General features: G+C 39.9%; 2 protein-coding genes across 3 annotated transcripts; both read left to right on the plus strand.

The window, feature by feature from the left end:
- The first annotated feature begins 3,197 nt into the window (after positions 1-3,197).
- On the plus strand, positions 3,198-18,064 carry LOC114662975 (tripartite motif-containing protein 16-like). Its single transcript, XM_028816724.2, has 6 exons — positions 3,198-3,810; positions 6,352-6,447; positions 9,030-9,263; positions 9,810-9,969; positions 11,069-11,134; positions 16,130-18,064. Exons 1-6 carry the CDS (start codon positions 3,238-3,240, stop codon positions 16,678-16,680), a joined length of 1,680 nt encoding a protein of 559 aa, XP_028672557.1. The 5' UTR covers positions 3,198-3,237; the 3' UTR covers positions 16,681-18,064.
- A 13,471-nt stretch (positions 18,065-31,535) lies between these two features.
- LOC114662979 (E3 ubiquitin/ISG15 ligase TRIM25-like) lies at positions 31,536-55,341 on the plus strand. Of its 2 annotated transcripts, XM_028816729.2 has the most exons (9): positions 31,536-32,176; positions 38,453-38,548; positions 39,828-40,040; positions 42,802-42,949; positions 44,820-44,870; positions 46,330-46,452; positions 47,139-47,168; positions 50,842-51,045; positions 53,724-55,341. In XM_028816729.2, exons 1-9 carry the CDS (start codon positions 31,598-31,600, stop codon positions 53,936-53,938), a joined length of 1,659 nt encoding a protein of 552 aa, XP_028672562.2. In that variant the 5' UTR covers positions 31,536-31,597; the 3' UTR covers positions 53,939-55,341. The 2 variants fall into 2 exon arrangements, with proteins under 2 accessions (XP_028672562.2, XP_028672563.2); XM_028816730.2 differs by lacking the exon at positions 47,139-47,168 and having other exon boundaries at positions 31,537-32,176.
- The last annotated feature ends 1,257 nt before the right edge of the window (positions 55,342-56,598 follow it).

The following is a 56,598-nucleotide window of genomic DNA, read 5'->3' on the forward strand; positions in this document are numbered from 1 at the left end:
CCCCGACTTGGAGCCTGTACATTGGGGTTTACCCCGGTGAACGAGAGGGTAGCCTCCCTTCGCCTTCGGGTGGGGGGACGGGTCCTAACTGTTGTTTGTGCGTATGCACCGAACAGCAGTTCGGAGTACCCACCCTTTTTGGAGTCCCTGGAGGGGGTGCTAGAGGGCATACCTTCTGGGGACTCCCTCGTTCTGCTGGGAGACTTCAATGCTCACGTAGGCAATGACAGTGAGACCTGGAAGGGCGTGATTGGGAGGAATGGCCCCCCCGATCTGAACCCGAGCGGTGTTTTGTTATTGGACTTCTGTGCTCGTCACGGATTGTCCATAACGAACACCATGTTCAAACATAGGGGTGTTCATATGTGCACTTGGCACCAGGACACCCTAGGCCTCAGTTCGATGATCGACTTTGTGGTCGTGTCGTCGGACTTGCGGCCACATGTCTTGGACACTCGGGTGAAGAGAGGGGCGGAGCTGTCAACTGATCACCACCTGGTGGTGAGTTGGCTTCGATGGTGGGGGAGGATGCCGGTCAGGCCTGGTAGGCCCAAACGTGTTGTAAGGGTCTGCTGGGAACATCTGGCAGAGCCCCCTGTCAGAAGTAGCTTCAACTCCCACCTCCGGCAGAACTTCGACCACATCCCAAGGGAGGTGGGGGACATTGAGTCCGAATGGGCCATGTTCCATGCCTCTATTATTGAGGCAGCTGACCGGAGCTATGGCCGTAAGATGGTCGGTGCCTGTCGTGGCGGCAATCCCCGAACCCGTTGGTGGACACCGGCGGTGAAGGATGCCGTCAAGCTGAAGAAGGAGTCCTACCGGTCCCTTTTGTCCTGTGGGACCCTGGAGGCAGCTGATAGGTACCAAGCGGAATGCGGCTTTGGTGGTTGCTGAGGCAAAAACTCGGGTGTGAAAATTATATCATACAAATCTTTTTAGATATCTTAAAATAGATGTATTTTTAGATATCTATAATTCAATTTGAGATATCTAAAATGCATTTCCAGATATCAGAAAATTCATTTTGAGATATCTCTAAATGTTAATTTGGCTTGCCATAGTGGGGGGACCCTTCCATTTAATTTTATTTTGTCATCATGGGGCTGCAGAACATTGTGTGAAAGAAGCTGATACAAAGACTCTGTTAGTCTCCAAATAAAAGCTCTCTCTGCTTGAGGAGATCATCCATTACACACAAGTTATTTGAAAGTTGCTAATTGATCTGAAAGTTTGGTGGGTATCAATAGAATGGTCAGATTATTAAACCCAAGTTTAAAAAAATGGAGATTCTCCACAGCACTGAATTGGTGTACAAAATTTGTGAGGCACTTATGTTGTAGTAACTGTACCACCATAGCGCTGGCATCTAGACAGAGCATGATAAATATAGCAGTATGTTGATTTACTTGAGTATTTTGTTGTTTATCCATCCACTTTTTTTCAATATTCCAGAATTACAAGATTTTAGAAACTTTTTTTTTAAATAAAAAACTGAAATGTCGCATTGACGCAAGTGACCTTTTACTTAGTATGTCATTGAAGCCCCTTTAAGGCAGAAGTTCACCATGGAGTATAACATAACGAGCATTGCACAACTTAATTTGGGGATTTTCTGCCATACTTCTCTACAGATCATCTCAGGCTCTGTCAAGTTGGATCAGGGGTATCAAACTCCAGGCCTGGTGGGCCGCAATGGCTGCAGGTTTTCATTCTGACCCTTTTCCTAATCAGTGACCAGTTTTCACTGCTAATTAACTCATTTTCCCTTCATTTTCATAGCCCTGTTTTTAAGGAGTCAGTTCTCTGGATTGATTCTTTTCTTTATTAAATGACAGCCAAACAGAAATGAGATGTAAAATGAGCAAACAGATGACCAGCTAAACTGGGGCTTCAAACTCCAAGCAGTTTCTTAATGAGAAACCGATTCTTGGCTGTTAATTAAACCCATTATTCAATTCCATTTCTTGATGCTGCTCTCATTCTGCCCCAGCAGACATTTCCAAAACTCTTTTGATTTTCTGTTTTTTTTTTCTAAGAACACCATCAAAATGTTTTGGTGACCTTACTGAGACCTGCACCTTTCTTTATTTTTGGATATTGTGTGCTGAGCACAAGTGAGATTGTCATGTGGCGGCTCGTTTTGTGTCTCATTATTGTTTGCCTGCTAATTAAGGAAAAAGAAACAACTAAGGGGCCAGAGTCAAGTTAATTAAAACGAAGACAAAAGAAGTTAATTAGCAGCAAAAACTGGTCACTAATGAAGAAGACGGTTAGAAAGAAAACCTGCAGCCACTGCGGTCCCACAGGACTGGAGTTCGAGACCCCTGGTATAAAATAATTTCTGAAGTGTAAAGTGTTCTAAAGCATAGAGAACTGAAGAGCATCAGATGAAAAAAAAACTTGTGAGGATCCATGATTACGCCATAATTATGTTTGTACGTCACAACATCTCCATTCCCCATAAGCTGAATATGTACACAATTGTTCAGGGAACATCTAGACTGTTTACAGGATTTGGGAGCAGTAAACATTGCAGACTATGGATCAAATTATTATGTGGGCATCAAGGCTTGGTTGTGTAAATGTGGTCTCATTAATTCCTGAATATGTGAGTGTCTGGTTTTTATATCTCAAGGAGCAGAAGGGGTGGAGTCAGTTGCCCTCATTGGCTGTCTTCTCCTATATGGAAAAACAGACAGAGGAGTCAAGGATTGCGCCCCCTGGTGTCACAGGATGGTTGTGCTTACCTCTGACGTGCATGGATGACACTATTTAAAAATAAAACTACAACATTAGGAAGTGTGCCAAAAGTGAAGGGGTCTAAACACTCTCTGAATTCACTGTCCGTCTCCGACTTTTTGAGCCTCTTCTGGTCTGTTCAGTCTCTCATAATAATTCCCAGGCACTCTTAACAATATCTTTCCAAATCTTGAAAACTCTTCAGAAGAAATGATGTGCATATGGGAGGCTAATTTATTTTCCTTTCTCCCCCTTTCCTCAGACGTTATTTGGTACCGTTGCTTTTATCTTCAATAGATACCATATTTTGGCTTCTATTTAGTCTTATTTTGATATGAACAGTACCCAAATGCTGCACAGATGGAAGCTCTGCCTTCTTCAATGGCTGCTTCATTGCAAACCCCACCTCTTTCTTAAAAAGAACAGACCCAAGTTTCACTTTCATTTCTCTGTAACTCAATGCAGTTTCTGACTGAGCCTCCTCTCTGAAAGACAATGGCAGACGCCAACGTTCTCAGACTGCAGGATGACCTCATTTGCTCAATCTGTCTGGAGACCCTGACGGACCCCGTCTCCATTCCATGTGGACACAATTTTTGCATGAAGTGCATCTCAGAGTCCTGGAATCACTCCAGTGTGTGCAGATGCCCTCAGTGTCGAGAGACGTTCACCCCAAGGCCCAGTCTGTCCAGAAACACCTTGCTGAATGAAGTCATTGAGAAAATAAAGCAGATGGGACCCCTTCTGTCTCAGAGTTATGCCAGGCCTGAAGATGTGGAGTGTGACGCCTGCACTGGGAAGAAGTTCCGAGCGGTGCAGTCCTGCCTGACCTGCCTGGCCTCCTACTGCAAGATTCACCTCCAGCCACACTGCGAAGGGGCCGCGTTTAAGGATCACAAACTGATTGCCCCAGACAGAAATCTCCAGCAGAAGCGCTGCAGTAAGCATCATAAGTGTTTGGAAATTTTTTGTAAAAAGGATCAGATGTGTATCTGTCTGCTTTGTGTTGTGACGGATCACAACACTCATGAAATGGTGGAAGTGGAGAAAGAAAGAGAAGAGAAACAGGTGAGGGATTTCTTGCTTTTCTCAAATTAACTGAAACGGATTAAGCATTGTTAGCTTTTCTTAGAGAAAATGTGAAAGCTACAAAACAATGAAGGTAGGTCATTCTTTTAGGGGGGCATCTAATCCAGTGTGTAATAGAGGCTATAGGCCATCACACAATGCTTAGCAGATGTTTTTAGCATTGCTGTTATTGGGCTTTTTGCTCCAATCCTGAATGGAATTCTCCTAATAGGAGTATATACTTTTTTTTTTGTATTGACATTTAAAAAAAATAAAAATACATCTATAAAGGCATCATAAAGCAATCAAAATTAACTTTTTTAATAAGATAAAAATGTAAAAATAAAGCGGTCTTGCAATGGGGCAGCCCCAGACACCTGGGTTCAAATCACAGCTTTGCCACTCTCTTGTTGCATGTCTTTCTGATTCTCTATTAACTGACAATTCTGAGGCCACCATTACACTACTACTCTGAAATGACCTGATTGTGATTTTATACAGATTGAATTTTAGTCTAATCAACACGCAGAATCTGCATGGTTTACATTTCACACTGGATTTGATACGGAACTCTATCTTTGTTCCAATCATCCATATCAGATCTAAGTTTAAATAGATCACATTTTCACTTGAGGAAGTGGTTAGGTTTATCTGTGCCTGATGCGACATGTTAAAGTTATCATGACACTTGCAAAGAACGGTCAGTGGTGCAGTGAGGAAGTCGTTAAAGCAGCTAACAATACAATCTCACCATTCTTGACTCCTGTTCAAGGTTATGTAATGTAATTGTTTTGCCAAACATTTTTCCAGTTTGCAGCTATAAACTCCAGCTTCAGGAGGTAGTAATTTAAATTGTTCTCTCAAAAATCATGGAAACTGTTAAGGCTTATAATGCTATAGCCCTACAGTGCTGAGTCACCATATTTAGAAAAAGATCTCTGCTTCTAAACCGTAAAGAACTGAATACCATCAGGTGAAAGAAACTTGTGAGGATCCACGATTGTGCCTTACCTACGCTGTACATCAAAACATCTCTATTCCACAAAAGCTGAAAGTATACATAATTGTTCAGGGCACATTTAGATTGTTTACAGGCTTTGAGGACAGCAAACATTGAAGATAATGGATGAGAAGTCGATGCGGGCATCATGGCTTGGTTGTGTAAACGTGGTCTCGTTAATTCCTGAATATGTGAATGTACCCTGCAATGGACTGGATCCTGCTGTGAAACCAAATGCTTCCAGAGCAGATGTTCTAATGGGTATTACTGTTAAGCTCCTTATGAATTTGTGCGGTGTCAGTGTGATTTAATCTAGAATATATCTCAATATTAAAAACACTTTTAAGATATCAAACATCGTCAATAAAAGTCTTTGAAACTTATGGAATGCTTGTAATTCTACTTCAGTACACCATAGAAACATCTGACAAAAAGATCTAAAAACACTGAAGCAGCAGACTTTGTGAAAACCAAGACTTGGGTCATTCTCAAAACTTTTGGTCATGACTGTATATATACACCTTCAGACGAGAGAAATATGGTACAAAATGAGATGCACATACAGTACATGCTTTAAATTACAGCTTTCATTCCTAACATACAATATAGTACAATTATTTATACACACATATTCAGGCAGATGAGAAACCACTGGAGCAGTACAATCATCATCCAGTTCTTCAGTAGAGAATGCTGAAGATTGTTGCGTGGTTTGATGGAGTGCAGGCCACATTCGTCTTGCAGAAGGCTTCTAGAAAATCAGTCACTATTAAATACTCACACATTTTGCCTATTCAGTGATCATTTTATGAATCTTGCCAGGTATAGGTAACTACTATCTGAGCTATGTATATCTATATATATTCTAAGACCCAAATAGCACCTGCTCTAATCACTCATGGATTCTCCCTGAAAGTGATGGGTCAGGCCTGCTTTAATCAACCAAAATCCCTGCTGGAAAGAACTGTCCTTACATCAGCTGCATTAGGCGTACAAATCACAAATATCAATTCTGGTTACACCATCCATCCATTTGCAAAGTCACTTAACACAGTTTAGAATTTTGAAGGGCATTAGATAAACTGAATGCAGTGTAGAAAGCAGAGTTTGACAGGGCAGCAGATAACATGGGCACACACAAAGGTGCAAATGAATCAAGCCATTTAATCTAATGTATGAAATGCAAATGGCATAAAAAGCATTTTAAAAATGGCTGTTTTAGAGAGGGGTTATGTATTTTTTCCACTTGCCAGATCTTTCCCGTTCCACAGTCATACACGTCAGCTGCAGTGTATTATTACAAAGCTTACATTATTTTCAAATGTACATAATTTGTTATTAGTGAGTTTTTGTTTTCTCTCAGAACATAACCCATGTCTTAGAATACCCAAAAGGAAAAATCACTATGTCATTGTTATGATTTTAGTGCATAAAGCAAGAGATGTCCCTGGACTGGGTAACAAGAATACATGGAAAAACTAAAATCTAAAGAATAATAATGATATTAATAACAAACCTCTGTTCTGTTGGATTCCAAACAGAAGCAATTGCGTTCAACAATACTAGAAATTCAGACAAAGCTCCAAGAACGAAATAAGAAACTGGAGGAGATCAAGCAGGCTGTGGAGAAGACTGAGGTAAACTTCATTAAGATTACACTTCATACCTATATCTATACAGGAAAAGATAAAGGAATTGTCTATATATTTGTCTTTTTTATTTTCTGACTTTATAATTTCACTAGCCATCCCCCGTGGCTTCGCCCACGTATCAGTGAAACAGGACACTGAGGAGGGCCCTGCCCAGCTCTCTACTCCTGACGTCACTCTTCCATCTTCCCTTGGCCCACAGCCTCTGTCTCAGATTAGCACGAATATATCACTCCTGCAAGCGAACTATGATTCTTAGCACAATGAGAGAAGTCGCAAAATCAACCGGAATGTTCAAGCAAATTCTAGAAAAAAAGATCTAAATCTATTAAGTAGTTCTCTCATTCGCTAACTAAGCGGAGTTAAAGTTATGCCCCGAGGTAGACGTGTGAGTGAGGAGGACCCCACCCCCCTCCCTGCAGTCCAATGAGTCTGTCTCGGATTTGCGCTAATAAATCGGTACCGCAAGCCAACTATGATACTTAGCGCGATGAGTAAGTCGCAAAATCAACGGAATGTTCAAGCAAATTGAAAAAAACCCAACTTAAATCCGTTAAGTAGTTCTCTGGTGAAAAACGAACAGACATACAAACGGGCCTAAAAAAGTATAAGAAATTTCGAGCTTGGACCATGAAATTTTTAAAACCGTTTCTTAGCAAGCATCTATGGCCCAAGGGTAACCTACATTCCAAATTTCAAGTCCCAATTTCTCATGGTTCAGGAGATTTCGTGATGAGTGAGTTTTTATATATATAGATTGCAGTGCTACAATGTCACTGTTTTGTGACGCAAAAAGTGTCGTAATTTTAAGATTCTGACTAGAAGCTATTTTAATGCCTTATGAACTACCCACCAAGCGAGAAACAATTCAAAATTTTAAAACAAATTAGTCATTTAAAAGATTACAACACAGGATTAAAGAAGAAATCATTGGCATTCCTCTTGACATGTTATGTCGAGCAATGCAGAATTTCCACAAGAGGCTCTCAGAATGTGTACGGAGAAATGGACAACACCTTCATGATGTTTTCTTCAACACAAAAAATGAATATTGAATGAATATTGATTACAATCATTAATTGCATATTCTGTACAAAACAATTGATCATTAAATTAATTTTGTAATGTGTTTATTTGTACGTTGAACGTCAATTGAAAATTTCCCATTTCCCTGCACCACCCTGTATATTGGCAATATCTTCTATATTGCACAGTATATTGCATTTTCATATCATACTGTTTTGTATTTTGCAGTTTATTTTGTGTTTTGTCTGCATTGTACCTTACGTTTTAATTGCTAGAACAAGATGATCCATAACCTATCATAGCAGCATTACACACCCACACTCACACAGGGTCAAATGTAAGAATCACCAATTAAGTTAACACTCATGTTTTGGATGTCAGAGGAAAACTGGAGAAAAGCCCAACACAGATATATTAAGAATGTACAAACTGGATTGAAACCCAGGACTTTGGATCCACAAGGCATAAGTGCTAACCCCTCCATCACTATACTGCCCATAATTCATTGTGGTGTCTTTAAATACCTGAAGACTTTTTGTAAAGCATGCCACTCTCTGGAGGTGGAGTTGGGCAGTCACCAATCAAACAGAAAGGGATTATCACCTCAAGAACCTCCCGCCAAATCCTTGAGTGACACATGGGTTTAGAGGCATGTAAGATAATTATCATCACATGTACAGAGTATAGTAATTTGCATGGGCTAATCCACATGCAACACATTTCCATTCTCCAGTGCTATGATTAAGTATAACTATTGTATAAAAACAAAGGACAAAGAAACGAGGGTTAGGGTACAACGTGGGAAATATACAATGCCTCATATAATGGAGGGAAAAAAATAGAAATACACAAAAAATAATAGTTGGTGAACATATAAGTCATTTTGATCACCTCCTGCATCCTGCACAATACAATACTGCAGAATTTCACTGTAACATGTCAAAATTTGTGAATTTCCCCTTGGGGATTAATAAAGTAATTCAGTTGCCTCTCTGACCACATTTTTCATGTTGCTGGGTGAAATTCGACCACAAATGTTGTGATAATGAAGACACTGTTGCAACAAGAAATTCACAATGAGTTCACACTAGTATTTATTATCCCTGTCTCGTGAGACACCTTCAGGTTACAGCAGCACAGCTAAAAACAAGAAAAGTGCAGAATCTGCTCATTGGGTGGCCTTCTATCCCGGTCTATTGATCCAAACACTTTCTAAATCTGCTGGTTGTCATTTGGAGTTATGGGGAACTGGAGTCTATTCTAGCAAGAGGACTGGAACCAAGCCTGATTGGGGCACCCATCCATTTCAAGGCACAATCATCCACACTGGGTTAGTTTTAGAGTGGTATATCATTCAGTCTTTGGATTGGTAATGAAGAACTAAACTACTGAAAGATCAACCATGTGGAAAATGTAAAAATTCCATAAAGACAGTGACACAAATTGAACCCATTTCCTTAGAGTGGCGAAACATTAATATCCACTGTGCCACTGTGTCCTCCTTTCTAACCAGGGGACTAATTAACTTTTTTTCATTCATTCAGATATATGCAGACAAAGAGTTAGAAGAAAGTGAGAAGACCTTTACAGAGCTGATCCTTCGTGCTGAGGAAATTCTCAAAAATGTGAAAGAGCTAATTACTGTTCAAAAGAATAGAGAAGTGGAGAAGGCAGCAAGAGTCAGGGAGCATTTGGAGAAGGAGATCGAGGAACTTAAGAGGAAAAATGCTGAGCTGGCAGAACTTTCAGAGACTGATGACAACATCCACTTCCTTCAGGTGAGAGGGCAACTTAAGAAGAAGTTTGGTCAAATAAGATTGAGAGGGGCCTGGTGGCCTTTTGGAATACCTGTGGGACAAGGCTTTTTTTAATTCATTTTATTATAATCATTCTGTACAAATAGATCAGTTTTTACAAACAATAGGATTAAAAACAAATCAAACCTCACCCATGAGAAGGAGAGCATAGCCAAAGGAGTAAAACTCCTTAAAACTTGTAAGCATATCTAAATTTTTGAGTTTGATAGGGCAATAAAGATAAATGGAGAAGGAAAAGAGATGTGGAAATAATTATTTCTTCTTATTCTAAAATATTATTGAGTAGATCCTGCCAGGTTCTGAAAAAGTTCTGTGCAGATCCTCTAACTGAGAATTTGATTTTTTCCAATTTCAAATAATATAAAACATCGGTTTGCCACTGACTTATAAGAGGAGAGTTAGGATTCTTCCAATTTAACAAAATAAGTCTGCGTGCCAAAAGTGTATTGGGACAAGGCTTTAATCAAGGAAAACATTTATTTTTGTTTGACTTCCCTTTTCATGCAGACTTTCCCATCTACCAGCGTCCTTCCTGGAGATGAAGAATCACTCCGGTTCACTGTTATTACAGATGTCTCCTTTGGTAACCTGAGAAAGGGGCTGTCCTGCCTTAAAGAGCATTTGGAGGGGATCAGCAAGATGGAAATTGAAAAAATCTCTCGATCAGGTACAAGATTTTTTTGTATGTTAAACATTATGAAAACAAGAGTGAGACTAGCAAGAAATCTACAGAAGATTTTAGGCAGAACATTGAAGACGGTTGTGTACTTTACATTACGAGGGACGTTCAAAATGTTTCCACACTTTTTTTAACTCTTTATTTATTTTTTTATATATTATGTATTAATATATTTTATATATTATATTTTATATATTATTTTTTAACTATTTATTAAGAATTTCAAAAGCAAATGACATCACTTTTCTACATAGTCACCTTTGTTTGTGATGAAATGTTCCCAACGTCGTACTAACTTTTTAATGCCTAATTGCTACTACTCCCACCTTCATCATTTCCAATTAAAATATTAAATTGCTGAAACTTTTTGAACGTCCCTAGTATTTTTCATTCTGTGCTCACATATACGTTATGTACTCTATATTATCTGTCATTCTATATTCACATGCTCTATTGGTGTATAATCTTTTACAATAAATAGTGATAAGTGAAAGTTTAATTTTGCATAATGTTTTGGAAAATTGCCCTTAAAATCTACTTTGCAATTGTTTTCAAAATTGCAAAACCGGAAGCACACCAAACTGAAGCCTTGAAGGTTTTTAAAACTTATGTCTCCTTCCTTGATCACCCTATAATGTTGACCTGATTTTTCATGGCTCCATCCATGCATTTTTACATGCTCACATCTGCCTGAACATTTACACCACCAGTTCCACCTCACACTGCTCATTATCCTCATTTACTTTCTCTAACTGTGCAAGCCGATCCAAACCAGGATCGCTTCGAGGGCTGGCTCGTAGCCATTCTCCCAGGCCAAAGGATTTTAGCAACAGAGAGGTGTCTCCAATGTGCTTGAAGGGTAAGTGCTGTCAAAGTGCATCTAATGGAGAAAAAGGGTTACAAATAAGATGAAAATTTATGCACTAATAGCACAAATTTTGCTTGTGCCAAAATGCAGTTTGTTTTGGGACTTTTTTGTGCAGCAAAACTCTACATTTCATGACAAATTTAGTTTTGCTCATCACTAATAGGCCGTGGCTCAATGTGATTTAGTTTGAACTTACATTGTATTTTCTCTATTATCCAGGAAGTGAAGTGCTAGCTCCCATCCTACAGCCTTCTACACCTCAAAGCCGAGATGAGTTTTTACAATGTGAGTTTGTGTTTTTATTGTATTCTTAATCAGAATGGCATGCTTTCCTTTTGAGATATCGCAGTCAGTTCCACAAAGGAACTTGTTAAGGCTAAATTTTGCACATATTTTGCATAAATGACCACATAGTGTGTGCAGAGTAGAACTTTAGGGACCTTCAAATCTCAGCTTAACATTATATTGAAGAAATTGTGGGACTAGGATGGATGAGCTTGTTGGGCGGAACACCCTTTCTCATCACAATTGCTCCATTGTTCTAATGTTCTATGGGTATGGCATAAAATTGTAAGTATGAGCAGCTGGGACCTTGGGGTCTTGCATCTCACTATATTCAAAATAGTGCTGCAAGAATCCTGATGAGGGTGCGGAAATATGAACACATTTCACCAATCCTTCGGTTACTTCATTGGCTCCCTATTCATCTCCGTATTGAATACAAACTCTGTTTACTCACCAGTGTATTCATGGGAGTGCTCCACAATATCTTAAAGAACTCCTTATACTAAAATCCACTACAAGATATTTTACAAATACCTATCGCCTTCACCAAGTTTATGTTTATGGCAGGTGGAAAAACCGTAGCCTGAGCCTTTCAAAACACACTAAATGCATTTCCAGGGACCATAAAGGAAATACATTTGAAAAGGCAGCCAGATTTTCAACTTTTGCATTTAGAATTCAAATTTGAGGACATCAGTTGACTACATTTTTATGCAGATGATACTCAACTCTACTTCAATGTTAAAAGTGAAACTTCATCAGAGCTTTCTCGGCTCAGTGAAATTAAAACCTGGATGGAGCAGAACTCTTTAAAATTAAATTGCAACAAAACTGAACTCCTGCAAATTGGGACTAAAATGCAGCTTAATAAAATGAGCTCCTTCCCAGTCCATCTTGGCGGTGATCTCATCAGACCTGCCTCTACTGTAAAACATCTTGGTGTCATTTTTGATTCCTCCCTCTCTTATTCCGCCCACATAAATCACATTAAGAAACTTTCTTACTTTCACCTCCGTAACATATCCCGTGTTCGCTCCTTCCTCTCCTTTTCTAACACTGAGAAACTCGTCCATGCTTTTATCACATCCCGCATCAATTATTGTAAATCACTGCTGGAAGGTGCCCCTTCTAATCTTATATCACAGCTCCAGCTTATTCAAAACTCAGCTGCAAGAGTCCTTACTCGAACCAGCAGCAGCGAGCACATCACATCCATCCTGCTTCGCCTTCACTGGCTCTTTGTATCTTACACAATCGAATATAAAATCCTACTAATAACTTACAAAGCTTTAAATAACCTCACGACAAACTACACCAGTGACCTTCTCCATCACTATGTGCCTGTCTGCCTACTAAGGTCCTCTGATTCTAGCATATCTTGTTGTGCCCCTCACTAATCTACACTCCATGGGTGACAGGGCCTTCAGCTGTATAGCGCCCAGACTCTGGAATGACCTACCGAAATTAATCAGGTCAGCTGACTCCATGAATTCTTTTAAAAAACAACTCAAAACTCATCTGTTCAGGAAGGCTTTTAGCTCTACCTGACTTTATTACCCTTCTCTCAGTTTACTTCTCTGTCAAGATGCTCATATAACCTGTATGTGTGTGTGAGACCATCAATTATGTGGTCTGTTTTTTTCCCCTGAATTCACTGTTGTAATCTTCTTTATTTATTTATCTGGTTTGTACAATGCTATATACTGTATACCCTGCAGTTCTTTCTTATATTCTGTAAGTGCCTTGAGCATGGGAAAGGCGCTATATAAATAAAATATATTATTACAGATATAGATTTAATAATGATTGGAATGCATCCTTTTCTTAGGGATTGTTCCTTATTTCTTGTTCAATTTTGGTGTCCCAACTTATTCTTAAAAAATAATTTGTCCCATATTTAAACGTGACTCATTTCTCAGATCAGTAATTCATGTTGACAGGGCAGTGTGTATAACATTTCAGAAAAAGCATATTTCTAGGTACATCGTTCAATACATTAAAATGACCAATCATATAAGTTCTATTCAAAGCAGACAATATCCCACCTATCAAATGCAGTTTTCTTATTTCTGAGGCGACATTCACAACCTGGGACCTCCAAAAGTGCAACATTACAGATGGCTTGCTTCGGCCATGTGCTTAATCTGGCAGTGTGACTACAGGTTTGTGCTCATTTAACGAAAAACATCACAGAGAATTTAAATTTCAGAAAAAAAGATCTTTCTGATTCCATGAATAACAAATTGATAAGCCAAATGTTGGGCGGACCATTTTCTATTTCCCATGAAGGACTCAGAAATATTACACTGTTGCGGTTTCACTTAAAATGCCTACAACTCCCAGTGGCCTTGACTGTACTGAGTCACTGGATAGATTCGGAAGGCACAGGGGTGGATGGGAAGAAGGATGATTAAGCAGGATCTTTAAAAGGGAGCCAAAAGGATGCAGAGGGAATCGCGATCATCTGTCTGTATTTGTTTCTATGCATTACATGCATTATTGGATTACTGTACAACTTTAACCACCATGGATTACAGTTTCTTTTGAATGTACAGTATGTGCTGTCCAGTGCACGGTTGTCCATGTGAATTTCATCTTGGTTGGATACATCCTCATCTGGGGAGTCCTCCCACTCACACCAATTCTCTACTATACATCTGGAAACTTCTAAAAAAACTTTACAATATCATTTGGAACGCTGTTCATAGGGTTTTTACAGTCTGCACATTGTCATCTGATCCTGCTGTACTTGACTGTGTTGAACTTTATTGTGAGTGTTAAATGTTTACCGAGTAGTGTCTGTTGTTTTGTGTATATAAATAATTATTACTGGTGGGGAATCGATAGGGCTTTGGCGTATACGTTTTTGTTTCATATAGATTTTTCTCTTCATTATTTGATTAATATATATTTTATTATTTTTTTATTCATTTTATTGAATTTATTAAAATCGAACAACATTTCATACAAGTAAGTAAAATTTTACAAAACTAGGCTCAAATCAAGTCATATATTTTATTATTAATTGATTCATTGAGCTGCTTATCAGTGTCTCCGTGTGTGAGTGTGTGTGTGTGTCGGGTCAATGCTGGGTTCATTCCTAGGGACCCCATAACAAAATAAACAAATCACTATCTTTAGACGATGTGAATCTTAGCGTCTGCACAATTGCTACAACGCAACATGTCAATACCAAAAGAACATACAGTAAAGACGCTGAAAAGAGTAAATGTGTCACGCCAGGATTTGACCAGTTTTTTGTCAATAGACAAAATGTTGAAGCAGATAAAATTTGTGCAAGCAAAGGGCTCTTCATGTATCATTCAGCAGCATAAATAAAATATTTTCTACGGTTTGAGTGGTTGTACAGAGATTTCCGATTCGATTAAGTATATTCCAGTAGCGTCAAGTGGTTGTAGATAGCACTGCAACATAATCATATGCCCCCAACAAGTGCATATAGATAGAATAGTGTTGTTTAAAGTACACAAATAATAATATCTTATTATATGAGCAGCTTAGAAGGCTGTATTGGTTTGGTTTTATTCTTTACACTTGTTGTGAGCATGAATAATGTAAACATGTTTGTATATATATATATATATATATATATATATATATATATATATATATATATATATATATATATATATATATATATATATATATATATTTCTCTATATATAATCTTCATTTGGATCTTGATCTTTGTTTGTCCGCAAATGAATTAGAAGAAGAAGCACTAGATGGCAGTAGAGAGACAGCTAAAACATAGGCATTGCATTAAGAATCTCCTCCAGGTTTATACTACTGAAGACTGTAGTACTCCAGTCACACCTCAAAACACAGACATTCAAACTAAACAAATTGTTGTGCTTTAAATTAACTAATCTTTATATATAATCTTCATTTGGATCTTGAACTTTGTTTGTCCGCGAATTCCACGCATGCGTAGACCACCTCCCAGTTTAGTACGTTATTGTTACTCACGGATGTCAACATTGGGCCGGAATAATGAAAGGGGTGGTGGACAGTGTTACGCTGGTTAGCTCCTGAGGCCTGGTTAGAGAATGAGATTGCCGAAGATAAAAGGTACGTGCCTACGTAACATATGAATGAAAGAAAGACAGTGAGTAAAATGAATGACAACGTAACAGCACATTCCGGAAATTATTATTATGACATTGTAGCCGGAGAGTGCTGCGCGTCTCACAGTTGTACCGTGGCTTGCTCACATGTCAGTGAAGTGATCCCTATTTATGCTTTAAAGAGCCTGGATACCTATGTGTCCCCCTTTTATAACCATTGCTCCGTGTATATTGCCTTACTCTTTGGATTGACACAAAGCAACCTGCGAGATTGGAGAAAGGTTGAGAAGAGATCGTGAGAGGAAACGACAGCGTCGTGAAAATGAGATGGACTGTGAAGGGAGAGAAGCAGAAATGCTCCTACACCACCACATAATTACTATTCGGACAGTATTTCCGAGTAGGCCGTTCCTATCGAATCAATGTCCAAGGGTTTTGTTTTGTAATTTTGTTTCCCTTCCAAAAAATCATAATGCTGTGCGAGAGAAGGGCCCAGTTCATGACTGGCAACCGCATTTAAACAGGGAGCCCTTCACAGACAACTTTAACACGCGCAACGTAGTTGGGCGCACATGGCTAGTATATATATATATATATATATATATATATATATATATATATATATATATATATATATATATATATATATATATATATATATATAAGGCCACGATGAACCCTACTAGTCTCATTTTCACTCCCATTGCCCATCCCATATTTTCTGGTTGCCATATATCCTTGATTTAACTTTCAAAAAGAAGAAATAATTAATTTTTTATAAAATTGACCTTTATTAACTGTAATAAAATTTAAAGTTTGCTTAGTGAATGAGCCAACAGGTTATGCTTAGCTTTATTAGATGATATGCAGATTTTCTCAAAGTTTCATATTTTTTCTTCCTATTCAGATTCCTGTCCACTCACATTGGACCCCAGCACAGCACACAGAGAACTCCATCTGTCTGAAGGGGACAGAAAGGCAAGACGGGGGCCAGTTACCCGGTACCGCGATCACCCGGACAGATTTGACTGTTGGCCTCTGGTCCTGTGCAGGGAGGCTCTGGAGGACCGTCATTTTTACTGGGAGGTGGAATGGACTGGAGACTGGATTGACATTGGGGTCACCTATAAAGGAATCTGTAGGAAAGGAACAAGCCTCGATTGTGGGCTTGGATACAATGACAAGTCCTGGAGTTTGTTCTGCTCTGATTCTCGTTACTCTGTCCGGCACAATAAGATAGAAACTGTAATCCCTGCGCATCACAGTCCCAGAATTGGAGTCTATCTGGATCATCCCTCTGGCTGTTTGTCATTTTATAGTGTCTCAGGTACAATGACCCTCCTTCACACCTTTAAGGCCTCCTTCACCGAGCCACTCTACCCAGGGTTTTGGGTTACTGATAGTTTAACAATCTGCCAAACGATAAGTGAACAGCATCTTCCGCGTGTCACTTCATGACTCTGCAATAAAAATTTGTTTGTGTGCTGTGAAGGTGCACATTTGTTGCAGTTACAGTATTAAGAGATCAGAAGATTGTGGGGTATGTCATTGTCATCCTGTTAATTTTTAGTTATTGCATTACTTAATACAGTAGTAGTGATGAGTAAAACAGGTACATTTTGATTCACATACAGTTTTGCAAAATTGGCACTAAAATTCATTTTGTAGATAATTTTGCAATTGTGAAACTCACTAAAATAATTTTTTGTGCGTCTTAACACTTTATTAGTGGGGGAAACATGGAATAACATTGTTCACACTTCCGTGTTAATCTGTGATCGTTTCTGTAGCTGTGTAATGCATGCAATATATCGCCCATCAGCAAAGCAGTTCTATTTATGCCTCTTAGTCATATCAATGCAGAGGAGCACAATGCATATTTTGTGACATTATGCATATTTTTCACATTAAGACACTCCGAAATGCATTATCACTGTGCTTTCACCACAGGAAAACCCACTGAATAGAAGGCAAATCCCAAATCTCCTCCATGAACTAGCAACTGCCTTATCCAGTTTGATGATATGCGCACTTCATGTTACTTTTCTGTTTTCAATGTACGGGGATGATCAAAAAGTTTCTGCACTCTTTTTAAACTCTATTTATTATTAATTTCAAAAACAAATGACATCACTTTTCTATGTAGTCACCTTCGTTGCAATTTTCCCAGCGTCGTACCAACGTTTTAATGCCCAATTACTACTCCTCCCACCTTCACCGTTTCCAACGAAAATACGAAAGTGTGGAAAGTTTTTGAATGTCCCTCGTATCTTTAGGATTGTGACCGCTTAGATTGTCATCTAAACTGGCAAAGTGGGCATCGTAGTATGCACTACTAGGACAAGCACAACACAAGGCTGACAGCTCAAAAAAATATCTTCATGTGACAGGAAATCATTCCGTCAATTTTCTTTTTTTCATTAGAGATCTTGAGTAAATGGCAGATGCCAGATGCATGGAAAATGAATGCATGAAATGCTTCCAGACAGGAAGTGAACGTCATTCTTCTTGTGTTAATGACACAAATTTCACTGGAAACAGAGTATCATTTGTTTTGCAAATTTTTTTTGCAATATGAAATGCTGAATTTTACTGTGAATTTAAGTTTGCACGAATCTTCACACACCACAGCTAAATAGCAACTTACCTCATGTGGCTTTTATGGTAGTATTTTTTAAATTGTTTAGTCGCATGAACAATGTGAAAAATGCAGCCTTCAGAAAACTAAGAGAATATTCTCTTACAAAAGAGTTATGTTAGCAGCTGCATGTAGACAGACTCAGGGGGTTGTTGGATGTGATGTCTATGTTTCTATATTTGTATGGTTTTCCTGTGTGTTCCACCATTGTGTGAGCGCTGAAGTCAGAAAACGACAAGAAAAACACCAATTTAAAATTAAAAGCAATTTCTTTATTATTTATTCTTGGTGAGAGATGGTGAGACTAACCCCCCCAAGCTCAGCTAACTGATTTGAGTTTTGGGCCGACTGACTAAAGAAAAAAACGGTTCCCCCTTTTATCACCTAGCTTGTTCATTTAGCTAAAGAGAGAACAGAAAAAAAAAACCATAACAGTTCATTTTGAGGTCATCCATAGATTAGGGGACATCTTAAATTTATGACATAGGAGTACAGAAAAACAAACAGTACCAGGCGCCTACATTATCTAAAGAATGTGCCCGTCTCAGTACAAACCCATTTTAAGCAGTTTTCTTAAAGTTCATTGCATTAGTTATAAAGAGATTACATTCTTTTAATTTTAATATCTTCATTAGATTATATTTGTTTGATTAGATTAATAATTCTTATTTATTAATTCATAAGTGACTTGTTTTCTTATAATATTAAACAAGAGTAAAGAAAGATCACATTGAATTATAATATCACAGGGTGTTCTGTTAATATCAAGAGGTTAGCACTTTCACATAGAAAAATTAAATTAGTCTCATATTCTGTGCATAAACATTATTCCTTTCCTATCTAAATGCAGATAAAATCATATAGAAGTATAAAATCATAGTTCTCTACAGCATGATTAATACAAAATACAGTCATTGGTATTTTGTGAGTTAAATACTTATAATCATCTGCGGTGGGCTAGCACCCTGCCTGGGGTCTGCTTCCTGCCCTGCACCCTGTGTCGGCTGGGACTGGCCCCAGCAGACCCCCACAACCCTGCAGTTAGGATATAGCAGGTTGGATAATGGATGGATAGATGGATACTTATAAACATTACAGTTAATAATGTTTTTTCTGCGTTCTCAATTGCATTGCCTTGAATCACTTCTTGGCAGTGTGAGGGTCCTGATACACCAGACTGTTTTATTGAACAAGGGCATAAATATTTTGGTATTAAAATGTCACCTGAATCCTAAAGTATATGCAGTCTTTTTTTGAAAGAGGGGCCACTGTGAGTTATGCAGTTCACTTGGTAAATGGAGGCTACTGCTGACCTCCTCTTCTCTATCTAGCAGAGGCTGAATACTCCCTTGGAATGTGGTCTTGCCATACTATCACCAGTTTATCCCTGTTCAGTTAACCATGACGGAGATATTAAGAAAAAAAATGGTACTGTAGAAAGGATATACAGAATTTATCTTGCTTTTAAATGTGGCTTTGACTCCCTTATACAAACAGCTGAAGGAAGCCCATAAGAAAGTACAGTTATTTTACACTTGTTCAGTGCAGACTTCAAGGACTGAATGTACATCTTTAGGGTGTTATGATTCAAATCAAATTTTATTTGTCACATACAATTATACACACAATATGATATGTAGTGTGTGAAATAAAGAGACAACAGTCGATTAAGGGTTGGGGTTTTTATGCCCCGTATTCTGTAGATCAAAAATAAAAAGGTCAAAAATCAGTTCACTGTAACTCAAAATTCGACAAAACCAGTAGGGAAGGATGGACATTTTATAACGGTGGACAGGAAATAACGAGTGAAGGATGCTGGGAAGTGGTGTGTTGGATTCTGGGAGTCTGACGTCATCACGGCTCGTCATTGTTTACATCTGCACCCGGAAGTGTGCGTTTTCTCGACATGTCCGGGCGCTCTTTACGGCTCCGCCGCTTCGGTCTTTCTGAGGAAGTAAAGAAAGAAAGGTTAGTACACTGCCACATGTCCCCCCCGGGACGTTTTACGCCACAAACCGGGTCACTCAGCTGCTCTCTAATCGCTCGTGTGTGACAGGACCCCCCCCGTTAGCCCAGACCCACCATGTCGGGCGACCCAAACCGAGAGGTCGTGAATGCGGGAGACAGCATCAGCGTTGGCCTGTAGGGAGCCCCGACGATAAACGACAGTGAACTTAAACGGCTGCAGGTCCAAAAACCACCTGGTGACACGAGGATTCGAGTCACGATGTAGGGCCATCCACTGAAGAGCGGCATGGTCCGTTACCAACGTGAATTCCCGTCCCAGCAGGTAGTACCGCAGGTGGGTCACCGCCCATTTAATAGCCAAGGCTTCCCTCTCCACTGCTGCATACCTGGTCTCCTGGTCCAGCAGTTTCCGGCTCAGATACAGCACAGGGTGCTCGACACCATCGATGCTTTGGCTCAGCACGGCACCTAAACCTGTGTCCGAAGCATCGGTCTGGAGGAGAAATGGTAAAGAAAAGTTAGGAGTGTGCAATATGGGTGCCGAGGTAAGGGCCCGTTTCAAGTCACAAAAAGCTCGGTCCGCTTCCTTGGTCCACACCACAGTAAAAGGAGCCCGCTTCTTCGTAAGATTTGTCAAAGGTGCTGCTCTCTCAGAAAAGCGGGGCACAAACCGGCGGTAGTACCCTGCTAAGCCTAAGAAGGCTTGCACCTGTTTTTTGACCATCGGACAGGGCCATTCCAAGATGTCTTTAATTTTAGTGCACTGTGGTTTTACTAATCCTCCTCCCACTAGGTAGCCTAAATAGCGGGTTTCGTTCATCCCAAAGTAACACTTTCGAGGATTGATACGAAGTCCAGCCTTCGCTAGTGTCAGGAGGACCGTATAAACCTGCACTATATGTTCCTCCCAGGTGCCGGAATAGATGACCACGTCATCCAGGTAGGCGGCACAATAGGATTGGTGGGGCCGTAGCACTCGATCAACCAGACGTTGAAATGTCGCTGGTGCCCCGTGCAGTCCAAATGGAAGTACAGTAATCCCTCCTCAATCGCGGGGGTTGCGTTCCAGAGCCACCCGCGAAATAAGAAAATCCGTGAAGTAGAAACCATATGTTTATATGGTTATTTTTATATTGTCATGCTTGGGTCACAGATTTGCGCAGAAACACAGGAGGTTGTAGAGAGACAGGAACGTTATTCAAACACTGCAAACAAACATTTGTCTCTTTTTCAAAAGTTTAAACTGTGCTCCATGACAAGACAGAGATGACAGTTTCGTCTCACAATTAAAAGAATGCAAACATATTTTCCTCTTCAAAGGAGTGCGTGTCAGGAGCACAGGCTGTCAGAGAGATAGAGAGAAAAGCAAACAAATCAATAGGGCTGTTTGCTTTTAAGTATGCGAAGCACCGCGGCACAAAGCTGTTGAAGGCGGCAGCTCACACCCCCTCCGTCAGGAGCAGAGAGAGAGAGAGAGAGAGAGAGAGAGAAAAACAAAAATCAATACGTGCCCTTCGAGCTTTTAAGTATGCGAAGCACTGTGCAGCATGTCGTTTCAGGAAGCAGCTGCACAAAAGATAGCAACGTGAAGATAATCTTTCAGCATTTTTAGATGAGCGTCTGTATTGTCTACGTGTGCGAACAGCCCCCCTGCTCAATCCCCCTACGTCAGGATCAGAGAAAGTCAGCGCAAGAGATAGACAAATGTAAGCTGGGTAGCTTCTCAGCCATCTGCCAATAGCGTCCCTTGTATGAAATCAACTGGGCAAACCAACTGAGGAAGCATGTACCAGAAATTAAAAGACCCATTGTCTGCAGAAACCCACGAAGCAGCGAAAAATTTAAATATGCTTACATATAAAATCCGCGATGGAGTGAAGCCGCGAAAGGCGAAGCGCGATATAGCGAGGGATTACTGTACCTTATAGTGCCAGTGACCGCTAGGGGTACTGAATACCGTCTTTTCTTTTGCGGTATCCGTCAAGTGAATTTGCCAATACCCCTTCTTCATGTCAAGCGTAGTCAGATAGCGGGCCGTCCCCAGTCTCTCTAGGAGCTCATCCACCCGGGACATGGGGTAGGCATCGAACTTCGAGACCTGATTGAGACATCTGAAGTCGTTGCAAAATCTCCACGACCCGTCCGGCTTGGATACGAGGACGATAGGACTAGACCAAGGGCTATGGCTCTCCTCGATGATGTCCATGTCCAACATCTGTTGAACCTCTAGCTCCACTTCAGCACGTTTCGCCTCAGGGAGGCGGTAGGGTCGTTTCCGGACAACCACCCCCGGGGCAGTCACAATGTCATGCTTAATCAACGAGGTCCGGCCAGGCGCCTCGCTGACCACCTCCGGGACAGACAAGATGGCTCTTTCGAGCTCTTGTCATTGGTGGGACGTCAAATTGGAGCCGAAGTTAAGGGGTGTATTTTCAGAGAAAAGGGAGAGAGTAGGGCCGGGAGGAGGGTCAGGTTCCCGTTCTCTCCATGGTTTCAGAAGGTTAATGTGATAAACTCTCTCACTCGGTCGACAATTCGGCTGGCTCACCAGATAGTCGACGAGTCCTTTTCTCTCCTTAACTTCGTATGGGCCCTGCCAATGAGCCAATAATTTGGAGTGTGAGGTGGGCACGAGCACCATTACGCGATCCCCTGGTCGGAATTCGCGTAAAGACGTATTCCGGTTATAATTCCGGACCTGCGCTGCTTGAGCTTTGGACATGTGATCTTTTGGTAACGGTCTAATTTTCTCCAATTTATCGCGTAACTGTGCGACATATTCTAATACATTGGTGGAGGGATGGGCCTCCCCTCCCATCCTTCTTTTAGTATATCCAATAATCCCCGTGGTTGACGCCCATACAACAATTCCAATGGGGAAAACCCTGTGGAGGCTTGTGGTACTTCCCTGTATGCGAAAAGTACTAGTGGTAATAGCTGATCCCAGTTTCTACCGTCCTCTCTGACTACTTTGCGGAGCATCTGCTTCAATGTTTGGTTGAAGCGTTCAACTAGTCCATCCATCTGGGGATGATAAACGGATGTCTTAAGATGCTTAACCCGGAGTAGTTTGGCAACTTCCCTGAACGTTTCCGAGGTGAAGGGAGTACCCTGATCCATGAGGACTTCTTTGGGTATGCCCACCCGGGAAAATAATCCTACTAATTCCCGTGCGATGTTCTTTGTATTAGCAGCTCGCAAGGGAACTGCCTCGGGGCATCGAGTTGCGTAGTCCACCATCACTAAAATATATTTGTAACCACGCACTGAGGGTTCCAGGGGTCCCACCAGATCGACACCGATCCATTCAAATGGTATATCGATAAGGGGAATCGGGATCAGAGGAGCACGGTCCCTCCTAGGAATCTGTTGTAATTGACAAACCGGGCAAGATTGACAAAAACGTCGGACCTCCTCATTGATCCCGGGCCAGTAAAACCGGAATTTCACCCTCTCCAGTGTTTTTTCGGCCCCGAGATGGGCGCCTAGGAGGTGGGCGTGAGCTAGTTCGCAGACTTCCCGCCGGTAAGTCCGCGGTACTAGCAACAACTTCCGTACCTCGCCGTCATGCTCGGCTACTCGATACAACAAATCATTCTCCAATACAAAGTAGGGTCCGTGTGGTGTGGAAGCCATAGACGACACGTCGTCAGCAGACACTATCGCATTTCTGGCGAACTTTAAGGAATCATCGTTCCATTGTTCTCTTCTGAATGACGCGGGAGTAGAGCGATATTGTACATCTAATCCACTGAGTGTATCCACTATTGGGTCCATGGGAGCACTCAACTGCTCCGGAACTCCACCCGGTGCCACTTCCGGGCTGAGGTCCGGCGCCGAAGAGCGCTCCCCCGAGCTCTCTACGTCATCAAAAGTCGCCGAAGTGCACAGCGTGAGAGCAGCTGGGAAGGCTTCCTGACCATCCATAACCAGACCCAGTTCGGTTTTTGGAGTGGTGACAGTCCTACCTCTTTTATTGTCAGACCAATCCCGTCCCAATATTACTGAGAAGGGAGGCTCCGGCATCACGGCAACCATCATTCGTTTCAGAGTCCCTTCCCAGGAGATGAAGCACATTGTGGACCTGTAGGATATGGTCTTTCCATGCACACACTTGACCCCCAAATGCTGGGCGAGCCACTGTCGCGGTAAAACATAACGGCGAGCAACAATTGTAATGTTACTCCCAGAGTCAAACATTGCCACCACCAAGTGCCCATTCAATAACACCACTCCTGTATTAGTAACCGTGAGGGGATTAGACAGTGCACAGTACCTTTCCTCTCGGGTCCAGGTGCAGTCCATGGGCTCCTGATTGAGAGGGCAAGCTGGCAGCAAGTGTCCCGGCTCCCCACACTTGAAACAGCGCAGGAGCGCGAGTTTACGCTCTTTGGGTTTGACCGGAGCCTCAGCGGTGCGGCGAGAGGGCTCGGGGACAACGGGCCGTCCTTTTCGAGACCCCCGACTGGAGCCATCAGACCCCCCGAATTGGGTCACCGCCAGTTGTCGCTCTAGTACCTCCAGAAGACCATTCATGTCCTTAAACGGGTGCCTCCGGACCTGCTGGGCGAGATAATCTGGCATCACGTAAATCAGACCCTCGCATGCCACTTGCTCTACCACCTGGCGAGCCTGGTTCTTATCTGGCCGTAGCCAGTGCCCTAGCTTACCCCAGTACTCAAAAGCCTAGGCTCTTGCTGGGAGTGCGGGGTCGAAACGCCACTGCCGCCAGGCGCGTGCCTGCTGGCCGGAGGTCACTCCGTATCTCTGGCCTTCAGGAGGTCGTATTGGGCGGCTTCCTCCTCGGGGAGGACATGATAAGCCCGCTGCGTGGGTCCCTTCAAATACGGCGCCAAGAGGGACGCCCACTCAGCCCGCGGCCACTGGTTACGGGTGGCGGTATGCAAAAAATTCTTAGGAACGACTCTATGTCTTCATCGGCCGTAAGGGGCAACATCGGAGGGAGAGGAGGCATCGCTGGCTCCGGTCTTACCGCTTCTGCTGCCGCCAGTCGCCTCCTCGTATCAGCGAGCTCTGTTTTAGTCGCGGCTGCGTCCATCTTCACTGCCTGCAGCTCCGCGACGAGTGTGTTAAGGACCGCGTTCAGGTCTAGTCCTTCTGTCATCTTCGGACGTTGTATTTTTTCCTTAATCCGCACGACTGCTCCACTGTGAAATAAAGAAACAACAGTCGATTAAGGGTTGGGGTTTTTATGCCCCGTATACTGTAGATCAAAAATAAAAAGGTCAAAAATTAGTTCACTGTAACTCAAAATTCGACAAAACCAGTAGGGAAGGACGGACATTTTACAACGGTGGACAGGAAATAATGAGTGAAGGATGCTGGGAAGTGGTGTGTTGGATTCTGGGAGTCTGACGTCATCACGGCTCGTCATTGTTTACATCTGCACCCGGAAGTGTGCATTTTCTCGACATGTCCGGGCGCTCTTTACGGCTCCGCCGCTTCGGTCTTTCTGAGGAAGTAAAGAAAGAAAGGTTAGTACACTGCCACATGTCCTCCCCGGGACGTTTTACGCCACAAACCGGTCGCTCAGCTGCTCTCTAATCGCTCGTGCGTGACAAGTGAAATGCTTAGTTGGTAAAATCCGAGACTGTGCTAAGAACAATAAATAACAATACACAACTTATAAATATCAATATAAATCATTAGCAATAGTATGCATTTTATTAAAACTATAAAAATAGGGAATTAATAAACTGATAATAAATAAATAATAACTTAAAATTAAACAGAATATAAGAAAATCTTCTGTAGCTCTAGACCTTGTCCTCATTAAAGATGCAGATGGACTGTGGAAATTGATTCCTCTTCAGTCTCTCTAAAGTGGTCTTCAGGCAGTGAATGTGTTTACCTGACCACAGCACAGACAAGAGGCCTTTGCTGGGATGGCTGGCATCATTGATAATTTTCTTTGCCCTGGTTCAACATCGTCTGGTAATGAAAACCCAGTGATGTGTTCAGCTGACCACACGACTCTATAGGGCCTTGTGACGAATACCTAGGGTCCACTTGGGGGATTCGAAGTCTGGAATAAAAAGTGTGCTTTCAAGAGGAAGGGGCCCACAGAGACTGCTTATGTATAGGGTCCATGTGTTCAAGACTTCAGGCTGTCATTGCCAGCAAAGGGGTTTCAACCAAGTATTAGAAATGAACATTTTATTTCCAGTTATTTCATTTGTCCAATTACTTTTGAGCCCCTGAAATGAAGGGATTGTGTTAAAAAAAATGCTTTAGTTGCCTCAAATTTTTATGCAATCATTTTGTTCACCCCACTGAATTAAAGCTGAAAGTCTGCACTTCAACTGCATCTGAGTTGTTTCATTTAAAATTCATTGTGGTAATGTACAGAACCTAAATTAGAATAACGTCTCTGTCCAAATATTTATGGACCTAACTGTATGTCAGTTTTTAATTGGGTAATTAATGCAACTGAGTGTGCCCAACAAGAATTAGTATCATCTACAAAAGGATCTTCACTGTTACTACTAGGCATTGTCACGAAAATCACAATGAGACATTAAGAAGGTTTGGGGCAACCACCCATATAATATGTCCTGGCTGCAAATGGATTTAAGGACTGCAATAGAGATCTTTCCAGATCAGAGTCCACAACTGAACTACTGGTACAGAGACAAGATGGCCACTTTAAAGGACAGTGTAGGAAGTGATGTCGTTATAAGCTGGACTGGAAGTGACGTCTTCAGAGGCGGGACTGGAAGTGATATCCCCAGAGGCGGGAATGGAAGTGACATCATCAAATGTGGGGACTGGAAGAGATGTCATCTAAGGCACCAGAAGTGATGTCATCCTCTGATAAGTCAGTGGGAAACCGATGTTTTATATAATTTGAAATTGGAAAAAATCAAATTCTCAGTTAGAGGATCTGTACAAAATTTTTTCAAAACCTGGCAGGATTTAATCAATATTATTTTAGAATAAGAGAAATAACTATTACCGCATTTAACTCCCTTCTCCATCTGTTATTTACATATATATTTATTTCTCCCTTTCTTTTGTTTATTGTTGCCTTATTAAAAAGCCCTAAGCAACTCTCCTTCGGCTAAGCTCTCCTTCTCAAGGGTGGGGTTTGATTTGTCTTCAATTTTGTTGGGTTATAAATTGATCTATTTGTATGGAATGATTACAATGAAAATTAATAAAATAAAAAAAAAAAAAAAAAAGTTCCTGAGAATGGTCTGCAAGGGATCGAGAAAGACAGTTAGTGCACTCCGCTGCCCCCTGGTCGGACGGGGAATTGCCATTATTCTGACCTTCTAGTTGACTCCTATTCACACGTGTGTGACAACATCAGTTTGTGGGATTTCTGTCCGCTGTACTTCTTTCTTCCCCTTCAGTTTTGTTCCAATTTTTAACATGTCTAGCTTTGTGGCAAATGGCCCCCTACACCAAGGGCAGCTGTTGATCCCCACTGCTTCTTCCCAATCCCAGTGAGGCAGTTACGGAGCAGCTAAAAGAAACAGCAGTTGGGTCCTGTCCATCCCTAACCTATACAGAACACAATGAGTAGCTTTGTGACTGCTGTACCGGCAGACAGCGAAGAGCTGTGAAGACCTGCCTCACCTGCATGGCCGTTTCTGCACAATATAAAATGAAATGCATAGGTAAACAATATTATATATAAGTGGGGGGGGGGGGGGGGGGGGGTATAAATAGCCACTGAAAAAGCAGAACTTTGCTCTTCTGCCTTGCAATGTGGAATCCATGTACTCATCTGTGACTGAATAAAGACTGATTGATTGAACTATTCCTGTCTTTCTCGGGAGCTACTTTCACAGTTTAATCCTTAATCAAGAAATTTCTTATCAGGTCAAAATAAGTATTAATTTGTTTCATCCATCAGTTTGCTTTACCGTATAATCGGGAGTGATACTAATCAGTCCTGGAGGGTCAATGGTGACTTCAGGTTTTTGCTCCAACTCAGTTGCTTAATTACAATCCAATCTTTGCCAATAACAGACCTCATTGAAATGGATGTGTTTTCATTCTGCCATGTCAGATAATTCTTATATCACAATTTTTTTTTCCTTTCTAAGGATATTATTCAAATCATTTGTAGGCTTAAGAGGATTATTAATTCCCAGCCCTAGTCTTTTTTTTCTCTTCCGTTTCCTTCTAAATATTTTACTAGATTAAGCTTTATTAATCCCAAGGGGAAATTTACATGCATATAGCAGCAGAAACTTACAAATTAAATTAATCAAACCAGAATAGTTTATGATGGATACACACAGGTGTAAGTGGGAACAAATTAAGTGGAGAACTTCACTGGAAAAAGTGAAATGGCAGGTTGTAACATTTACAAAAATGTATTTACTTTATATTACACATATTGTTTATGTTCCACTTTTGAACATAACTCGATCATGTTTCCTTTATTGAATCCTGTGGGATGAACAATATACTAATTTCAGTCATTTAGGTAGAAGTCAAAATAGTCATGTTTAGCCCTCACTGGAAATTAATATGTACCAAGTGGATTCATCGTCAGCGGAGTTTGGATAACTTGGCGGTAAAGTCACATGAATTTCAAGGAAGCCACAGATTGTGGGTTTGAGTTATTGTCACCGGTTTACACCAAAAGGTTAGTGAAATAAAAGTAAAAAAAAAACACACATATGAGAAATATTCAGATATTCATTTAAAACAGTTAATCACACAGACTAACGTTATTCCGTTGTGCGTTTTTCCTTGTATTCTCTTTTAATGGTTTTTCAAACTATGCTCACTAACTACCGTCACAAGTCAGTAAATGTCCTATTAAGTTATCTTGATTTACTCGCTTAGTACGGCTACATTTACATACTTTGAAAAAAAAGAGTTCTGACTTTCATTATGGGTCAACTACTTTCAACATTGCTGTTCATTAGTATTATCATAACATTGCTCAAACAGATATATATATTATTAATACAAACAAATAAATAATATACCCGAATACAATACAATGCATTTGCCAAATTTACTCGTTTGAAAATAAAAAAATATATATTTTGTGAAAAAAGGTGCCAAGCAGCAATTTTTGCACTTTATATTTTACTAATATTCAACATTTATTCTATAATATATACAGTTACATAAATATACACTTGTATCCAAGGTGCATTTTGTGTTCATATTTAGTTATATATTGGTCATGGCATTCTGGCACAGCCAAAGAAGCAGTGTTCTTGTACAACTGTTGTACATTTCAGCTTTTCAATACTAATCTTTTGTATTTTTGTTGGTTTGTATTGTTTTTACCAAATTAAACTAAGCAAACCTGTTTATTTCTTATTAATAACTTTGAACATGAGCTATAAAATGATACTGGAACAAGAATAATTGACAACCTTAAAAGGTTATAACTAAGTAACTCGGTGAGGTTTAAAAACAATTGTTAAAATATTATGCTTTATTGACATGAGTCATGTTTATTTAACAGAGAATGAAAAAGTTGCATTCGTTTTATATAAAAATATTATGTTGTTTCAGGATATATTAATTTAGTGTTTCAGGATATATTTAATTCAGGATATATTAATTTGTGAATTTCCCTTTGGGATTAATTAAGTATCTATCTATCTATCTATCTATCTATCTATCTATCTATCTATCTATCTATCTATCTATCTATCTATCTATCTATCTATCTATCTATCTATCTATCTATCTATCTATCTATCTATCTATCTATCTAGTGCATTAAGCATTGTTAAATTATTTTTGATAAAAACTATTTTATTATGTGCAACTGATGTACATACTGTATTTTTTTATTTTAATCTGACATGCCATTTTTTTCAGTGTTCTGGTTCCTTTGTCATTTGAATATTATTGCTAATCAGATTTTCAAATAAAGTATTTTAACCTGATTGAGTGTAAGTCAGCAAACTCAGTGTGGGAATTTCACCTCTTGGCGTTTTAGTACATCCATATGTGTATGTGGGTCAGTAACTATGTCTGGTACATCAGTGTTAATCAGAAACTACACGGGGTTTATGTGTTCACTTACTGTTGCTTGGTGTTCATTATTCATGATGCATCTTTCATTGCTACGTTCATGTAGAGAAAGCTCTGTATGAGCATTTAAGTGAATGTCAGCAGGGTTCAATCCATGCTTACAGAGCGATACATACATGATTACTTTCTTCCTATATTTATTCCTAGATAAGTGCCTTTTTTGTGTTTAACTTATGCAATTACTCTACTTCTCTTTGGCTGTGCAACTAAGCCCTGCAAAAGAGTGGCGTACTGGTACATGTGCTTCTTACCTTACCCAGTGGTGTTGCAATAATAATAATGTAGGCATTGTTACTTTAATAAGTTAAGCATTGCGTTAGTCAGACTATGTAATACTCGCTACTTTTACTGTGTTACCCTACTGCTCTCAGGATTGTGTGGTTGAGTTTAGCACTGTGTGTTCAGCTCCTCTACATAAATTTAGCAATTTCTGAAATACTGAGACAGATTATTATAACCATAAGGTGAAATAATGTGAGCGCCCAAACATTATTGCCTCTGGAAATCTGTTTTGTGAACACTTGTACCTGTGGCTGCTGAAAGCATGAGCAAAACAAATACATGCGCAAGCTGACGGATGTGCAGAAACTACTACTGTATATCCTTAATGGCAACCCAGTTAAGGGTTTACATGGCCACATAGTTTGGGTTATTCATGGAGATATTTTCCTCCATCAACCAGATTTCTCAGAGGCCAATAACCCAGTTTCTCAAACTGAGATAATGATTTACCTGCCGTTTTAGAAAACAGGTTTCTGTGAATAGTGGGGTTATTGAGCTAATTTCTACTTCCGTTTAAATTCTTATATGCTTATACATTTTCTGAATACACTGGTCCAGATTCAGTGATGAAGCACCAGCCCATGAAACAACAAATTTATTCTTGAAGGACCAATTAATAATCTCTGAATAAACATAACACACATCTTTAGAATATGAGATATAGACATGGGTAGAATGTTCACACTTCACACAGACTGGATTTGAACCCAGCAGCCTGGAGCTGTGAGGCAGCAGAACTAACCCCAACACCCTCCTTAAAATGTTTCTTTTACTTTAATCATCCATCCATCCATCCATCCATTTTCCAACCCGCTGAATCCGAACACAGGGTCACGGGGGTCTGCTGGAGCCAATCCCAGCCAACACAGGGCACAAGGCAGGAAACAATCCTGGGCAGGGTGCCAACCCACCGCAGGACACACACAAACACACCCACACACCAAGCACACACTAGGGCCAATTTAGAATCGCCAATCCACCTAACCTGCATGTCTTTGGACTGTGGGAGGAAACCGGAGCCCCCGGAGAAAACCCACGCAGACACGGGGAGAACATGCAAACTCCACGCAGGGAGGACCCGGGAATCGAACCCAGGTCCCCAGATCTCCCAACTGCGAGGCAGCAGCGCTACCCACTGCGCCACCGTGCCGCCTACTTTAATCATTTTCCTTTAAAATATAGAATTCTGCTTTATCTATCATTTTACTATTCATTTTCTGATCACTTATAGTGTTATGTTTTCTATTTTACCTGAACACGTCTCTAATATTTAAAAAAGAAGCAAACCTCCTCTTTTCTTTTCTGCCTGCCCCTCCTTTACTGGACTGATTGTGCCAGTGATGTCAGCAGCTCATATCCCGGCCTCACGAAGTTCAGGAAGTGAGGGAGGTTTGTTTCATTTTCAATTCTCTTCTGTCTGGGAGTTTCTGCTGCCACTGAAGCAAGATGGCAGAAGTGAATATTTCAGTGCTAAAGGATTGTTTTCTCTGCTCTGTCTGTAAGGAGATTATGAAGAATCCCGTCTCCCTTATCTGTGGGCACAATTTCTGCTCGAGGTGTCTTAAAAAAGTTCCTGGTTGGTATGGAGGGTACACATGCACTCTGTGCAAAGAAAGATTCTCTTCAGGGCCTGCTGTTAACATAAACACATTGCTGGCAGAAATCATAGAGAAAGTGAAGAAGGAAGAGCTGAGTTATACGACTTTGATGAGTTACACAGGATCTGAGGTCGTGCCCTGCGACGTATGCACAGGGGGAAATGTGAAAGCTCTGAAGACCTGCCTGACGTGCCTGGCCTCTTACTGTGAGACTCACATTCAGCCCCACAGAGAGTCTGCAGCACTGAGGAGACACAAACTGGAGCAGCCAATAGGAAACATCCATCAGAAGCTCTGCCCACAGCACCTCCGACTGCTGGAATTCTTTTGCCGGAAAGATCAGAGGTGCATCTGCTCTGAGTGTGTGTTAACTGAGCACAAAGGCCATGAACTGGTCAGGCCTGAACTGGAAAGCTCTGAGAAGAAGGTAAGCATGGGGGTTTAAGTTTATTGTAATTTCAACAATGTGGGGTTGCACTGCAACAGAAAACTTTAATGATTTACTTTATTTAATGATTTGCTCGATGAAGCACTCAGTAACTTATTTATTCACTCATTCTCCCATATATTTGCAGTAAAATGTATATGAACCATTTGGAATGACCTGGTTTTCTGTGTTAATTGGTTATAAAATAAATGTGTTCTGAACTTTATCAGAGTCACAAGTATAGAAAACACAACATGCTTACATTAATATCACACAAACAAGTGTAATCTTTCATGTTTTTATTGAACACATTCATCAAACAGCCGTACTGTGAAAAAGTAAGGGAACCCAGTCTTTTCTTTGATTAGTCTATTTTACGAGAGTTACTCATTTATTGATTTTTCCATTCACTTCTTCGTTTAATTGATGTGTTTTGTCTTTTCATTGATTTGTTTGCTCATTCTTTCATTTATTCATTCATTCATTTTGCAATTCTGCTTATTATGTGAATTTCCCATTGGGATTAATAAAGTATCTATCTATCTATCTATCTATCTATCTATCTATCTATCTATCTATCTATCTATCTATCTATCTATCTATCTATCTATCTATCTATCTATCTATCTATCTATCTATCTATCTATCTATCTATCTATCTTATTATAACACAAGCTCACTGTGATGTGCAAACTAATGATTATCATCTCTAAAAAAAGCTTTGGAAATTTAATGGCAAAGAATGAAATTAGTGGAGACGATCACAACGGTTATGTTTAATAGTAGTAGTAAAAGAATTATTAGTGTGTCACTTGTATAGAGTATCATTAAATATTCACTTGCATGTAAACCATCATGCCTCAAGTTACAACTCTCCCGTGCTCTGATAAACAAGGATGTAATAAAACACACAACTCCATTTTATTTAGTAAAAATAGCAGTGGTAAGCCAGGAAGCACTTCTAACAATGTTGTTCTTGAAAGGCCCGGCTTTTTGTATCTCCAGGTTATCCAAAATGGCCTCAACTGTCCACTTTGCCTGACCATTAGGAATTGCCTCATGGAGATTTGGCATCCTGGGTTTGAGCCTTATTCCTAACCTTTATGCTTGTGGTGTTTATACCATCATAATATTATGTTATTTCACACTACATATTTTGGATATGATAGTTAATCTTATTTATTGAATTTCTTTTTAGTGTGCTTGTCTTCACTATTAAAGGCCACCATACATTCCAACATAGAAAAAGGAATTTTATAATTACAAAAGTACAAATATTTGACAAAAAAATATACAGATATCATAGTTTTTCTCGATCGCTTTGATGCAATTAATACATCGGAGACGTGATTCTCACACGTCTTAATGCAGATCTCAAAACAGTTCAGGGCCTTTCTCGTAACACTAACTCACCTGTGCAAAAGCGACAAAAACAATTCAAACCTCGTTCACATGTGCTGAATCATGCAAAGTCACATCAATATTGTCACCCATGAAGAAAAGCCTTTCACCAGTGCTTTAAGACTTAGACACCAAATGTTTTGATATTTTAATCAAAGCCTTACTAAAATAGAGAGTAATACAAAAAATGTAGAATAAAAAAGTGTTTGGACTCAAAAATGACTTGAGAATGACTTATTTGCAATTTTACACAATATAATTGCTGTAACTGAGAAAAGCAATATGATAAATATGGAACTATGTTTTGGAAATTAGAAAAGAAGAATATACAATCATAACACCAATTATAGTACCGTAAATTCATACTACATATACATGTATATCTGGATATACCAGTACAAATCCCTCAAGTGGCATCCAGTCTCTCATCTCTGTTAGGTTACGCCATTGTGTCTGCATCACCCCTGATGTCTCCCCTTCTTTTTGCCTGCCGCGCCCGGGCCCAACAAGCCTCAGGTGTGATGTCCTCCCAGCCAGTATCCATTGCCTGCAGTAACAACATCTGATTATGGAGCTGGCAATCATACACCTTCCATCTCCAAGTAGAGAGAATTTCTCAGTTGGGTTGACGAATGGTGAATAAGATGGCAGGCAAACCAGTATCATATGTTGGTGGGTTTCAAACCAATTCCCTCACATGGTGGAAGTGTTGAAAACATTTATTGTCCCTAATCACCACTTGACATGGCACATAGGCCCTCGCATTCTCTGGAATGAGGGCATTGTAGAACCCATCCAAGAGGTGAAGGAGTTGGTCTGTGTTGCAGGGCCCAATGGCTGCCACATTGTGAATTGCCGCCATGTTCAGCAGTAGCAGCACACTTGCATGAAACCTGCTTCCTGTTCCATTTTCAACGTCATGCACTGGGTGGAGCCTGATCATCCATACATGTTTGTGTGTAATTACTGCAGTGCCGACATGCCCCTGTGACACAAGATTGAGAACACGTGTTTGTTTCTGTTTCAACTGAACCTGTTTCTGAAGGGTTGGAATTAAATTTTTTCTCATATGAAGGGCAATTTTACTACAACCCCTAACAGTGTGTGACGAGCCTTGTACTTTCATGCATATTTGATGAAAGATTAAAATGATTTGATTGAAAACATTAATGCAGTGCAGGACAGTATCAAGGTGAGTGAGAGGTCTGTAATTTTGACTGTTCTCATAAGTTGTCTGAGTCAGATGAGGAATGCATGAACACAACAACAAAATGTCTTTCGTAGTGAAATATGTGTAGACACAATGGCAGTTTGTACAAACACAATGAGAAACACACTGCTGATTCCACAACTGCATTAAGAGTATTTCTAACGTGTGAATTGCATCAAACATTTGACAAAAACTGTAATAAAGAAGGTAATGATTTTTTTAATATCTCAGAACTTTGTTTCCCTTCTTCTAATGGGCACTACCTGCAATGGTTAAATTATGTCTCACAGGTCCAAGGCCTCAGTTTAAATCCTTCCCAAGGCACTGCCTGTGTAGATTTGACATGGTCTCCTCAAGTTTGCATGAGATTTCTTTCCACATCCCAAAGATGTGTTTATTAGAAAGACCATTAGCTCTAAATTGGCCACCACAAGTCAATGTGTTAGAGTGTACCCCAAGGTTAACCTTTCCAGGGTGAGTATGCACCTCACACTCCATGCTGCTAGGATGGGGAAAGGATTTCTGTTGCCCTGAAGCAGAAAAGTGATAGATTCTTGTACAGTAAGTAGGTTCTTAATTTACCCCTGGGAGCCACAGATATCAAAACAGACATTTCTGTCTATCTATTATAAAAAAAATCTTGGGTCGAGACGTGATCATCTCGGAGAGACACATTGACGTCACGCGAGACTAGACATTACAACCTTAGGAAGCAAGACCCGTGAGATGGTGACTTTTGCACGTCATGCCCAACTTACAAGCAATGTACTACTAACTCATTCACTAAAATAACAATCTCTTAAAATTGTATATCCGGTTAACCAAACCCAGGGGTTGGGGGGCGAAGCGAGCAGGGGGCAGAGCCCCCTAGTAAATCATAAAATAAACACACTCACGAGTGGAAAAATTAAAAACAGGAAACCTGGTGTGCTTTGTGCTCTCTACATAGAATTGAATCAACACCGGTCTGTTACCCTGCCTTGTTCCCTTCTCATTCTTCTGAGTGCCAAAACAAGGGCCAAGATGAGTGATGATGAGAAACTTCACCGAGGCTCTGTTTCCCAGTCAAATACTGAAGACTTTTGAGGTGTTCACAGTTTACTTGTGTTCTGTGTCAAGCCATCAGCAGTGTGTCTGTTTGCGGAGAGAGTGTCGACCTTGTTGAGAGGTTTACTTACCTTGGCAGTGACATTCATGTCTCTGGTGACTCTTCCTGTGAAGTCAGTAGACGGATTGGGAGAGCATGGGGGGTCATGAGATCGCTGGAAAGGGGTGTGTGGCGTTTCCGATATCTATGCAAAAGGACGAAGGTCCAAGTCTTTAGAGTCCTGGTGCTTCCTGTCTTACTATATGGTTGTGAGACATGGATGCTATGCAGTGACCTGAGATGAAGACTGGACTCCTTTGGTACTGTGTCTCTCTGGAAAATCTTTGGGTACCTTTGGTTTGACTTTGTGTCGAATGAGTGGTTGCTCATGGAGTCCCGAATGAGGCACATTACCTGCATTGTGAGGGAGCGTCAATTACGCCACTACGGCCATGTGGCGTGTTTCCCAGAGGTTGATCCGGCTCATAAGATCCTCATTGTTGGGGACCCAAGTGGCTGGACCAGGCCAAGGGGTCGCCCACGTAACACCTGGTTGTGGCAGATAGAGGGTCATTTCCGGAGGATAGGACTGTACCGCGTGTCTGCCTGGGGGGTTGCCAACCAGGATCCCGAGCTGTTTCGACGTGTAGTGGGTGCGGCAACGCACTGTACCAGTGCATGCTCCCCAATTTGACTTGACTTGTGTCAAGGTGGAGGTTTATCTCCAGGTACTCTGATGTAGTGTGACATCTAAACCACTTGGCATTTTCCTGATTGTCCCCTTCGGGAGTAGAATGACTGTAAACTGTAAATGATGTGTGGGAAAGTTTCACTTAAAAGTGGAACTGTGAATTTCAGTTAAATGACTTTGGAAGGAAAAGGCTTCCCGTAGGATGAGACCCTTTATTGTGAAGGTGTGCCAATGTGTATGTCGAGATAAAGCAAAAGAAAGAAGCAGGACTCACAACTTGATTACCCAAAACCACATAACATCACTTCAGGTTTCTTAAGCCTGATGCCAGTCCTGACTTGGATAGTAAAGGCAAATGGTCAAAGACTAACCAATTGTGTGAATTTGTTCCACCTCTATAAAACATTAGTCCTTGGTCCAAGGTTTTAGCATTGATCGATGGAAGGCACCACGTTTCTCTAGAAAGTAAAATGTACAGTCGTGTCCAAAGGTTTTGAGAATTACACAAGTATTGGTTTTCACAAAATTTGCTGCTTTGGTGTTTTTAAATGTTTTTGTCAGATGTTTGTATGGTATACTGAACTAAAATTACAAGCTTTTCACAAGTTTCAAAGGCTTTTATTGACAATTACATTAGGTTTATGCAAAGAGTCAATCTTTGCCGTGTTGGACCTTCTTTCTTTTTGAAGACCTCTGCAATTCTCCCTGGCATGCTGTCTGTTAATCAACTTCTGGGCCAAATCCTGACTGATAGCAGCCCATTCTTGCATAGTCAATGCTTGGAGTTTGTCAGAATGTCCACCTGCCTCTTCAAGATTGACCACAAGTTCTCAATGGAATTAAGGTCTGGGGAGTTTCCTGGCCATGGACCCCAAATTTTGATGTTTTGTTACTAGAGCCACTTTGTTCTCACTTTTGCCTTATGGCCCGGTTCTCTATCATGCTGGGAAAGGCATTGTGGGTCACCAAACTGTTCTTGGATAGTAGGGAGAAGTTGCTCTCAGAGGATATTTTGGACCCATTCTTTATTCATGGCTGTGTTCTTAGGCAAAATTGTGAGTGAGCTCTGCACTCCCTTGGCTGAGAAGCAACCCCACGTGACATGAATGGTCTCAGGATGATTTACTGTTCGCATGATGCAGGACTGATGGTAGCGCTCACCTTTTCTTTTTTCTGGATACCCCAAACAAAAAGTGGATTCATTAGAGAAAATGACTTGACCCCAGCAGTCCTCAGCAGTCCAATGCCTGTACCTTTTGCAGAATATCCGTCTGTCCCTGATGTTTTTCTTGGCTGCCCTTCTTGACAGTAGGCCATCCTCCAAAAGTCTTCACCTCACTCACACCTGCCTGCTGCCATTCCTGAGCAAGCTCTGCACTGGTGGTGCCCCGATCCCGCAGCTGAATCAACTTCAGGAGACGGTCCTGGCACTTGCTGGAATTTTTTGGGCTCCCTGAAGCCTTCTTCACAACAGCAGTAGAAATGTTTTTTTGTGAATAAGTTCATTTTCATGGCAAAGATGGACTTTGCAGTTAATTGCAATTCATCTGATTACTTTTCATAACATTCTGGAGTAGATGCAAATTGCTATCTTAAAAATGGAGGCAGCAATCTTTGTGAAAATTAATATTTATGTCATTCTCAAAACTTTTGACCTCGGCTGTATTGACAGCCTGTGTTCAATACAATGTTTTTCTGAGTTTTCCAGGTCCTTTTGAATGTCCTCTAACTTCTAGCCTTACAAGGACCATCAGCTCATTGATGTCTCTCTAGTGTTGGATTGAGGCAGTAAAGTCACATCTGGTATGAATCAAACAATTTAGTTATTTGTAAAAGAAATAGTACAAAATGGTTAAATATTTCATTCACTTCTGTTTCTCCTCACAGAAAGAGGTTAAGGTGACAATAGACAAGATTAAACAAGGAATCTACAAGAAAGAGAAACAGATGATGGACACACGAGTTGCTGTGGAGAAATTGCAGGTGAGAATCCATATTACTAACCGAGAATGGTAAACTGAATGGCATGGACGCAGGTACACGGCGATGGGACCATGAGACATACTGCGCAGGCGCGTACACCGTGCGTCTCATAAACTGCAAGCGAAGTCATATCCACCGCGAACAAAGGAGTCACGGCCCAAAAACGAAAGAGCTCAACTGACGTGAATGAGAAATGAAGCAACAACGCGCCCATAGCTAACGACTAACGACACAGCCACACAAAAAAGAGGATTCTGCGCTGCAGCCCAGATTCAAACGGAAGAGGCTACGGAGGCCCCACAGGTCCATAAAGATAAGAAAGGCAAAGGCGCCTACACAGCATAGTGAAAGCCGACATAGTACGGAATGCGCAGGCATCACCGCCATATTGTGAGTGGCACTACTGCGGAGTGAAATTAGGAATAATGTGCTGCTTGGAATTGTACAAACCGCTGAATGCTTTACACCAAATTCAAACACAATATAGCTCAACGATACAAACATGAGCCTACCTGGGTAAGATCAATGAACGCAGGCGCCTACAATGCGCGTCTGAAACTGCGGAAGCAAAGTAGGCACAGGTTCAAAACGAACGAGCTCGACTGACGGATATACAAACACGAGCCCGCCTGGATAAACACAATACAGCTCAACTAACGGAAATAGCAGATATAACAAATGTGCTGCTTGGGATTGTACAAACCGCTGAACGCTTTACACAATACAGCTCAACGATACAAACACGAGCCCACCTGGATAAGATCAATGAATGCAGGCGCCTACAATGTGCATCTGAAACTGCGGAGGCAAAGTAGGCACGGGTTCAAAATGAACGAGCTTGATTGGCGGATATACAAACACGAGCCCACCTGGATAAAATCAATGAACGCAGGAGCCTACAACGCGTGTCTGAAATGTCGCAAGCCAAGTGGGCGCGGCTCCAAAACGAACGAGCTCGACTATTGTATTTCAGGATACCCAACGCCGGGGGTAGGCGAGCGAAGCGAGCAGGGGGCAGAGCCCCCTTGTCTCTTCTAAGATGATTCTATTCCCTGTGCATTAAAACTTAATGAGATTTGGTTAAAGCCATATATTTTCAGCCTAGCTGAGTATTATACATTTACATCTGTAAGTTAAAAACATCCCATTGATATTTCCTGTTTGTATGGTGATCTTGGTTATTTATTATCATTATTTGGTGGTATTGGCTGTCCAGATTACTGAAATGAAGCCTAAAAGCACAAGAGATTTAGTAGAATTCTAACCTTCTTTTTATCAGAGGGACACAGCAAATGGAGTGAGGGAATATGAGGATATTTTCAGATTTCTGTCTTCAGAGGTAACTAAGCTGATCAGAGATAATGAGAAGAATCAAGTGAGGAAAGGTGATGAGCTCATGAAGCAACTAGAGAAGGAGATCGAGGAGCTGAAGAGGGAAGGCACTGAGCTGGCAGAACTCTCACAAGTTGTGGACCACATCCACTTCCTTCAGGTAATAGGAGAGGAAAAAGAGTAAATGATAAATATGTTTTTAGAACTTTAAAAGCGTTTTTATTTATACTGGCCAATGTTATTCTCTATATCAGTTCTGGAAATATTTTGTGTATATGATGCACAGAGATGTGTCACATGAACAATAAATATTGTGGCAGAGCCACCTAGTGCTATCCCATGGTTGAATAAAATGCAGCTAAAAACGTTAACATAGTTGTTTTGTTTTTTTTCTCAAGGAGGCCAAGTGACAGATTCTGTTTCAATCTGAACTCTTTTTGTTTCCTGACTTTGATTCTTTAATTGCCTTCGTGTCTTATTTGCTAGTTTTGACCTTGGCCTGTCCCTTACTATGTTTCAACCTCATGCTAATCTAATGGGATCTCATGGGTACAATTTTCTCATCCTCATAAATGTGCATAAGTCATTGTATTTTTGAAATTGTCAATCTCTACATATTAGATAAGTATTATAAGTACATGAGAATAGTAAATACTATATTTCACTAAGAAATAAGATGTAAGAGTTAGAATTAAAAAGATTTATGCTTACTAATTTTTTATTGCTAGAAACCAACAATAGTTCATCAGCCAAAGGTTAGACGTGCAGGAGAGCTGGAAAAGGATGGACCCCTCCTACACTACTCCTGTAGAGAGGGAAGGTGAACTCTTTGGCTGTAAATAATGGTAGCAAGCGCTGAGCTATTAGGGAGTATGGGTAGGCCTTGTCAGACAGAGATGATGGACAGAGTGGGGTTTGACACCCTCTCAGCTGAGAAATAATGGTGGAATTAATTAGGGACAGAACTAGAGCAGGGGAATGTTAGGAGTCAGATGAGGATGAATAATGGCCCATGGCTGCTCGCTCATCCCATCCCATCAGACGTGAGTCTGCATGTCCACCATACAATAAATCTTGATTCTGCTGCCTATCCTGAGACTCTGAGTGCCTTCTTTGGGGCTGAGGGTGTCTGCACCAGCCTGCTTCAACAAGGTTGAGATTTATAAAAACGAATTGGCTTAGGGTTATGTCAAATTTCCACCATCTACAAGTCCTATGCAGATAATTTTGGTGTTCGAACTTTAACAAATTCAGGTGGCAGGCCAATGAAGTGAGTAGAAAATCTCATTTCTTTACATATTTTCATGATTTGTCAGTCACATTCTGGTGTTCTTAAGCTAATTCTATGACAGCTATCTGATATGTTCTCTCATCTTCATTGTTGACAATAACACCTTATGTATACATGTAAAGTCAATTTCTTTTACTATGTAGCCTATCTATTTTGTCTGTCTGTTGTATGACATAAATAGCAATGGCAGTGCTAGCAAGAAGCCAACTATTATACACCACATAACTCTGAAGTCTGCTTCACACACTACTGTTTGATAAAATAAAGGAATCGTAGTTTCAGCCCGGCCACCTTGCAACAACATTAGTCAGATACATTTAAGCATCACATATTAGTTGTATTTTAGTTACATTTTTTTCTGTTTACAAAAGCCAATCAATCTGCAATGGTGTCTTGATCACAACATGTGTGTAGTCAAATGCACAAATTTCACTGGAAATCACCTTTTGATCTTGGCCTGCTCACCCCAACAGGGTACATAAGGAAATTGTATGTATCTGAAGAGCATGTAAATTATACCCAGGGGACAGTATGCGCCAGTGCTGCCATTTCTCTGCTTTTGTGGCAGATAGTGGTTGCCTAACAGTGAGTAACGCCATGTCCCGCTCACATTTTGTATGTATTTAAGCCTGATCGAATCATCAAGGGGATATCCCCTTCAAGTTCCTCTCATACTCAACTCCACTCTCTGCTGAACACCCCCCACACACACTCTTTGTATCAATACACATATATAAGTGTGCATAAAACTCCAAGGGGGACACCCCCTCACCTCACTCTTTGGAGTAACTATATGTATTTTATAAAACATCACGAAGAGTAAGAAGAATCAGACTAAAAAAGGGAGCACACCAGTAGTTATTTAATTCCACATAGTACACCATCTCATGCAGATGAGTTGATACAACTCAAGGGTGACTGTGAGATTCCTGAACATTCAGCCAGTTCATGCTAAAAAAAGCCCGTCACCAAGTACCCTACACTTGTTGAAACCTGTAATTGAAGAGGGATCACAGGATTTCTGTATACTGGCCTGTGTAATGTCAGCTCCAGTTCAGCACACAACTCCAAAAAGATGGCTCAGAAAGTCAAAATCGGCTTATAAGCCGATCATCACCATGAGCCAAAAAGCCATCATGATCTATAAAAAAACCTGCTCCATAAATAGTCCGTCACACCTTTGTACACACAAAGATGGACGGCCTCTGCCACCTGAGGTAAGCCATGATGAATGCATGAATGTCTCAGACCCTGTCCTTCAGGACATCAGCGCCATGGCCATTCACAGACACTTAGATGTTGTACGTCAAATGCAAAGACTTGTATGTAATGCAACATTGACAACTACTTATCAAAATTATTTATTTATTTTTGCATTGTTTTTTTGCTCTCCACACTCATCTCCTCTAGTAGGTCCAATTCTAGTTTTTGTGGTTCTCCACTTCAGTTAGTTACACCTCAAGTTCACATTCATTGAAGTTTCATTTTCTGTTTTCTCCTATGGTTTGTAGTAAAATGTTGCTCAGGAACATGGTCAAATTTATATGGTGGTTAGATCATGAATATTCCAAAAAAGGACTTTTTTAAGTCATAAATAGTTACTGGAGTTCTTCCTTTGGCTCTCATGTAGAAGCTCTCATCTGTGGCTCTCCCTAATGAAGATGAAAATACAGCTACAGTTGTCGGAGACTTGCTGCCTGAGCCTTTGAGGAAGAGCCTGTCTGATGTGATAAAATATATGGAAGAATACAGTGGCTGGGGGATTCCAAAACCTAAAGGTGAATTAAAGGCAATTAACATTTTCAGACAAGCTTAGTCCAACTGAGGACCACATGGAGGTCAGAGTCTCTCTGGTGATTTAAATGTATTCATCTTATTTATTTACTTAAAGAGTGATAAAGGGAGAGTAAAACCAACTTACTCCATCCACCCACCCAATGTCTTAGCCTGTTTATTTCAGCTAAAATATCACAGTGATGGGAAGATTGACAGAACCTAACCCAGACAGGGCTGTCAGTCTATACCAGTGCATTTACTCACACCAGGACAATTTGGAGCCATCAACCAAAGTAACAGCATAAGATTTTGTCAAAGACAAGTGGAATTACACACAATATGCAAATTGTACAAAGAAAGCATCTTGTGCAAAAACTGAACAGAGAGTGCAAATGCTACTGATTGAACGTCTTCTTCATCTCAGGAGTTAAACTTGCATGTTTAGAACTAAGGTGGGCTCTTGTGATGGACTGTTATCCCTTATGAGATTAGAGTTGCTTTTGTCCTGACTTACCCACAGACTGGCCTACATCTACTTTCCTCTGTAGTGGAATAAGTATATTTTAGGGAGAACATTTCTCATATTTAATGAACACAAGTGTGCAAAATCAAAATCAGGCCAATAATTGTCTGAAAAAATAAGATCATACAAAGTGCGGCTAAAATTAATAGGGGGTGATAGAGCAAAGTGAATTATAAGAGAGGGGCAGGATGATTGTGGTTGTTAGCTAAGGTGTATTTTATTATTCTGTATCTTTAAAAAATAAGCAATGAATTAAGTGGAGGTTTAGTAATCGAGAGAAACAGCAACAACAAAAAAATACTAAACTTGTAAAATCAGCAAGGGATCATTTGTTCAGTAACTGAAAAAATAGATTTTTTTTGTTTAAGTTTAAATTACAATGGTTATAGTTTTGTATTGTATTGTTTAGACAAAAGCAAACATTCATCCAGTTCAGGGTCACATAGATCAGAGCTGAGGTGGTAACCAACCCCAGACCACGTGCCAGTTCATTACAGGGCACATTCATGCACACACCCGCACTCATACTGGGCCAGTTTAACTGTGCCAGTTCACTTAGCCTTTACGTCTTTAGGATGTGAGAGAAAATCCACCGTAGCCACTGGAAAAACCTGTGGAGGTATGAGGAGTGAATTGAAACACTCCGGGGCTGCAGTGGTTAACATTGAATCATTGTGTCTGTATTACATTAGGCATTTACTGATTGACTGCCATTTGTTTTTATGCTAACTTCATTTGTTTGGTTATCCCTTGTAAAGCAAAAATATTTAGATATTTTATTATTTTTATATATGTATCTCTGTGATAGGCACTCTGTTTATAATGCCTTTTTGCTGCATGTGCATTAAGAACATAAGGATGTCGATTGCTACTCTACTCTAAAATACTGTCAAGTCAAAATCTGAAAATTCATAAAAACTACTTTCAACCACAATACCTTGTAACTTATTCCATATCTGGTGCTCTTTGTGAAGATAAACTTCTGCAATGCATCTGTAAAATTTAGCCTTAACCAGCTTCTATGTGTTCTGCAATGTTCTGGATGTAAAACACATTTTAAACTAGCAGTAAGGGTCACTGTGCTAATTCCTTTTATGATTTAAAACACTTTATTCACATCACCTATTTACCGGCATATGTTTAAACAAAAAAGTTGTCACATCTCATAACCTGCTATTAGAGGTATGAAAGTTCAATCATTCATAGAGTTTTATTCATTCAATCATCAGCACTTGCTACATCCAAACGGCACAGATATTGCAGGCTCAGAATAAAAAGTAAAACTTTGAGAAATGTTAGCAGAGTCATTCTAATAGATTTAACTTTTTCACTTTTCTTGATTTATCTAGGGCTTCTTGAACAATCTACAAAAGCGACGAGCAGAAGTGAACCACTGAATGGTGAGACTGTACTCTATAGCCGTCTTTGTATAAATCTGAGCTTTCTTCTGACTGTGGAGCTAAGATTCTCAAATAAAAAACAGAGTTTTATTGATTTTAAATGGGGAAGCCAAGACAGCAGCCAGTATGGTCCAACACACACGCCTCCCATAGATTTGCTCAGTGAGTGTAATTTGGAGACCAAAATTGTACAATATGTTAAAAGTGATGTGTCATAAGTTTGTATTCTGTCCAGGACACTGTGGACGAAGACACCAGACAAGACAGCAGGTGTGGTTATATAGCAGCTTTTATTCTTCAGTGTCACAGTGAGCAGAGTTTCAGAAAGCAGGCAATCAATATTACTTGACAGCCTCAGGGCTCTTCTGAACCCCGTCTGTTGGGTGGGGCAAAGTTTTTATACCCCTAGAATGCGTGATTTAATATCATTATGAAATGCAACAGTCGTCACTTTTATTTTACACAATCCTTGAGCCCCTTCAACGCCCCTTGTGCAACTTGATTTCTTGGCCCCTTTGTTATGGCGTTCAGATGTAAACTAAGGGAAAACGTGATAAGGCAGTCTCATGTGTGGAATGCTTAGACCTTGAGTCCTTTGGACAAATATTTTTCTGTTTGCTCAGCAAAGCATGTTTTTTAAAGTTTACTTCTGCTTAACTTCTTAGACAAGGATTAGTACAAGGGAACGAAGAGAACATTCATCTTTCACACCCCCTATAGTGATTCAGCTGATTGTAGATTATCGGCTGTGCCACTTCCTTTTTGCATCATCCATAAACATAACCAGCTTCTTATTTGTAGTCCTAGGAAGATCATTTATATTTGTTTCTCAAAGAGCAGCAACCCCAGCACTGATCCTGATTTTAACATCATCAGATTCTAATAACACTCATTTGACCATAAATAATCCTTTTCTTCCTAAATTTAAGAGAGCTTTGGACCTATCTAGACACTGAGCCTTGAACAAAATCTTCCCATCTAACTCATATTAATTATTCACTAACACAGCTCTTCTTGAAATTTGATGCTCAGTCTTTTCCTTAGTTAATGTTAATGTTTTCAGAAAGTTGGCCTGTAGTTACTGGAATCAGCCCAATCACCGTTTTAACATAATAGGATGACATTTATTTGCTTTCCATACTGTAGGAATTGCCTAACCGTGTGCGGTAAAGGGTTTATATATGTATGCATTGGGCTCCATAAGCACTCTACAATAAGTTTTATTTAAAGCCAATACATGTTTCTGAAAATCTTGTACGTTTTTAACAGAAAGGCGCCAATCCTTTACACCAAATTTATATAGAAAACGCACAATAATTCCTTTTTGTTGTTTCACACTTACCAGATCTATCCTACTCCCAGAAAAACTCATCTTACTCACAAAGGATCCAAACTATAGTGAGACACATAGGTGCAGATCTCATTGCTAATTTATGTTTCTTTCCTTGTTTCCATTCAGAACCTGCTAAGTTTGTCCAAAAAAATTCCTTGCCGGATCAAAGCTTAGAGATTAAGAACACGACAGCCATGCCAGATCCTGATCCAAAAAGTTCAAGTGGTGTAAGGTCGCTCTTCTCATCAGGTCAGTGCAAGATTCGCTGTTTAGTTGATGGAGAACAGTAGGGTTGTAACAATGTTAACAAAAAACAAAAAGGTTGTGGTTGCTGAATATGGCATTGAACTCAATGATCTTAGTTGAAGGTTGTGCCTCTCTGGTGCCCATTTGTCCTGTAGAGCACAATAAAATGAAATAATAAATCCCCAATTAAGTATGTAAATCATTAAAGACTTGTTGGACTGTCCACTAGTTCTCCATTTTTGTTTTTTCTTACAAAAAAAACAAAAGGGTTGAAGGCATCTTCCAAATTACAAATGACATTTATATCTGGTGTCCACTCAAATTCTGTCCAACAATCTGCAAGCTGGCACCTTCTGAACAGTTACTGATGACACTTGAGGTCAAGTCTTCGGTTATTATGAGAATCAATGATTTTGAGATAGAAATGCATCTAAGGGAATAGCATTGAAACATACTTTTTGGTGTAGCTAAGGTAGACAGTTCATAGATTTGTACCTTTATTCCTTACCTGAAAGAACTACAGTATGTTAACTCAAAACCTCTGTTGTCCTTTAATGGAACTTTGGTATTTAGTGGTTCCTCTCATATCAGTAAGATTACACACACACACACCACAACCATTTTCTGATACATCTGAAAAAGAACTTTGTCAATTTGCAAATAACCTTTTCTATACTTTCTTCACCTAGGTGGAAGTACACCATCGAAAACATCTGTTGGTATGAATTAAAACATCCAAATACCGCATTTGTTAAAGTGGAATATCCTTACAATGGCTGGAAATAGTAGTGACAGACTTGGTACAAATGGCAGAATAATACATACACCTGCAATTTAATAAAAGGGGAGCTCTTGTGCTCTGTACCAGGAATAATATGAAGAAAACCAGTGCTGATAGTACAGTACGTTTTTCGCACAGCCATAAACATGGGGAGAGGTAGAACCAAAGAGAAACAACAACGATAGTAGAAGACAAACCAGATTTCCTAAACAGTTTTAAGTTCTTAACTTATACATCTTTCCTGAAGAAGGGGCCTGAGTTGCCTCGAAAGCTTGCATATAGTAATCTTTTTAGTTAGCCAATAAAAGGTGTCATTTTGCTTGGCTTTTCTCTACATTCATAATGGCTAACACGGTACAACACCCTAGTACTAAGTTCCTAACTATAATGTGTAGTTACTCTCAAAGTTGTCTACCTTACCCACTCCAAGATCATCTAATCTTTTGCATTGAGGTCTCTTTAAAGCTCTTTCAATAGGTACTCAGACTATCTCACAAAAACTCCCTCTGGTGGTCTCAATTAATCTTGTATCGTTGAACTGCAATAATGAATTAAAATACCTGCAGGACATCATTTTTTAAAAAAATGAGTAGGATGATCTTATACCTGAACATACGATTATTTCATAAAATGTCCTATGAGTGATTTATAAAATATCCATGAACACAAAAAATATTCTTGAATCTCTCCCACTTCTGGCTTATTTACAAATCACAAATTATCTTAAACTTTTTGAGTACATGGATGAGCGCATCATTTTTACCTAGAGAACACAGTCAAGTATCCATATAGTCGGTGATTAATTTTTATGAACAATGACAAGGGGACTCCGCCCCCTGCTCACTTCGCTCGCCTACCCCCGGCGTTGGGTATCCTGAAATACATTAGTCGAGCTCGCTCGTTTTGGAGCCGTGCCTGCTTTGCGTGCGGCATTTCAGACGCACGTTGTAGGCGCCTGCATTCATTGATTTTATCCAGGCGGGCTCGTGTTTGTATATCCGTCAGTCGAGCTCTTTCGTTTTGAACCCGTGCTTGCTTTGCTTCCGCAGTTTCAGACGCGTGTAGTAGGCGCATGCGTCCATTGATCTTATCCAGGTTTTTTGTTTCTTTGGAATTGTTTCAATTTTATTATTTGCACTTTTACTTTAAAGCTTCATTAAAAACATTTTTTTTGGAGACACATTGTGACAAGGCCTGTAAGTGAATATTGTTTCTGTGTCTCTACTTAATAATCTGACATTTTGTAATGTGTGTCCCAGTGATTTATCGATTGTCATAGCAAATGCTATTCTGACGGTAAACTGTAAACATTTTGATATGAATGGCATGTGACGATCTCCTTTGGTGTGTAATGTTATTTGCGGAATATATACATTACGTTTCTTTTTTGCCTGTTAAAATTTGCATCGCTTCTCCGTGATCATCAATATACACCTGACCGAATTGTGTATTGTTTGAAATTTAACTTGTTGTTGCTTTAACTGTTCCGGGACCAAAGATTCTCATAGGGTATGGTCCATTATTGTGTAAATGCACGTTTTTGTTCATTGAATGATGCAAATGTGAAAAGACTTTGTTGTTTACTCTTTGCCTTTTATTTCTGACCTCGTTTTGTCCTGCTATTTTTTTAATTACTCCTGGCTCTGATGATTAATCACCTTTTGGTTGCGGTAATGCGATCTTTTCTATCTTTTCTTTGATACTGTAGCGACTGACATGATAAAATGTCACAAAAGTTTTACTTGAACAATCGCCGACGTCCTAACCCCAAACACAACTTTCTAGCACCCTCTCCAACGCCACCCCTTACCGCATCAATCAACACCCCGCTATCAGTCTTCCGTGCTGAACTCCGCCCTCCCTCAATCGGACCTAACAGTCACTTAAAACCAAAAAGCCTCAACCTGGCTGGGACGCCACAATACTTTTGGATTTTACTGCTTTCATATTCTGTACCTTTCTCTGCATGTGTATCGAGCCATTGTTTGTTGGAGCCTTTCGAATTCCACTGCTTTCATAATATCTTATCCACCTTTTTTTCTCTGCAACGCCTTTGGGTCTCTATTCTCCGTATTGTCCTTATGCGCTTTATATGTGCTGAGAGCACATGATCTGTGTGTACTACATGACTGAGTGTTTTTTGATGGGTGAGCTCTTATATGATGAGCTCGTTCGTCTTGGAGCCATGCCCGCTTAGCTTCCACAGTTTCAGACGCGCGGTGTAGGCGCCTGCGTTCATTGATCTTATCCAGGTGGGCTCGTGTTTGTATCGTTGAGCTGTATTGTGTTTGAATTCGGTGTAAAGCGTTCAGCGGTTTGTTCTATCCCAAGCAGCATTATTCCTAACTTCACTCCGCAGTAGTGCCACACACAATATGGCGGTGACGCCTGCGCCCTCCATAGTAGTGCCACTCACAATATGGCGGTTTATGAGACGTGCGCTGTATGCGCCTGCGCAGTACGTCTCATGGTCCCATCGCCGTGTACCTGCGTTCATGCCATCCGGTTTAGTAAACCTGCGTCCATGCCATCCAGTTTATCATTCTCGGTTAGTAATATGGATGTGCCAGAGTTCCTAGTGACTGCCCTGGAGGTGAAATGGGGTTTATGCTGACAACAGCTATTTGATGTTGTGCTTTGCAGGAAAGCTCAAAGTATATTATGAGGAAAGCAGCAGAAAAAAATAAAACTGGTCAAAATACAAAAATGTTTCAATACCGGAATATTAGAAAACCAACAACCAAAACCAAAAAAGGGACAAAAATCACAGTGGAAAATGCCAAAAACAAAGCTGTTTAGCCAAAAGATGGACAAACAAAGGAAATAGCAAGCAGTTGTTTTTTAAATCTGTGAATTCAGACATTGATATAAAATGGAGGTGAATGTTTAACCTGACACCTCATGATTATCAACCTCTGGGTACACACCCCAACAATAGGAGCTCAGAAATGGTGCAGGAAACATTCTGAAATATTTCACAACACCAAAATTAAACCCTAAAGCAAAACTAAAAAAAAACAGTTATTACCAAAATACTTGTAATAGAAAACCCCTAAATTTAATGTAAACTTATACCAAAAGGGCCAGGGAAATTTGACAAAATGAACTAAGGCAAAATGTCCAGTTAAAAGTTTTAACTCTTCTCCACCTCATCTGATTCATCCTCATCCCCATCACCTCACTTCTGTTCCTTTACCTTTTTGTTTTTGTAACCACTCTGACCAGGAAGTTTATTTTGTTTATTTATATTTCAGTGTTTTTAATGATATTTTTTTCTTTTGCTCATCAGCCAATCAAAAAACAGTTAGATGTAATGCTAAGCTACTTTTATAAAGTTTAAAACCTATAGTAGTAAATTTAATTTAAATGTTATTAAAAATTAAAAGTAATTATGTTATAAATATTGGTTGCGGTTCCAGAGCAAAGTTTTCTGCTTGTGTGAATTTTGCCTTTGGCGTTCTGTGCAGGTAGAGTGCCCCCTGCCCCCTCACACCTCCTCACAGCATATCTTATACTGTAGAAAATGTTCAACAATTCACTTGTATATTTGCATGAAACTATTGTTCTTATTTTATTTAAGTAAAAATATATTATTTATGTCACTTTTATAGTTAACATTGAAGTTGATGGGACAGAGAGAACCCTCGGTGCCGGTGAAGCTTTCTTAGGAAAACTTACTGAGAAACTGAGGAGAAATCAAACTCAACTGAACACAAGCAAACTTACCAACAGCACTGACACGCTAGTGCTGGTCTTCTGTCCAGTAGCTTCGCGAATATTAACAGACATTAATGGGGCACTTCAGTCCATTTTATGTAAGTATATATGAATACAAAGTAAGTCATTTGGATCTTTATATAGTGCCTTTTATACTTACAGTATATATATTTTTTTTATTTTATTTCCAGTAAGGAGTCTTCTTGAACATTTTACATTTTTTATTCCTTTAGAAGCATTTTTACTCTTTGTTTATGTGTAATAAAGCAACAGTTGAATTGCTCAGGACAGCAAATGTGGACTAACAAGTGAGATTATAACTTAATTTAGTCATCCATTCATTCTTAAACCCACTTAAGAGTCATAGTGCACCATACTGAGTACAAGCCATAATTTAACCTTGGATGGGATGACAGTCCATTTCCAAATTGTTAATGAACCTAAACCATATGTCTCTATGATATTAAAGTGTCTAGAGATAAATCAATTTGGACATGAGAGGAGTGTGCAGACTTTACTCAGATCGCTGGTCGCAATTCAATCCCAGTTGTGTAAATTTTCTCTGAGGACTCCATTTTTCTTTTAATTTGTTAAAAATAAAAATAGGTTAGGTAATTTTGATTATCTGTAAACTCACCTATGGCCTCCAAGCTGTTGAGTTCACAATAATGACAAACATTACGATTGCATTTAAAATGTTTCCAATAAGTAAAAAATGGTCAATATATCTTTAATACAAAAGGCTAAGGGTAATGATAAGCAAAACAAGCAAAACATGAAGCAAGACATTCTTGTTGTTCATGTGATTACACCTGATATCTCAAGACTACTCTTTCCATCTTACCTCCTGTCTCTCTCTCTCCCTCTTTCCAGCACCCTCACCCTAACCCTCTCTTAACATCTAGCTTCCATTGTTTCCTTTCAACCTTATTCATCTCCTCCTAAAGATCTTCTTCATCATCTTCTGCTTGGAGATTACTCATGATCCAAGTCCTTCAATTATTTCTGGAGTCAGAGCTGCTTCAAACAAAAGTCGTGGTATTTCCAAATTAAGCTACCCTCTGGCATCATAGAGTCCCAATTTTCCCTTAAAAGCTGAGTCTTCAAACACCCACATCCATAACGTCTACTCTATCTATTGGACAGAAGGATCCCACTAATCATATGTGTATATGTGAATATCCCTGGCCAGGAGGAGTTGTGTTGGCCTACTGTTAATTCTCAATCACCTCACTCTTGCTATTAAAGAGAACGTTGTAGGTGGCCTGTCCTTTACCAAGTAATGTTTTTCTAGGGACCAATATCTCGGTCTTTTTGGAGAGCTCTTGTATTTTTTCATCTGATAAGTCTGTACAGTACGTTTCTAACCCTAAAATAATGAAGCTCAGCCATTGAGCTCACCCAATGGAGCTCACAATTGTCAAAAAAGATTTCTAGTGTTACACAAAGTTTATTTTGTAATTGAACCAAACATCTTAATTATTCAAGCAGGAACCTTGACAACCTTTAAGAAGTATTTGAATGAGATATTAGCTTGATGGATTGAAAGGTCTCCTCTCATGTGTCAGATTTCTTATGCGCTTTTATAATATTATGAGGAATATTAACAAGTAAACACATGATCCAGAGGAACATGAGGTGTTAACATGAGATCCTCTCATATTTCCAAGCTCATTAACCTGTCATGGAGACGATCAACTTAGTGCAGGACCCTCACTTCAGCCACTCATGATTGCAATCTCTCGTTCACTACAAACAGATTATGAGATTTACTTTGATTAAAATTATTGTTAAAGAAGTCTAAAAGGTGCCATCTGCTATCATAACTACTTCATATATTTTGAAGTGTTTTTGGCTTCCTTAAAATCAAAAAATATATATTTTGGCTGAGTTTCTAATTTCTGTTAAGTCTGCTTTATTGTCACAGTGGACAGATTTTATTTTTTGCAGTTGGTCGCTTTTCTTTTTTTCTTTTTGCTGAGTCTGAAATTTTCCCTAAGCACACTGCTTGGCTCTTTTATCAAACTGGCTTCGTGTAGAAAATGAATCTACTAAACAATTACTACAAAAATATTTTGTTATTTTGAGTAACTAGGGGGCAGTATTGTTTAAACCTCCTGTTTGCTCGATCAGCTGCTGGCTTGCTGCCTCCGCCATGTCGCGTGACCTGCACCCCGCTTGCCTGTCCTTCTCTCCCCCCTCACCAGTGCGACGCGCCGTTGTAAAGTTGGGGGGGAGAACACACTCCAAGGAGATGCGGTCGCTCATTCGAAACCCCTCTTAAACGGTAATACTATGGGAAACAAATAACAGTTTTTTTTATCTCCTCTTTGCTCGATCAGCTGCATGGCTTGCTGCCTCTGCCGCGTGCCACATGATCTGCATTTCGTGCAGTGCTACGATCATTTAAAAGCCTGTACAGCACCTTCTTGACCCCAGATGTCCTCAAACACTATGCAATCTTGTTTCGCTTTTCCGTTATTTCACTGAGTAATATTTTCCATTTGTTTGAGCTAATGTGATCTTTACTCTCATGTTTTTGAGACTTTAGAATTTTCTTACTTCCATTATCTCTAACCTGCTCTGTATGTTTACATGTGTATCACGGGACTTGCTTCCAAAGGTTGTAAGTATGACGCGATGTGTCCATCTCGCGGGACGTGAAAGTCTCTCTGTCTCTCTTCCAAAGATTACGTTTTTTTTTTTTTTTTTATAATAGAGAGATACGTTAAACTTGTATTGAGCAATTTACAGCTGTATTTTTGTTTTTCCACAGCAAAGAAGAACGTCATTTTGGTTGTCATGCATCACACTCACAAACCTGGCCACACAGTGACCGAAAGCAAAAGGCTGGTTCAACAGAGCAATGTGATGGAAACAGTTGACTGTCTTTTCTACGAAAACCAAGGCTTACTCGATTGTTCATTAAATAGTGAATCGTTAGAAAAGGTTGCTAATATACTTGGGGGTTCACTTCAAATGCAACATTAATAAAGGCATGTATCCCACCAGAGACAGGATGCTGGTTCTAAATCACACAAGCCTTATAATGAGCAGGGATTTGCTTTGATTAAAAGGTAACAATCATGATTTTCTATTCTTTTAACGGTGAAAAGTACTTACATAAATAAGAGTTTTAAAAATATCATGGCGTGAACTGCTGCAGCAGTTTTGCAGTCTAGTGGTATCACTTGTCTAGTATTGTACAGTACAATCACCACATTGATTCTTGGGCTCTGAGCTTTTCCACCAGCTCAATACAAGACCAGTAACTTTGCCGATTCATATTTTTCTGTTGATTTATGTGAAAATGGCTACATTGTTTTATGCTGTATTTTTTTCAGAGCTCTCAAGTGAGAGTATTTTTGTTATTAAATGAAAAAAAATGTAACTGCCCCCCATTAGTAACTGTGTCACTTCATTTAATTACATGATTGTATGTAAATGCAGAGGTTTATAATCTAATCTAATCTACGGTGAATCTAGGAAGTGTATCCTAGTATCTAAAAGTTTCTCTCTTAGAGAACTTTAATGACTGAGCTGCCAATTTTTAATTTAAGTTAACTACCCAATATTATTTAATATTTTTTTCTGATGAGCAATCAAATATGTTATGTTATCAAACTGTAATTAAGGAAATGAAGCTCTAGTTTCCTAATAGTATTATATCTTTCTTTTTAAAAACAAAAGTGAAATGGATAGTCTGTTTATTTATTCTGTACATTGTTCATCTTAATCATCTCCCTACAATCCAGTATTAGCTTATTATGGAGACACAGTGGTAATGTTGCAGTAAGAAAGCAGTTCTTTATAAATGTGTGATTCAATACCACTGTGCCCCCTAATAAGTTATCCATTGATTAAACTATAAAATGAAAGGATGGATGGATAAGAAGCTGAATACAGATGAGATTTATTGGTCATAGCCTCCCTGCTGTAAGCCAATCACAGGGGCAGGAGGGATCTTAAAGCCTGCTGTGCCTCACACAGCCAATCACATGCATGCTGAGAGTCTTTGTCTAATGGGAATCCTTCGACTTTGGACACTTCTCAGCTTAGCACGAGTACAAAAGAACATGTTGCTATAATGAGGTGGATGTGGATGCAAAGGAGCATACTTTTAACAGGTACACTCCAAGATTTTAAAACTTAAAAAGTTAACTAAAAGACTAACTTGTAAAGCGGTACAATGGTAATGTGCTAAGAGACCTATCCCTGTTTATTTTAAGTGTCTGTTTCATGGTATCACTTTAATTGTTTGACTGTTTTACAGCAGCAATCAATTATTTTGCAGACTGTTTATGTTTTCTGTGTCTCTGTATGCTTATTGATCAGATTCCCAGTACACAGTAAGAGGGAAAGTTTTAATGGCTCAATAAAATACTCATTATTTATTACCGTGATGTTTAGTTTTTTTTTCTTAAGTAAAGGATAAGTATTCACTCTTTCATTATCAATTTTTCACTCTCTCCTTAACCTATTCTAACCACTTTTCAGCTATGTCACATGAAAGTCAAAGCTAAGGCCTACTCAAATCTACTGGAAATGTGGAAGACATAGCTCACCCAATGAACTGAATGAGCAAAACAAGCAGCAAAAGCTTCTATTAAAATGTTAAAGTTTGAACTCATCTATCCAACCATCCATCAATTTTCAAAGCTGCCTATCTTAGAGACGCTGGGTGGGAGATGGGATGCTAGTTCATTTCAGGCCTCACTCATCACCTTCATTCAGATTCAAATATAAATGAGTGCAAGAAAAATAACTTAAAAAGCAGTGAATGATGTTAGCAAAAAAACAAATAAAGTACATGAAGTTAACCAAAGGTAAACTGGAAATGAACTCTGCAGCAGAAATGTAATCTTGAACGTTAAAGTGGTCTTACAGTAAGTCATAGGATGAGCATTAAGGAGACATACGCAATGCAGAAGACAGCACTTTGACTGTTTGAGGTTTATAGGTAAAATGCCCTTTGACAGTTTTATTATGTTTGTATGAATAGTTTTGGCATGAAACTTGCAATCTTTGCACATTATTATGTTTTTTAAAGTTTGGCCCCCATGGAGGAAGAAAACCACAGTTTTATCCTGATTGATATTCTTTATAAATTATTTACTTGTACTAGCTTTTTGAGACTTAACCTTATTCATTGCTGAGAACAAACTGTCTTTTCGCATGATGTTTGGCGGTCAGAGTACAGGGTCAGCCATTGTACAGCGCCCCTGGAGTGATTTTCAGGTAAAGGGTCTTGCTCAGGGGCCCAACAGAGTAGAATCCCTTCTGGCAGTTAAAGGATTTGAACTGTCAAACTTCCAGCTAGAAGCACAGATCTTTAGCCTCAGAGCCACCACTCTATCCATAAATATATGGCATTATAGGAGTTTAGGTCACAAAATTCAACTCTGACATTGTTTATTTATTTAAAATTTTGTTTTCAAATAGTTATTCATTTTCTTGTGTCTTCTGTGGATTTCAGCAGGTTTCACTACCTCTGCCCAAAGAAATCTCACTGCTGCAACTGGTGCAATCTCACAGCGGACATCCCTGTTCATTTAACTTTGGCTTCAACTTCGACTGTGAGTGTTCAAACTACCCATAAGACACCAAACGTGTTGTATTGCGTTAGCTTGACTCAAGTGTAGTTACCGAAG

Source organism: Erpetoichthys calabaricus, chromosome 12 (genome assembly GCF_900747795.2).
Source record: "Erpetoichthys calabaricus chromosome 12, fErpCal1.3, whole genome shotgun sequence".
Classification (NCBI taxonomy): Eukaryota; Metazoa; Chordata; class Cladistia; order Polypteriformes; family Polypteridae; genus Erpetoichthys; species Erpetoichthys calabaricus.

Excerpts from the sequence above, each read along its gene's own strand:
- LOC114662975 (XM_028816724.2), top strand. The coding sequence starts at position 3,238 with ATGGCAGACGCCAACGTTCTCAGACTGCAGGATGACCTCATTTGCTCA. Across the intron at positions 6,448-9,029 it reads AGGCTGTGGAGAAGACTGAG|ATATATGCAGACAAAGAGTT; the intron begins GTAAACTTCATT and ends TCATTCATTCAG. Across the intron at positions 9,970-11,068 it reads TGAAAAAATCTCTCGATCAG|GAAGTGAAGTGCTAGCTCCC; the intron begins GTACAAGATTTT and ends TCTATTATCCAG.
- LOC114662979 (XM_028816729.2), top strand. The coding sequence starts at position 31,598 with ATGGCAGAAGTGAATATTTCAGTGCTAAAGGATTGTTTTCTCTGCTCT. Across the intron at positions 47,169-50,841 it reads ACCATCGAAAACATCTGTTG|TTAACATTGAAGTTGATGGG; the intron begins GTATGAATTAAA and ends TCACTTTTATAG. Across the intron at positions 51,046-53,723 it reads GGCACTTCAGTCCATTTTAT|CAAAGAAGAACGTCATTTTG; the intron begins GTAAGTATATAT and ends GTTTTTCCACAG.